This window comes from Patella vulgata, chromosome 7, assembly GCF_932274485.2.
Source record: "Patella vulgata chromosome 7, xgPatVulg1.2, whole genome shotgun sequence".
Lineage (NCBI taxonomy): Eukaryota > Metazoa > Mollusca > Gastropoda > Patellidae > Patella > Patella vulgata.
The window spans coordinates 7099637-7171725 of record NC_065885.2 but is presented as its reverse complement, the minus strand read 5'-3'; the positions used below and the strand labels follow the sequence as shown (position 1 = coordinate 7171725).

Below are 72089 nucleotides of genomic sequence, written 5' to 3'. Positions count from 1 at the left end.
ACGTATCGTATTCTAGTGTTAATACTTATAAAAAGGGATATTATGGAAGATTAGATAAAGAGATGTCATTTCTCCAATGGCAGACCTTATGATCCAATGCGTACGCGTTAACCATTCGCCCCCCCCCCTTCAACATCTTTTAGCACTGTGTCACCGTGGCTCCCGGGTTAATTAGTGCCGGACAAATGAATCCTCCAAGAAATCTGACATTAATAAAAAATACATGGTAGTTATGAACATCAAGTCTATGTTAACTTATTCAAGGTATATCTATGATGATCACGTCTTTGTTAATATGATACATGGATCACGTGGCTAAGTGGGTAAGACGCTGGCTCGCTGACCTGGAAGTCGCGTGTTCCATCCCTGCATTGGCCGAGAAAGTTCATCCAGATTTTCCGGCGTGGTTTCCCCTTGTCAGTGATGCAGGATGGAGGGCCTGACAAGGACAGCTGTCTAGTCGTTCGGATTGGACGAAAACCCGAGGTCCCGTGTACACATTGGCGTGCACGTAAAAGATCCCTTGGCAGATAGAATTCGATATAAGAGTAGGCCGTATCGCCGCTGCACGGGCAAAAAATTTCCCTCATAGCACACTGTATGGCGTATGCCCGTCTTCATTAGCCCAGGTTAGGAGCAGAAAAGTAGAACGTTTCATTTCATTTCATTTCATGACGACTAAGTCCATGTTAATATGATCCATGGTATAGCCGAGACGATGAAGTCTATGTTAATATACTGAGCGCCATGGAAAACGCATCACTTAGTTTTTCGTATAACAAAATGATCCTGTAAACATATCTTATTTATTTTGCTTCTTATTGTGAACAATATTCAAATGGGAACACATCAATAACAACACATTTGTACACTTATGGATGTTTAATTTGTAATCAACAGTACAAAGTTAGAGGGGTCAAAACCAAAAGTACGACACAGACGTCAGTAGCGCGTGTGTCCTCCACGGGCTCTTACGCACGCTGTGCAGCGACGTCGCATGGAATTTACCAATGTTTGAAAGAAGGCCTGGGGCAAATTGTTCCATTCTTGGACAAGAGCAGCTTCTAAAGCAGCAATGGTGTGCATCTGTGGTCTCCGATACAGACGGCGTCAAATCCCATCCCAGACATGTTCTATCGGTGCCATGTTCGGAGACATGGCTGGCCAGTCCAAGACATTACTGTTGTTAGCAGCCAGGTAGTCCATACTAAAACGGGCGGTATGCGGACGTGCATTATCCTGTTGGAAGTGCTGAAGTTGTGGGTGCGCTCGAAACATCGGAACAACAATTGGTTGCAAGACATCATCAGGGTAGGCTACAGCATTAACGCTACTCCTGCAAATGTGTAGGGCGGTCCGGTGATGAAATGTGAAGCCTCCCCACGCCATTACACTTCCCCCACCCCATCTATTCGTTTCGAAGACGCAGCAGTCTGCAAGACGTTCCCCAAGACGTCTCCACACACGTTGACGGCCATCAGCGTGATAAAGATGAAAGCGACTCTCATCACTCTCATCATTGAAGAGTACACTTTGCCAGTCTACTCTTCTCCATGTCTGGTGTCCTCGAGCCCATATCAAACGCCACTGACGGTGATGATCCCTGAGGATAGCTCCAACGTAAGGTCGTCGTGCACGGAGCCCTACTTCTCTTAGACGACGTCTTACAGTGTTGGCACATACTGGTCCTTGTCTTCCGACGACTGCTGCACCTGTTCGAGTCGCTGGGCAGAATCTGTCTCGCAGATGTGTGACCCGGATGTAGCGGTCTTGAGCCCGGGTTGTAACGCGTTGTGGACCAGGACGTTGACGGTCACGTGTTGATCCAGTAACTCGAACACGTTCCACCAACCTTACAATAGTGGACTGATGACAATTGAAGTGTCTGGCAATAGCACGTGTAGAAATGCCAGCCCTGGACATTCCCATGGCTTCATTCCGTTGATTTTCAGTAAGTCTCGGCATGTCTAGCTCGATTCCTTCACACGTCCAACAACAAATTACGACAGATTCACGTTTCACAGTTCATGTACTGCACATTAAGTTGAAAACATGCTTTTAAAGGGCTCACACACAATGCTGCACGTGAATATTGGGTTTTTCATGTGCATCTCGTGCAATTTTTTTTTTTTTGTGCACACGGCCCGATTTTTTTTTGCGTTTGGGAGCATTGTGTGAAACAATAGTTCATAGTATTGCATTATATTATACATACAAAACCACCTAGTAATAAAATATTTGGGAAAAAAAGTGATGCGTTTTCCATGGCGCTCAGTATATGATACATGGTATAATAGCTATGACGATCAAGTCTATGTTAATGATGCATGGTATACCTATGATGATCAAGTCTATGTTAATATGATACATGATCAAGACTATGTTAATATTATACACGCCCCCCCCCCCCCCCAACAAGGAACACATATCTACCTATTTTAAACTGTAAATAGTAAACTGTATGCATGAAGTAAATATTCACATTTGTGTAACCTGTAAAATATTATATTTAAAATAACAGAGCCTTTGATAAATTAATTTCCTATTGTATTATTCAGCTGAGAAGTGTTATCAGTTGATACAAGTTGATACAATGGTGGGCTGATATAACTGTACTGAACTAAAATAATTTGTCAGGTTAAAAAGAGATATCTCCCTCTCTACGGGACTTATATACAGGTAGGTTGATGTATAGTATGATCGACAGGTACTGTTATATACAGGTAGGTTGTTGTATATAGACGACAGGTACTGTTATATACAGGTAGGTAACATTAAGTTGTTGTATTAGGTACCACACAGCGGATCATTACAAACTGTATTTACACATATCATCCATGTTAAAGTCGCTCCACTGGTTGAATGTCGGGGATCACGTGGCTAAGTGGGTAAGACGCTAGCTCGCTAGCCTGGAGGTCGGATGTTCGATCCCTGCATTGGCCGAGAAAGTTCATCCAGATTGTCAGTGATGCAGGACGGAGGGGCTGGCAAGGAAAGCTGTCTAGTCGTTCGGATGCACGTAAAAGATCCCTTGGCAGTTGGAATTCGATATAAGAGTAGGCCGTAGTGCCGCTGTCCGGGCAAAATTGCCCTCATAGCACACTGTATGGCGTATGCCCGTCTTCATTAGCCCAGGTTAGGAGCAGAACAGTAGGACGTTAAACCCCATTTCATTTCATTTCATTTCATTTGGTTGAATGTCGAACCCTGGATTCCAGTATAAAGTTCTGTCATTAGTCTATCAATGTCGAAATCATTTCGTCCCCTTATATATCTGAACTTTTGACAAACTGTAATCCCTAAGATCGAATATCAAAAACATGCTTGCTATTTCTAACACTAAACTAAACTAAAACGTTTGGAATTTGTTGCCAGAGAGAGAGAGAGAGAGGTCCTCTCGACACAAACATTGTCATTTCGGGACTAACATGGTTCAGTTTTTTTTTTCAATAATTTGCTTGCGCGTAGGGGTCTTTTGAAGTGAGATGAAACCGGAGGACCCGGAGAAAACCAACGAGGTTGGACAGGCGACCCTACTCCTTATCGCGTACAACCTGGGAATCGAACCCACGCCAGTTGACTCAATATGACAAACATTATTGATACAACGCGCACGCACTAACCATTCGTCCATTCAACCCCTCCGCCATTAAAAATTAAAGGATCTTAAAGATTCACAATTTTCAAGTCACCACTAAAAAGGGACTTCCGGTTTGATTTCATGAGTGATAGACGTATTATCAGAATGCACATGTAAATCGACTATAATCGAAGTTATATAAAGCGAAATAGGTATATAAATTGAGCAAAAATGTGCCAGGGTTAAGGCGTTTGTCGAGCTGGACGGACGTGTTTATACGAGCTCTGCTTTGCTTGTAAACACCATGGGTATAATCCGTGTTGCGCTTTGTACTCGGACTTGGATTGAGAATAAATACTTACTTTATTAGCTGCTTGAAATCTAGTGATAAAATGAAGATGTATTTAAAAGATAGTTCCATATTCTGATGACAGATTGAATACGGGACATCTAATTGATGCTATAGAAGAAGTCACTGGTACGGATACTATTTGTGGATGTGTCCCAATGAAAGGATGTTATGAGGTAACGTTTGAAATTTCTGATTGCTTAAATAAACTTAAGGATGAAAACATCAGACTAAATGGGGTAGTATTAGAATATACTTTCGTGGCTTCAACTGTTAAAATAGTATCATTTATGCACATACCACACTATATTGAAGATGGTGAAATTTACGAAAAATTACATGCATGGAATGTCAAGCCCAAAAGCGAGATAAGACGTCGGTATTATAAACATGGTGATCGGAGTATATCTGATGGTACCAGATATCTTAAAGTTGAATTTCCCCCTCATGTCCAGAGTCTACCATATGCGACGAAGTTTGATGGTCGGTCCTTCCATGTAAAACATGATAACCAACTCCGTGTCTGTTATAATTGTATACAGACGGGACATGAAGTTAAAAATTGCCCAAATATAATATGTCATAGATGCAAAGAGACAGGCCACACAAAATTTGAATGTGAATTAACTGTATGTGAAGAATGTTATAAATCTAAAAATCTATGTATTTGTAATCAGACAGTCGACTGTGAAAACAATCCACTAAATAAACCCGAGTCAGGAAACAACAACACGACTACAGACAACAATGAACAAATAGAAGAGGGTGAGATAGAGAAACACACGGGTGAAGTAGACGAAGAAATAGAAAGAGAAAAGACGGAAGACATAGAAATAGAAAACATAGAAATAGAAAAGACGAAAGATATAGAAATAGAAAACACGGAAGAAATAGAAAAAGAACAGGTATGTGTTTCTGTTAGTAGTGATTCTGTTAGTAGTGATTCTGAGGAAAAAGAAGATGAAAACGCTTTCCAAACATATTCAACCAGGTATAGAAAAAGACGAATGAAACTAATTACAAAACAGAGAAAAGGAATCGAGATAGAAAGAAAAAGGTTAATGAACAGACACATAGATTTAAACGCTTGCCGTCGATTAGCGAAGATTCTGAATCTAAAAAATCGTGTGGAACAAATGTAAAATCCAGGATCCCAAACAAATAATAAGTTTGATATATAATCCTTTCCTTTTGTCCCCCAGCTTTGATCATGTGTATATGTGCAGATACGTTCAGAATATTCATGTACGAATTAAATCACTTTCGACGACCTCTCTGATGTACCAGGAATTATTTTCCAGAGATTTCTACAACAGAACTTTTCAAATGTTTTACACGTTTTCAACATTAACGTTTCAAGGGTTATTCCCCTTTAATAAAATTGATCTAACCGTAGCTGCTTGTGGGCATATACTTTTTTACATGCTACATGTATACATTTATGTGCTGGTGTTTCACTCTCTTGATTTTTATTTTAGATATTGTATCACTTTAGATGGATTGATCTATAGAGCCTTCATTGTATATCCGTGTCTGTTAACTAGATGCTGTAAATATAAGTATACATTTATTTATTTGTGATTATCTACAGGTTGAACTCGTAAGCATACATGTATTCGTCTACCTCTCTTTTAACAATAATTATAATGATTAAGATAGCCTCATGGAACGTAAACGGTCTGCGGGACCGTACTAAACTTAATAATGTATTTCATTTCATAAAAGACTTAAAACTTGATATTATATGTCTACAGGAAACCTTTTGGGACGATGTCTTTGTTAATAACATAAAACACCTATGGGAAGGCGAAATTTTATTTAATAACGCCCCGGACGTACACCAGTAGGGTGTGGCTATTCTATTTTCCGTAAAATTCAAATCATGTATTCAACATGTTCATAGTAATACTACTGGCAGAATAATTAAAGTTAATGTTTTAATTGAGGAAAAAACTATTTCAATTTTATCTATATATGCTCCAAATAAGGATAATGATCGTATAATCTTTTTTAATGAGTTAAGTAGCTACATAGATTCGGATAGTTATAGTATATTATGTGGTGATTTTAACGAGATATTAAAACCCTATTTAGATAGAGCGAAGAATATGTACACCAACAAAAGGTCATCCTTAGCTTTCAATTCTTTTTTAAATACCAATATTTTATGTGACATTTACAGACATAAACGCCCGGACCAGTCTCAATTCACTAGACATGCTACAATTGATGGTAACATACGTATGAGTAGGATAGACTATGTTTTAGTTACACGACTAGTCAAAGCGTGTGTTAACACTGTGTATATAACACACACCAGACTATCAGATCATAGTCTAGTCAATATAACTGTAGACTTTAGTGAATGTGAGAGAGGTACGGGCGTTTATTGTTTTAACAACCAACTTCTTAATGATAATGTTTTTTGTGAAAAAATCAATAAGATAATATTAGAAGAATATAAATCAGAAACTTATAAAAATGATATATTATTATGGTGGGATAATTTAAAATATAAATTCAAATCTACTGCAAGGTCATATTCAAAACATGTTAAAAAGAAAGAAAGAGAGATTTATTGGGATATACAAAGAAAATTAAGTAAGGAATACGCAAGAATTGAAAGAACAAATAGTAATGAGTTAGATAGAATTATAGAATTAGAAAATAAGCTAAAGGAAATAGAAGATCAAATTTGTAAAGAAGCAATATTAAGATCGAAATGTCAGTATGCTCTTGAAAGTGATAAGAATTCCTCTTTCTTTCTTCATCTAGAGAAATATAAACAAAATAATAAATGTATTAAAGAATTGTGTGACGATGATGGTAATATTATTAATGATGCTTGTTCTATTTTACACCACTGTTCTTCTTTTTATGGTAAACTGTATAGCAAAGATGTTGACAATATAGATGATATTAATAATTTATGCAATAATATAACAAATACTATTTCTATTAGTGATAAGAACTTATGTGATAAACCTATAACTCTTCAAGAATTAACTATGTCTAAAAATAAGAGCCCTGGTTTAGACTCACTCACACCTGAATTTTATCTGAAGTTTTGGAACATACTGGGATCCTTATTTTTAAATGTTGTGAATCATATATATACAAATAATATTATGTCTCGCTTTATGCGAAAGGTTATTTTATTACTTATTTATAAAGATAAAGGTAATAGGACAGATTTAAAGAATTATAGACCTATCAGTTTATTAAATTGTGATTTCAAATTATTATCTAGATGTTTATCCTTAAGATTAAGAAATGTTGTTTATAGTATTATCTCCCTTGAACAGACCTGTTCAGTCCCAGGAAGAAACATTTTAGACAATATAGCTTCAGTAAGAGATGTCATTAATTATACCGACGATGAAGATATAGAAGGATTCATTTTAAAATTAGATGCTGAAAAGGCCTTTGATAGAGTTTCTCATATGTATTTATTTAATGTTTTAAAGTATTTTGGTTTTGGAGAAAAGTTTATTAAATGGATTAAAATTTTATATACTGATATATCGAGCACCGTTAAATGTAATGGCCATCTATCGCCCTTTTTTAAGTTAACTAGATCTGTTAGACAAGGATGTCCATTATCTGCCCTATTATATGTTTTAACAGCTGAACCACTAAACCTTTTAATTAAACAGTCTACCTTAAAGAGTATACCTATTGTAAATTCTAATAATGTATCCTTGATTTATCAACATGCAGACGATACCACTTTAACCTTAAGTGATATAGACTCGGTAAACTCTGTTTTTAATGTTTTAGAATTATATTGCAAAGCATCAGGGGCGAAAATCAATAAATCAAAATCAGAACTCCTACCTATTGGCAAAAGTGAATATTTAGACTATGAATATAATGTTGATGCAAAATTGTAGCTAACTCCATTGAAATACTTGGTGTACATTTAGGATCTAATGCGAATCTATGTAATAATTTAAATTGGAATGTGAAATTATCGAAAATTAATCAACTTTTAAGATTATGGAGCAGACGAAAAATTACATTGTTGGGTAAAGTAACCGTTATACAGTCACTACTATTATCAAAACTATGGTACGCATCCAGCGTGGTCCCTTTACCTAAAGATGTTGAACAAGAGGTCACAAAGTCAGTTCTTGCATTCCTCTGGCGACGAAGACCACCCCGTATTAAACATACCACTCTTGTTAATATAAAGAATGAAGGGGGGCTAAATTTACCTAATGTCAAATTAAAATGTCAAGCTTTATGTTTAAAATGGTTAAAAAAATTCTGTGATTCCAACTACAAGTATATATGGAAAGATATATTGAATTATTACATATGTAAATATACCGGGTTAACCACTCCTACAGATATATTAAAACTAGATTTAGATAGTAAGCTTTTATCAACTTTACCTGTATTTTACCAATATTTGTTCACTGCCTGGGATGATTTAAATTGTAAAGTTAGACCTGATCCTCTAACTATTGAAGATATATCTATACAGCCAATTTTTAATAATAAATATATCAAGCATAATAATAAAACTTTAGATTTTAAACTGTTTAAAACAGTAGGAATTAAGTGTATTTATGATATTATATATTTTGTACAACCTGGGTTTCTACCCAATCATTCTATAATTGACTATATAGATAATATGGATGTAGATTATGACCGAGATAAGATTATTAATTTGTATGGTATTGTAAAATCATCAATTCCTGAAAGATGGAAATCTATTATTGAAACTCAGACTTCTGATCTGAAAAATAAAGATGTTATCACTTTAAATATTAATAATGTGAACATTAATTCAAGCGAACTTACATCCAAATTATGTTATAGTATTTTATTAAAGAATTATGTAAATGAACCTACTTCCTATGAATATTGGGTGAAAAACAATTTTACACTTAATACTAATGTAATATGGAAAAATGTATTTAAGAATTACAAGAATCCTAGAAGTATAGATCTAGACTATAAAATATTACACAACATTATCTGGACAATGGAAAAATTATGTAAAGTTAAGATAAGAAACTCAGATATATGCCCAGTTTGTAAATTAGACATAGAAAACATTATTCATATGTTTGTAGATTGTGATAAACTTGTTAACCTAAAATCACTACTAAGGGAGATAATTCATGATATTTTGAAATTTAGTATTGATGACTGTACTTTTAGATCCTTCTTATTGTTTGGTACTTATCATAACACAAAGAAACTCCCAACCGAATTATGCAGTATTGTTTTATCATCTGCTAGAGAATCTATATATAAGCGTAGAATGATTATGTTAGATAATGAACATGCAATTGTGAATGTTATAACCCTGTTCAAAAATATACTTAAGAGATAATTTATATTACATAAGTAATTATTTTGATAATAGTAAGTCTAGATTTGTACAAACATTTATTAAACCCTCACTTCTATTTATTTATGAAACAGATGGATCTATAACCTTGGATTTTTGATACCCCCCTCGCCCCCCGGTCTCGAAACACTTTATCGAGACAACCCCTCCAGGGTTATAGTTATTTTAGGGCATATTTATGTTGCCCGGATGGTCTCGAAAACTTTCACCCTTTTAAAACCTTACAACTGTTTGGTTTTAAATTTTCGCTAATCTCTTCGAGACTTTAGGGGTATAAGCTAACATGTATAAGTCTAGTTTTGTTTCTTTATTACAACACCATAATCCTTTAAAACATGTATATAACTAACATTTATGGAGATAAATAATATTTAATATCACAACAGAAACTAGTCAGTAAGCTAAGATTTGAAAATTTATTACATGACACTATGCAGTCAATGTCAATGAAAAAATTTAGGACAAACTTTAATTTAAACCGTAATCTTAAATATAGTTCGATATATGGGGATTTTAAACCTAAGTATAATTTTAAAAAAAAAAAAAACTGTATCAAAGTAATAATGTGAAGAGAAAATTTTATATAATGGATAGAGATAATTGATATTTTTGATGATAACATAAATTATTGACGGTTTCCCCTTGACAGTGGCGCGGGACATGCCTAGTCATTCGGATGGAAAGAGTGGCTGGGGTCCTGTGTGCACCTTGGCATACACGTTTAAAGATTCCTTTGCAGTTGAAACGCATTATAAGAGTAGGCCGACCAGTTCGGAACAGAACAATAGGACGTTAAAGCATATTTCATTTCATTTCCTTTTCCTGAGCTAGTGGGAACAGATCATTGAGAGGTTAAAACCCATTACACTTCTTCCAAATATTAATATAAGAACCTTACTGTTTTACATTTTAAAAAAAAAAATCCTAATCATACAAATTTGGTGACTTTAAACTTAAATTGCAAAAGTGTGAGAAAAATAATAATTTACACGAATGATCGTTAATAAGATTACGACAGAAGTGTAATTCTAGATTATTAATTGGGAAAGCAAAAAATCCTTTAAAACATATACAGAAATAGCAATGGTTGGAAATAATAAATATTTAATATCAAAACATAAATTATCCGGTAGGAAAAAAAAAATGAAATATATTATATTATGACAGTATGACCAGTCAGTGTCAACGAGAATATGTGCTTCAAACTTTAATAAAAATCTTAAACATATAAATATACTGCATTTTTTGATGACTTTAAGCTAAAATATAATAGTGCCAAAATAGAACTATATTAAGGTAATAATGTACAGAGAAAATGTTATATACATGTTAAGAATCAAACATTATCAATTCATAATCTCCTTGGAGTGACAATTGTTGAACATTGTTCACATGAAAATAGGCTTCAAACTTAAATGACAAACCTCTATGTCCCAAAATTTACTATATTTAGTGACTAACAAACAAAACAATAAAGATGTAGGTAATACAGTTGTGTTAAATTATTTATCTCCAGAGAATTCTGCCTTAACAGGTTTACAATAGCCCTTTTCAGTGTTAAATTGTAAGAGCACTGGAAGAACAAGACTTCTATGATGTATAGTGTTAAAATAGAACTGGAAGGTAAAGGCTTGCATACCTGGCACAGTCCACAGTTAAGGTCATTAACTGGGACACAGCGTCGCGCAGACGGCAGAAATCTAGTCTGCTACTTATTGTGTAAAATCTTATCAGCACGTAAATAAAAGCTAAGCTTTGTAATTGTTAAAACACCATGAATCCACTTTTAAATATAAATGATTAGAAAAACGATAAAGTAACTAATTTTTGATTTTAACTATGAATTGTAGTATTCGTATCGACTTAGATTACCCTTACTGAATATCAGATTAGCAACAATAGCTTTAACATCATATGTACATACTATGTAAATTTGTGTAATTATATCTTGATTGAATTTTCAAATTGAATAGCACAACCTTTTAATACATATTTTAATTAACCTAATATAAATATATTTATGAATTAATATATTGATCCATTGAATTATTGATTTATTATTTCATCAATGTGTTAATGTGTCAATGGTTCTGTATTTTGATTCAGAAATTTATTTCTTGTCTTTTCCTTTTTCTTGTTTTTAAAAATAAATAAATAAAATCAAATAAACAAAAATAATGCTTTTAATTAACTAAGAATGTTTTGTGCTGTTCCATGATTAAAATGTATGTACAGTGTATTATGATTATATATTTATTGAATAAACATATTTACAAGAAAAAAAAAGACGCTAGCTCGCTAGCCTGGTGGCCGAGAAAGTTCATCCAGATTGTCAGTGATGCAGGACGGAGGGGCTGGCAAGGAAAGCTGTCTAGTCGTTCGGATGGGACGAAAAACCGAGGCCCCGTGTACACATTGGCGTGCACGTAAAAGATCCCTTGGCAGTTGGAATTCGATATAAGAGTAGGCCGTAGTGCCGCTGTCGGGGCAAAATTTCCCTCATAGCACACTGTATGGCGTATGCCCGTCTTCATTAGCCCAGGTTAGGAGCAGAACAGTAGGACGTTAAAACCCATTTCATTTCATTTCATTTCATTTGGTTGAATGTCGAACCCTGGATTCCAGTATAAAGTTCTGTCATTAGTCTATCAATGTCGAAATCATTTCGTCCCCTTATATTTATCTGAACTTTTGACAAACTGTAATCCCTAAGATCGAATATCAAAAACATGCTTGCTATTTCTAACACTAAACTAAACTAAAACGTTTGGAATTTGTTGCCAGAGAGAGAGAGAGAGAAAGAGAGAGGTCCTCTCGACACAAACATTGTCATTTCGGGACTAACATGGTTCATTTTTTTTTCAATAATTTGCTTGCGCGTAGGGGTCTTTTGAAGTGAGATGAAACCGGAGGACCCGGAGAAAACCAACGAGGTTGGACAGGCGACCCTACTCCTTATCGCGTACAACCTGGGAATCGAACCCACGCCAGTTGACTCAATATGACAAACATTATTGATACAACTCGCACGCACTAACCATTCGTCCATTCAACCCCTCCGCCATTAAAAATTAAAGGATCTTAAAGATTCACAATTTTCAAGTCACCACTAAAAAGGGACTTCCGGTTTGATTTCATGAGTGATAGACGTATTATCAGAATGCACATGTAAATCGACTATAATCGAAGTTATATAAAGCGAAATAGGTATATAAATTGAGCAAAAATGTGTATATAAACTTTAACTTCTGATTTGAGGTAATAGTTTTCACTTTTGAACTTTTTGTGACTATTTTGTGGGCCTTTCGGCCCGGCTGAAGTCAGCTTCAGTCAAATTGTTTAATCAATATGGCGGATGTTCAGTTGTTGATAAAGGACAACACAGTGAAGGTCTTAGTGAAAGATGTTCAGAAATATCGTGCGCGTGACATTATTATTTTAGTTGAAAAAAATCTTGGCGTTGATTCAGTTCTCGCATGTGTTCCGTGCAGCGATTCATATGATTTACTATAGTTAATCGTAACAGTGCGAAACAGTTAGCTGATGATGGTTTGGTATGTGGTGATGAGGGTCTACCCTGTAAATTTGTTGATTCAAGAGTGAAGGTAGTATCTTTTATGCATTTGCCTGTTTATATCTCAGATGATGACATTTATAAAAAGTTAGAAAATTGGGGTGTTACACCCGTTGGACCTCTTCACAGGAAAACGATCGATATCGATGGGAAAAGGAAATATGATGGTACCCGTTTTATTAAGTTTGCCATATGCTACTAGTTTTGATAGTGTGTCGTACAGTATTCGCCATAATGATCAAGAAAGGGTTTGCTTCCTGTGTTTACAATCCGGCCACGTAGTTGCCCAGTGTCCAGAATTTAAGTGTTTAGATGTAAACAAGCCGGTCTTGGTAAAAAAAAGATGTGCGTCGGTGTTGTGTCCGAGGTGCGATGAATTTGATTGGAAATGCGAGTGTGTCGTGGATGCGAGTGATAATATATTTACAGCTGATGCACATGCGGAAATACCTAACGGTAATGATAACGGTATTGTGAATAGCACAGAAGCGTCTGATGGTAAAGCAATAAAAGCTACTGTCCACAATCCCAATGTTGCTGATGTCACTGAAGTAGTTACCCCTACTGATGCATGTGGATCTGTAGGTAATATTAATATATGCGATAAATTAAATTCAGATGTTGATCAAGTTGCTAATGGTTTTTGCCACTTAGATGATAGGCCAATAAGTGAAACTGAAGTTGATGTTGATAAAACGGTTGAAGATGATAATGAATTTGAGATAGAAGATTCTTATTATAGTCAGGTGTCTTTTGGGGATTCAACAGAACGCAAGTCACCATATCCTCGGCGCAATAGGAAATCTGCTGCTTATAATCCCTTAAAAAGTAAAATTGGTAAAATTAAGAAAGGGGTCATAAATCCTCTTGTGGGTGATCGTATGAAAGTTTCGATTGAAAGTGCCCTTAAGAATAAATCAAAATAAAATATTTAAGATAAAATCATGTTAACCTTTTTCTCACTTTATATTTTAATGGTTAAAGTAGCTACAATTAATGTCAATGGACTTACGAACGTGAATAAATTCAGTAATTTAATAGCTAATTTTCAGAGCAAAAGTTTAGATTTTGTGTGCGTTCAAGAAACTCATTGGGATGACAATTTTATTAATTCTTTTAAACATCTTTGGAGTGGTGATATTTATTTTTCAAATAGTCTGCATGGTTTTAAAGGCTGCGCTTTATTTGTGTCTAAAAAATACTCTGAAAACTGTAATTTTGTTTACTCTGACGATGATGGTCGATATCTTGAATGTGATGTTGAAATTAATGAGTGTACCTTCAAACTTATATGTATTTATGCCCCTAATATTCAAAAAGATAGGAGAGAGTTCTTTGATCAAATTGGTGGCAGAATATCTGAAAATTCTATTGTTTGTGGTGATTTCAATGACGTCATGAACGGGTTTGCTGATCGATCTAAAAATATGTCTGCTTATGGTGGATCAACCAAGGATCTCTTTGATTTTGCGTTTACTAATAATTTGTTTGACATTTGGCGAAGGAAAAACCCAGGCAAAGATACTTTTACGCGTCAACAATTCGTACAAGGTGTGTTGAAGCAGTCTCGATTGGACTATATATTTACCACGTCATCGATTCTGATGTTTATATCTTATTGTTTTATATCCCATACTACAACTAGTGATCATAGTTTCGTTACTGCAATTCTCAATTTTAACAACTATGATAAAGGGCCTGGATTGTGGATCTTTAACAACAAGTATCTTAAAGAACATGAATATTGTGAAGGTGTCAAATCATTAATTAGTAAATCCCTTTCCTGTCCTTTATATAAAACTGAACAATTAGTATGGTGGGACAATTTGAAATACCGTATAAAACAATTTAGTATTTTACATGCCCAGAAAAGGAGAAAACAAGAGCAGGACGATTTCTGGCAGATTCAGACTGCATTAAATTTCATTATACTAAAGCCAATACAGTTAAAAATTACGACTATACCCAAATTTATGAACTAAAGAATAAACTTGAACAATATGAAAAACAGATATGTGACGGGGCTATACTTAGATCAAAAACCCGTGATGCTCTCGATACAGACAAATGCTCACGTTATTTTCTTAATTTAGAAAAATTTAAACAGGAGAGTAATATTGTTAAGACTTTGAAAAGATCTGACGGTTCTTTTGTCAATTCAACTCCTGAAATTCTTGAAGAATGTGTTAAATTTTATACAAAACTATATACGAATGAACCAATTAATGAGGCCAATCAAAATAAGTTATTTGATTTAATTACTGATCAGTTAGATGAAGCTAAATCTAAATATTGTGACTCTGATATTTCCATTCATGAATTGTACAATTCTTTAAAGGGCATGAAGAAAGGGAAATCTCCCGGTCCGGACGGAATTACTGTCGAATTTTATTTGCATTTTTGGGACATTTTAGGAAAATATTATTTTCAAGTTATTTCTAATATACAGGAGATGGGAGAGCTCAGTAATTCCATGAAGAGAGGGACAATTTCGTTATTTTTCAAAAAGCGTGGTAATAAAGATGAATTACGTAATTGGCGACCCATAAGTCTCTTAAATGTTGATAACAAGATCTTCTTCAGGACACTAGCTCTTAGATTAAAAACAGTAGTAGCTGATCTTGTATCGACTGATCAGTCTTGTTGTGTTCCAGGCAGGGATATTGCTACCAATATTCTTAACATACGTGACCTTATTTCCTTTGCTGAACTTGAAGACCTTCCTCTGTATCTTTTGAAATTAGATGCCGAGAAAGCATTTGACAGGGTTTCTCATGATTATATGTTCAATTTATTACATAAATTTGGATTTGGTGAGAAATTTATCAATTCTATTAAAATCTTGTATAAAGACATTAGAAGTTCGGTAAAGGTAAACGGGCATGTCTCTTTATCATTCCCTATCCTTCGCTCTGTTCGCCAAGGATGTGGAATTTCGGCCTTGTTATATGTATTAACCTCAGTTCCATTAAATTTACTTATTAAGTCTAATGAGAATATCAAGGGTTTTGCTGTTCCAGGATGTGATTATAATTCAACCGTGTTTCAACACGCTGATGACACAACTTTGTCTTTATCTAATTTAGATTCTGTAAATGAAGCTCTATCCACAGTTGGAGTTTATTGTTCGGCTTCGGGAGCCAAAATTAACGCCGAGAAATCTGAGCTCTTATTAGCGGGCAGTGCCTCTGTTTCAAATCCTGACTCTTTACCTGTTAAAGTTTTACATGGAGCGGCAAAGTTTCTCGGTGTGTATTTGGGTCCGGATGAAGCAATGTGTGAACGATCAAATTGGGATTCCAAGGTTAATAAAATTGGCAGAATACTTAATCTCTGGAGGCAGAGAGGGCTTCAGTTACGTGGTAAAGTTTTAATTGTCAACATCATGTGTCTATCAACTTTATGGTATCTATTAAGAGTTGTAGAAATTCCACTATGGGCTCAGGATCGTATTGAAAAATCTATTAGATCCTTTATTTGGAATGGTAAACCACCCCTTATTAAGAGGACTTCTATTTTAGGTAGTACTGATGTTGGGGGTCTTAATCTGAATTCTGTTATTTTAAAACAGAAAGCATTTAGGTTATACTGGCTATCTAAATATTTATCCTGTCCAGATAATTTTATCTGGAAATATTTTATGACTTATTTTTTAAAACTTTATAAAAATTATTTGTGTTCATTTGAATTATTATTTATTAACTATTCTAAACCTGCTTTAAAGGTGTTGCCATCTTTTTATAGATCTATGCTGATTTCGTGGGATGACTTTCATAATGGTAAAAGGCCAGTTGCTGATAATTATAATGACATCCTCAATCAACCATTATTTGATAATCCACAGATTGTATATGATGATAAAACTTTATATTTCTGTGATTTTATAGAAGCCGGTTTAGTCAAAATTTCTGATCTATGTTATATTTTTATCCCAGGATTTTTATCAGTTGACGCTATATTTGAAATGGCTAGAGAATCGTTACCAGATTGTAAATATGAGAAAATTGAAAATCAGTATAATTTGTTTCTTAAATGTTTGCCAGTGTCCTGGACTAAAATAATTCGCTCTAAGAGTGATATTATACGCTATGAATTAGATTTTGAACTGATTATGAATGATAACATCTATGCTATCTATCAATTAAGTACGTCTTCGGTCTATAAGGGATAAGTATTTTGAACCCCCTGTCTGCGAATCTTATTGGCAGCACCGAGGGTACGACATCAACTGGCCAGTGGTATGGAAGTCTGTTTTTGCTATGAATAAAAGTTCAGAATCGTTAGATAATGATTATAGAATTGTTCATAACATCATTTGGACTAATGAGAAGCTTCATAATATTGGTAAAATAAATAATCCTTATTGTAAATTCTGTGATAAAGATTCTATTGAAAATTTAGAGCATATAATTCTAGATTGCAAATCTGTTAAGAATTTGCATGAATATATTTTAGATTTTATAGAGGTGTTTTTCCAATCCTCGGGTTTTGGACTAGATGATTTTCGTCAGTGGTTACTGTTTGGTTATCCTGTGCGAAATGAAGCCAATAATCTGTTTTTAATTTTTATTTTCTCGTTTGCTAGATTAGCTATTATCAAACGGAGAATTTTGTTTTTAAATGAAGCCACCAGGGTAGATTTGTGTAAATTATTTAAAACACTTCTAACTAAACACATGAATTACTTGTATCAGTATATGTCAAAGCACAGTAATCGACATAAATATTTATTACTATTTTCAATGAATTCCTATATAGAAATTAATGATAAAATCAATATCAAATTTAATTAGATGGTGACTTTAAACTGATGTAACTTTTATTGTTTTAATTTTGTATGTGTGCAATATTTTTGTGAATTAAATAAATAAAAAAAAACTAAAAAAAAAAACTAAAACGTTTGGAATTTGTTGCCAGAGAGAGAGAGAGAGGTCCTCTCGACACAAACATTGTCATTTCGGGACTAACATGGTTCAGTTTTTTTTCAATAATTTGCTTGCGCGTAGGGGTCTTTTGAAGTAAGATGAAACCGGAGGACCCGGAGAAAACCAACGAGGTTGGACAGGCGACCCTACTCCTTATCGCGTACAACCTGGGAATCGAACCCACGCCAGTTGACTCAATATGACAAACATTATTGATACAACGCGCACGCACTAACCATTCGTCCATTCAACCCCTCCGCCATTAAAAATTAAAGGATCTTAAAGATTCACAATTTTCAAGTCACCACTAAAAACTCATTTAATCTAGATTAGATACAGATTGTATTTGCGTATTTATTTTAATCAACGAGAAAGTCCTTTGGTCGTGCGTAAAGCATCTGTAATCTGTATTTGATTGGGGTTTTTTTTTTGCACGTCCCATTCGAATGACTAGAAACATATTGTGTACGTCACCCTGTATTAATTGCCCATTGCAGCCAACTGTTCCTAGAATTATTTCTTCAAGATAGATTTTCTTTTTTCGTCCCATTCGTATGACTAGACACATGTTGACAGCGTTATCCAGTATTTCATGATACCACAGACTGACCCCCTCTGTTAGTGGTAACTAACTCATTTCCTGACACCATAGAAATATTAGTAAAACGACATTAGTTTAGTTATAAAATATTTTATTGAAACAAAATTAGAATAAAAAGCATAAAACATTGTTTCACTAATATAATTATATATTATATATATGTCAGTTAGTTATCACATGATCACGACTACATATCACCTGATAATCGTGACTATTGAATTACAGCTTTATTTACAGTAGTAAGCGAGTTTTATATTAGGATGTTAGATATTACTTAGAGTAAGATTCAATATATCAATCAGGTGGGACAGGTAAGACAGGTGGGACAGGTAAGATATTACTTAGAGTAAGATTCAATATATCAATCAGGGTGGGGTGGGGTATAAGATACTTGGTAAATACTAGGGTGCTGGTTTGTTTGATAATACTCTTCACTAATATAGCACACACAACACCCACCACACACCTCGCACAACACCACACCACACTACACATCACACCACTAACACGTCACTAACACAACACGACACGACACACCACTAACATAGCACCCACCCACCACCACCACCAACCATATCACCACTCCAACATTTTACTTTATTCCACCCTCACAACCTAATCAAGAGACAATAATACCTAACCTCGTTCTGGTTCGACCATTATATTTTACTATAAGTAATATCTACCCCCCCCTCCCTCCCTCGACACCTCATTGTTTAATATAAAGGAGCCCATCAATACATCATATCAATATAATCACTGTATTTTACTGTAACCAGTACACAACCTCGTCCTGGTCTACAACACCAAGTTGTTCCAGGCTATAGTCGTTCTTGTTGTTATAACTGCCGTAGATCCACGTATCACTACCATCTCTATATCCCCCTATATCAATCACACTACTCTTCTCATTCTCCTTCTCTTCTATCAACTTCTTTAAATCATTAACACTGACTTTCTTACTCACAGTTATAGTACCCATATCTTTACATGACCAACTATAAATACAGGTTAATATATTATATCATTATCAACTGATATAAGTACAGGTTAATATATTATATCATTATCAACTGATATATATGGTGGCTGATTGGTATCATGTTGTGATGTTGGGTTATCGGCCATATTCCTCTCAATACTATGATTATATACACTGATCCTGGTGTTGGTCAAGAAAGTTCCCCGGGATTTTGCAGCGTGGTTCCTCCCTGTCGGTAGTGCAGGACGACGGGTCTGACAAAGTACAGTGTCTAGTTGTGTAGATGGGACAAAAAACAAGCTCCTGTGTACAAATTGGCGAGCACATAAAAGAATCCTTCACAGTTGAATTTCGAAAATTGAAAATTTCCGTCATAGTACTTTGCATTGCGCATGCCTCTCTTCAATAGCCCGATCGGTGCAGAAAAGTAGGAAAATTGAATGAAATGAAATTGTGTTTAACGTTCTACTGTTCTGCTTAATGAAGACGGGCATAGGCTATACAGTGCACTGTGAGGGAAACTTTGCCCGGATAGCAGCGCTAAGGCCTACTCTTATCTTGAATTCTATCTGTCAGGGGGGCCTTTTACGTGCTGGCTAATATGTACACGGAACTTCGATTTTTCGTCCCACCCAAAAGACTATACGTTATCCCCGATGAGCTTTCTCGACCAATGCAGTGATTGAACACAAGACCTCAACGTTAGCGAGCCATCGTCTTATTCTAAGAGTCACCGGGACTACCAGAAAAGTAGGACATTAAGCCACATTTCTGGAGAGATTCCTCTTTGACAGTGGTGCAGGACGGGGGGGGGGGGGGCTGGCAAGGGACAGTAGTATAGTAGTTCGGATGGGACGAAAAACCGAGGCCCCATTTACATACTGGCGTGCACGTATAAGACCCCCTGACAGTTTGAATTCAATATAAGAGTAGGTCGTAGCGCCGCTATCCGGGTAAAGTTTCCCTCACAGTACACTGTATAGGGCGTGTCCGTCTTCATTAGCCCAGTCGGAGCAGAATGAAACTAGTTGAAATGGAGTTTAACATCCTACTGTTCTGCTCCGACTGGGCTAATGAAGACGGGTTTATACCATTCAGTGTGTTATGAGGGATATTTTACCCGGACAGCCGCGCTACGGCCTACTCTTATACCGAATTCCAATTGCCAAGGGATCTTTTCCGTGCGCGCCAATATATACACAGGACCTCGGTTTTTTGTCCCATCCGAACGACTAGATAGCTGTCCTTGTCAGGCCCTCCTTCCTGCATCCCTGACAACGGGAAACCACGCCGGAAAATATTGATGAACTTTGTCGACCAACACCGGTGGCGAACCCGCGACGTCAAGGCCAGCGAGCCAGCGCCTTAATCACTTAGCCACTGTGACTCCCGGAGCAGAACAGCTGGACGTTAAACCCCATTTCATTTTATTTCATTTCCTTACCAATCAGCCACCATAGATATAAATACAGGTTAATATATCATTATCAATAATCATCTTTGTAAACCTTAGAAACACGAGTATTATAAATTATTTAAATGATAAATTATTGATAAAATCATTGTCTTGAGCCTTTATTATTAAATACACTATTAAATATATAATACTATTTTGACTATGGATATTGTAAAGTACATCCCACTGTTTCACTAGTCAGTATATTATTCAAGTCACCTCTAGTTGGTTATTATTCAAGTCACGTGATATAGAAACTTCATCATTCGATATAAGTTAAAACTCAAGACTCTTGTAACAGTATGTAAAATTTGACAGTTGTCAAAATATATATTATTATGAACACATTTACTTACCCTTTATGTAACTTTAGAGTAATATCATTACTCGTATCCCTGACATAACGTCTAGTATTAGTGTTGGCGTTTGTCTTGACTTCTGATTGTTCTACTTTCTTCTTAAATTCTTCCAGGTCAGCAACCCTATTTTTCAATTCAGCTATTTCTTCATCTTTTCGTTCAAATTGTTCCTTTATCCGATTCATCTGGAATTTCACATCTTCCATATCGGATGTGCAATCATCACTGTCGGTCTGGTTACTAGTTTCATTTATTGTGTTTGATGTTCCAATCTGTACAGCTTGACAATCACCATGTATATTATACATGTTGTAGGTATTGTTGGTAACGGTTGATAACTGGAATAGAAAATAAATAAACAACTAGTCTCTACTTGTAAATATTATTACAACAATATCTCTCTTCTTAGATATGATAATCATAGACGAATATAAATATCAGAAAGAGAGCTGTAAATTAAGCGCATGCGTTGAATCTCTAGTTTGAGATGCTCGCGGTTGACCAGTGGCGTACAGAAGTTTGTTGATGCCTGGGGACAACTCATTGATTTAAACACAGGGTCGAGTACTGAAAGATGGGTGACGAGAAGACATTTTAAATATTTAATATATACAAAAACAGATGAATTAATCTTTGTATTCAAATTAATGTAACATGTTCTCTACTCTTGTCTCGTTTATTCGCATTCACACCAGCATGTTAGACTGTAAGCCAAATTTATATTCTTTGATTGGATATTTGATCCCCCCCCCCCCACACACACACACATGCACACACACCTCTCTATCTTACCAGAATCTATGACCTGGTCCGTCTACGCATTCTTTGATTGGATATTTGATCCCCTCCCCCCCACCCCCAATTTCCATCTAACCAGATTTCATGACCTGGTCCGTCTACCTCCTTCCCCTTTCCTTGTACGCCACTGCTGATCGATGGAGGTGGGACAACAACAACACCATTCCGTTCAATGCTAAAACCCTACTTTCTGTTTCTATCGTGTTGAAGATGTTGTTAGGGCTTGTGGACACAGACAGAAAAAAGGTGATATGGGGAATGACAATAACACAGTTCCTCACTGGGAAAGAACTGGGGTTTAACGTCCATTTAACGGAGGACCTGGAGAAAATCCGCGAGATTGGACCGGTGACTCTACTCCTTGTCAGGTACATGCTCGGATCAGAACCACACCACGTGACTCTATGACAGCCCTTATGATCTAAACCAGTGAGCTTGTAAATTGTTACATCAACACGACTCTCATAGATGTAGAGACACTAGTTGTATCAAATATAGGAGTAAACATACACTGCTTCGTGTACTCACTCGTCAGTATTTGTATTCTACGAGAGATAAGACAGTCATTATCAAGATTACGATGGTTAGTTATTGACGTCATAAACTGACGTGTTATTTTATAAACGTGACGTAGTTGTACTTACTGGGGTGGCCATTCTTCTTGTTCTTATTATTCTATGACAACTTTCTTCTACTAGAGTTCCCTTAGAACCTTACTAAAGACAAACAGAACTGTATAACACTAGATCAAGGGGGTTCTATAAAAATTACCCATTGGAAAAACACAGTCTATGTATAGTGTATTAATGACGAGTTTTAGTCTTGTATAACCTGTCTCACTACTATTTACATTAAGCTAGATCAAGTACGATAAATAATTATAATATTTCTACACTCATGAATATCCATTCTCGATAAAGAATATAATCCCGACTTGTTAAAACGAATATAATAAATTCCTGGTGTTTAAGATAACCTAAATATATCAATATAATAAATAGTGTTGTAACTATCTGAATGAATCCTCCACAATTGTCTGTTCAGCAGGTGTTTATTTATGTCTGGATAACGTAGTCTATTCTATACTAAGTAACGGGAAAACCAGTCTATTTATACGTATTGCGTAAGCTTGTAATATGGGCGTCGCCTTTCAATAAATTAATTGAAATGAAAAGTGGTTTTATGGCACCTCAGCTCCAACCGGGCTATATTGCACCAAACATATGGTGAATATTACGAGATAGGCTAAATTATATCGCAGAAAAACATTATAATATGCATAAATACGTATATTGACTGGCATGTTCACGAGTAACTATGGAATACTTTAACGGTATATTACCGGGCAACGTTTCGACTAGAATTCTTTATCAATATATAGTGTGCTATGATGGAATTTTTGCCCAAACAGAGGCGCTTTGGCGTCCATTCTTATATCGAATTCCAACTGCCAATGTTTCTATAAAGTTCACGTCAATGCGTACACCGGGATTCTGATTTTCGTCCAATCCTAAAGACTAGACACTGTCCTTGCCATGGGGGATTACGCCGGAAAATCCAGAGGGCAACCTTCAAGGCCAGCATCGGGAGCGAATCCCAGAGCCCTGGTTAGCGAAATGATATGAAATGAAATGGGGTTTCACATCCTACTGTTCTGCTTCTAAATGGGCTGGGGGGTTGGATGGCCGAATGGTTAGCACGCGCGCGCTGTATCATACCGTCTGTCATTGAGTCAACTGGCGGGGTTTCGATTCCCCGGTTGAACGTGACAAGGAGTAGGGTCGCCTGTCCAATCTCGTGGGGTTTTTCCGGGTCCTCCGGTTTCCTCCCACTGCTAAAGACCCCTACGCGCAGAGCGAATTATTGAAATAAAAAGATTAAAACATATGTTAGTCCCGAAATGACCTAGTTTGTGTCGAGTGGACGTTAAACCCCATTTCTCTCTCTATCTCTCTAACTGGGCTAATAAAGACAGATATACGCCAGTGTGCTATGAGGGAAATTATGCCCGGACAGCGGCGCTACGGCCTACTCTTATATCGAATTCCAACTGCCAAGGGATCTTTTACGTGCAAGCATGTGTACACGGGACCGACCTCGGTATTTCGTTCTATCCGAATTATTATATACGTCGGTTGATAGTTATTAATGATAATTAGTCTTGATAATAAATATATGTTAATTGTAGTAATATTCTTTATTATATATACATCGGCACTAAAAAAATATCAATTTTAAAGTTTACAGTTTATAGCACCTAAATAGTGCTTTATATAATTTTTATTATATTTTCATATAATTTAGTACGTTTATAATTCAGTACGTTTGTCGTGTATTTATACGGTTGGTTAATCTGAAAATAGATAATGGGATCTTATTCAAATTACATTAATCTGAGCCATTCATCAAGTTTAGATTTAATTATTAAATGGCGATCGTGTTTCAAGCCATTCAATTCTCGACAACCCGATGGTCTATCTAGTTTATTATTAGCCTGGCATGTGAATAATTTATATAACATTTGAAGTCAAATAAAAACCTTGCTATAAACCGATTTAATTCTTACACAGTGTATCATAAATAACACATTTTATGCTTAATATCTATACCTTGTTCTTGATTTATGACAGATTGAACAAAAAGACATTATAGTTATCTATAAAGTTCTATAGAAGCTAGAGGTTTGGTGTACTAGGGGCCGGGTAATATGGATAATTTATAATCTCATTTATTTTATATGGTTTCATTTGATTTGAGTAAAGGAACAAAAACAAAAAGGTTTATAAAGTTTTATTTATAGATCCAAATTTAAAGTTTATGAAATCAAATGAAATGGGGTTTAACGTCCTACTGTTCTGCTCCTAAACTGGGCTAATGAAGACGGGCATACGCCATACAGTGTGCTATGAGGGAAATTTTGCCCGGGCGGCGGCGCTACGCCTACTCTTATACCGAATTCCAACTGTCAAGGGATCTTTTACGTGCACGCCAATGTGTACACGGGATCTCGGTTTTTCGTCCCATCCGAACGACTAGACAGCTGTCCTTGTCAGGCCCTAAATCCTGCATCACTAACAAGGGGAAACCACGCCGTAAAATCGGGATGAACTTTCTCGGCATATGCAGTGATCGAACACCCGACCTCCAGGTAAACGAGCCAGCGTCTTACCCACTTAGCCACGTGATCCCTTATGATTTGTATCTGTACTGAAATATCATTAGTTGATAATGAATGTTTTATAAACTTCATTCGATATTACTTGTTCTTAACTACAATATACAACAAACGGTTGCCATGCAAGATACGCCCACATTCCCTTTTACTTGTTCTTAGCTACAATATACAACAAACGGTTGCCACGCAACAAACACCCAAATTCCATATTACTTGTGTGTAAGAACAGAAACTGCACGCACGACGAAGATTCTTTTAATTTCATTTTGAATAAAAAAAATGATTTGTATATTAATTTTGTGTCAGTATTAAACTTTAAAGGAACTTTCCCAATTTGAACAGAGTCTCAAAAATAAAAGTCCAAGTACGTATGAAATTTAAGCGCCAAAATATAGAGGGATGGTGTATTTACCTTGTCTCAAAATTTCAGCTCAAAATATTGAGTCGTTTCGACGTGAACATCAAAAATGCTTAACCGGACACGTAACCCTTTCAAGATTTCGAGTCAATTTTTTCGTTGGGTGACCTGATAATCGATTTCCGTTCCTTGAGAGGTCTATACAGTGAACGACCCATGTGCTGTACTTGATAATGAATGGTAAATTTCACCTACAAATTATTTTTTATAAAATAAAAGTCTGGTTTTATCCAGACACTGCATAATACACCAGTTTCCATTTCCAGATGAAGACTGACAGGTTTAAGTTGTTTGAAAACATATCACAAATATTGAGTTAGTTGCTTGTCCCTTGGGTAGAGGATTTTAAGGGATTTTAACACAAATTCAAGCAGTTTTATTTTTCCAAAAATTATCGGGATTAGTTCTTTAACGTATCGTATTCTAGTGTTAATACTTATAAAAAGGGATATTATGGAAGATTAGATAAAGAGATGTCATTCCTCCAATGGCAGACCTTATGATCCAATGCGTACGCGTTAACCATTCGCCCCCCCCCCCCTCAACATCTTTTAGCACTGAGTCACCGTGGCTCCCGGGTTAATTAGTGCCGGACAAATGAATCCTCCAAGAAATCTGACATTAATAAAAAATACATGGTAGTTATGAACATCAAGTCTATGTTAACTTATTCAAGGTATATCTATGATGATCACGTCTATGTTAATATGATACATGGATCACGTGGCTAAGTGGGTAAGACGCTGGCTCGCTGACCTGGAAGTCGCGTGTTCCATCCCTGCATTGGCCGAGAAAGTTCATCCAGATTTTCCGGCGTGGTTTCCCCTTGTCAGTGATGCAGGATGGAGGGCCTGACAAGGACAGCTGTCTAGTCGTTCGGATTGGACGAAAACCCGAGGTCCCGTGTACACATTGGCGTGCACGTAAAAGATCCCTTGGCAGATAGAATTCGATATAAGAGTAGGCGGTATCGCCGCTGCCCGGGCAAAAAATTTCCCTCATAGCACACTGTATGGCGTATGCCCGTCTTCATTAGCCCAGGTTAGGAGCAGAAAAGTAGAACGTTTCATTTCATTTCATTTCATGACGACTAAGTCCATGTTAATATGATCCATGGTATAGCCGAGACGATGAAGTCTATGTTAATATACTGAGCGCCATGGAAAACGCATCACTTAGTTTTTCGTATAACAAAATGATCCTGTAAACATATCTTATTTATTTTGCTTCTTATTGTGAACAATATTCAAATGGGAACACATCAATAACAACACATTTGTACACTTATGGATGTTTAATTTGTAATCAACAGTACAAAGTTAGAGGGGTCAAAACCAAAAGTTCGACACAGACGTCAGTAGCGCGTGTGTCCTCCACGGGCTCTTACGCACGCTGTGCAGCGACGTCGCATGGAATTTACCAATGTTTGAAAGAAGGCCTGGGGCAAATTGTTCCAATCTTGGACAAGAGCAGCTTCTAAAGCAGCAATGGTGTGCATCTGTGGTCTCCGATACAGACGGCGTCAAATCCCATCCCAGACATGTTCTATCGGTGCCATGTTCGGAGACATGGCTGGCCAGTCCAAGACATTAATGTTGTTAGCAGCCAGGTAGTCCATACTAAAACGGGCGGTATGCGGACGTGCATTATCCTGTTGGAAGTGCTGAAGTTGTGGGTGCGCTCGAAACATCGGAACAACAATTGGTTGCAAGACATAATCACGGTAGGCTACAGCATTAACGCTACTCCTGCAAATGTGTAGGGCGGTCCGGTGATGAAATGTGAAGCCTCCCCACACCATTACACTTCCCCCACCCCATCTATTCGTTTCGAAGACGCAGCAGTCTGCAAGACGTTCCCCAAGACGTCTCCACACACGTTGACGGCCATCAGCGTGATAAAGATGAAAGCGACTCTCATCACTCTCATCATTGAAGAGTACACTTTGCCAGTCTACTCTTCTCCATGCCTGGAGATTCACGTTTCACAGTTCATGTACTGCACATTAAGTTGAAAACATGCTTTTAAAGGGCTCACACACAATGCTGCACGTGAATATTGGGTTTTCATGTGCATCTCGTGCAATTTTTTTTTTTTGTGCACACGGCCCGATTTTTTTTTGCGTTTGGGAGCATTGTGTGAAACAATAGTTCATAGTATTGCATTATATTATACATACAAAACCACCTAGTAATAAAATATTTGGGAAAAAAAGTGATGCGTTTTCCATGGCGCTCAGTATATGATACATGGTATAATAGCTATGACGATCAAGTCTATGTTAATAATGATGCATGGTATACCTATGATGATCAAGTCTATGTTAATATGATACATGGTCAAGACTATGTTAATATTATACACGCCCCCCCCCCCCACAAGGAACACATATCTACCTATTTTAAACTGTAAATAGTAAACTGTATGCATGAAGTAAATATTCACATTTGTGTAACCTGTAAAATATTATATTTAAAATAACAGAGCCTTTGATAAATTAATTTCCTATTGTATTATTCAGCTGAGAAGTGTTATCAGTTGATACAAGTTGATACAATGGTGGGCTGATATAACTGTACTGAACTAAAATAATTTGTCAGGTTAAAAAGAGTTATCTCCCTCTCTACGGGACTTATATACAGGTAGGTTGATGTATAGTATGATCGACAGGTACTGTTATATACAGGTAGGTTGTTGTATATAGACGACAGGTACTGGTATATACAGGTAGGTAACTTTAAGTTGTTGTATTAGGTACCACACAGCGGATCATTACAAACTGTATTTACACATATCATCCATGTTAAAGTCGCTCCACTGGTTGAATGTCGGGGATCACGTGGCTAAGTGGGTAAGACGCTAGCTCGCTAGCCTGGAGGTCGGATGTTCGATCCCTGCATTGGCCGAGAAAGTTCATCCAGATTGTCAGTGATGCAGGACGGAGGGGCTGACAAGGAAAGCTGTCTAGTCGTTCGGATGGGACGATCGAAAAACCGAGGCCCCGTGTACACATTGGCGTGCACGTAAAAGATCCCTTGACAGTTGGAATTCGATATAAGAGTAGGCCGTAGTGCCGCTGTCCGGGCAAAATTGCCCTCATAGCACACTGTATGGCGTATGCCCGTCTTCATTAGCCCAGGTTAGGAGCAGAACAGTAGGACGTTAAACCCCATTTCATTTCATTTGGTTGAATGTCGAACCCTGGATTCCAGTATAAAGTTCTGTCATTAGTCTATCAATGTCGAAATCATTTCGTCCCCTTATATTTATCTGAACTTTTGACAAACTGTAATCCCTAAGATCGAATATCAAAAACATGCTTGCTATTTCTAACACTAAACTAAACTAAAACGTTTGGAATTTGTTGCCAGAGAGAGAGAGAGAGAGAGGTCCTCTCGACACAAACATTGTCATTTCGGGACTAACATGGTTCAGTTTTTTTTTCAATAATTTGCTTGCACGTAGCTAGGGGTCTTTTGAAGTGAGATGAAACCGGAGGACCCGGAGAAAACCAACGAGGTTGGACAGGCGACCCTACTCCTTATCGCGTACAACCTGGGAATCGAACCCACGCCAGTTGACTCAATATGACAAACATTATTGATACAACGCGCACGCACTAACCATTCGTCCATTCAACCCCTCCGCCATTAAAAATTAAAGGATCTTAAAGATTCACAATTTTCAAGTCACCACTAAAAAGGGACTTCCGGTTTGATTTCATGAGTGATAGACGTATTATCAGAATGCACATGTAAATCGACTATAATCGAAGTTATATAAAGCGAAATAGGTATATAAATTGAGCAAAAATGTGCCAGGGTTAAGGCGTTTGTCGAGCTGGACGGACGTGTTTATACGAGCTCTGCTTTGCTTGTAAACACTATGGGTATAATCCGTGTTGCGCTTTGTACTCGGACTTGGATTGAGAAATACTTACTTTATTAGCTGCTTGAAATCTAGTGATAAAATGAAGATGTATTTAAAAGATAGTTCCATATTCTGATGACAGATTGAATACGGGACATCTAATTGATGCTATAGAAGAAGTCACTGGTACGGATACTATTTGTGCATGTGTCCCAATGAAAGGATGTTATGAGGTAACGTTTGAAATTTCTGATTGCTTAAATAAACTTAAGGATGAAAACATCAGACTAAATGGGGTAGTATTAGAATATACTTTCGTGGCTTCAACTGTTAAAATAGTATCATTCATGCACATACCACACTATATTGAAGATGGTGAAATTTACGAAAAATTACATGCATGGAATGTCAAGCCCAAAAGCGAGAAAAGACGTCGGTATTATAAACATGGTGATCGGAGTATATCTGATGGTACCAGATATCTTAAAGTTGAATTTCCCCCTCATGTCCAGAGTCTACCATATGCGACGAAGTTTGATGGTCGGTCCTTCCATGTAAAACATGATAACCAACTCCGTGTCTGTTATAATTGTATACAGACGGGACATGAAGTTAAAAATTGCCCAAATATAATATGTCATAGATGCAAAGAGACAGGCCACACAAAATTTGAATGTGAATTAACTGTATGTGAAGAATGTTATAAATCTAAAAATCTATGTATTTGTAATCAGACAGTCGACTGTAAAAACAATCCACTAAATAAACCCGAGTCAGGAAACAACAACACGACTACAGACAACAATGAACAAATAGAAGAGGGTGAGATAGAGAAACACACGGGTGAAGTAGACGAAGAAATAGAAAGAGAAAAGACGGAAGACATAGAAATAGAAAACATAGAAATAGAAAAGACGAAAGATATAGAAATAGAAAACACGGAAGAAATAGAAAAAGAACAGGTATGTGTTTCTGTTAGTAGTGATTCTATTAGTAGTGATTCTGAGGAAAAAGAAGATGAAAACGCTTTCCAAACATATTCAACCAGGTATAGAAAAAGACGAATGAAACTAATTACAAAACAGAGAAAAGGAATCGAGATAGAAAGAAAAAGGTTAATGAACAGACACATAGATTTAAACGCTTGCCGTCAATTAGCGAAGATTCTGAATCTAAAAAATCGTGTGGAACAAATGTAAAATCCAGGATCCCAACCAAATCGCCAAAAAAATAATAAGTTTGATATATAATCCTTTCCTTTTGTCCCCCAGCTTTGATCATGTGTATATGTGCAGATACGTTCAGAATATTCATGTACGAATTAAATCGCTTTCGACGACCTCTCTGATGTACCAGGAATTATTTTCCAGAGATTTCTACAACAGAACTTTTCAAATGTTTTACACGTTTTCAACATTAACGTTTCAAGGGTTATTCCCCTTTAATAAAATTGATCTAACCGTAGCTGCTTGTGGGCATATACTTTTTTACATGCTACATGTATACATTTATGTGCTGGTGTTTCACTCTCTTGATTTTTATTTTAGATATTGTATCACTTTAGATGGATTGATCTATAGAGCCTTCATTGTATATCCGTGTCTGTTAACTAGATGCTGTAAATATAAGTATACATTTATTTATTTGTGATTATCTACAGGTTGAACTCGTAAGCATACATGTATTCGTCTACCTTTCTTTTAACAATAATTATAATGATTAAGATAGCCTCATGGAACGTAAACGGTCTGCGGGACCGTACTAAACTTAATAATGTATTTCATTTCATAAAAGACTTAAAACTTGATATTATATGTCTACAGGAAACCTTTTGGGACGATGTCTTTGTTAATAACATAAAACACCTATGGGAAGGCGAAATTTTATTTAATAACGCCCCGGACGTACACCGTAAGGGTGTGGCTATTCTATTTTCCATAAAATTCAAATCATGTATTCAACATGTTCATAGTAATACTACTGGCAGAATAATTAAAGTTAATGTTTTAATTGAGGAAAAAACTATTTCAATTTTATCTATATATGCTCCAAATAAGGATAATGATCGTATAATCTTTTTTAATGAGTTAAGTAGCTACATAGATTCGGATAGTTATAGTATATTATGTGGTGATTTTAACGAGATATTAAACCCCTATTTAGATAGAACGAAGAATATGTACACCAACAAAAGGTCATCCTTAGCTTTCAATTCTTTTTTAAATACCAATATTTTATGTGACATTTACAGACATAAACGCCCAGACCAGTCTCAATTCACTAGACATGCTACAATTGATGGTAACATACGTATGAGTAGGATAGAACGAAGAATATGTACACCAACAAAAGGTCATCCTTAGCTTTCAATTCTTTTTTAAATACCAATATTTTATGTGACATTTACAGACATAAACGCCCGGACCAGTCTCAATTCACTAGACATGCTACAATTGATGGTAACATACGTATGAGTAGGATAGACTATGTTTTAGTTACACGACTAGTCAAAGCGTGTGTTAACACTGTGTATATAACACACACCAGGCTATCAGATCATAGTCTAGTCAATATAACTGTAGACTTTAGTGAATGTGGGAGAGGTACGGGCGTTTATTGTTTTAACAACCAACTTCTTAATGATAATGTTTTTTGTGAAAAAATCAATAAGATAATATTAGAAGAATGTAAATCAGAATCTTATAAAAATGATATATTATTATGGTGGGATAATTTAAAATATAAATTCAAATCTACTGCAAGGTCATATTCAAAACATGTTAAAAAGAAAGAAAGAGAGATTTATTGGGATATACAAAGAAAATTAAGTAAGGAATACGCAAGAATTGAAAGAACAAATAGTAATGAGTTAGATAGAATTATAGAATTAGAAAATAAGCTAAAGGAAATAGAAGATCTAATTTGTAAAGAAGCAATATTAAGATCGAAATGTCAGTATGCTCTTGAAAGTGATAAGAATTCCTCTTTCTTTCTTCATCTAGAGAAATATAAACAAAATAATAAATGTATTAAAGAATTGTGTGACGATGATGGTAATATTATTAATGATGCTTGTTCTATTTTACACCACTGTTCTTCTTTTTATGGTAAACTGTATAGCAAAGATGTTGACAATATAGATGATATTAATAATTTATGCAATAATATAACAAATACTATTTCTATTAGTGATAAGAACTTATGTGATAAACCTATAACTCTTCAAGAATTAACTATGTCTAAAAATAAGAGCCCTGGTTTAGACTCACTCACACCTGAATTTTATCTGAAGTTTTGGAACATACTGGGATCCTTATTTTTAAATGTTGTGAATCATATATATACAAATAATATTATGTCTCGCTTTATGCGAAAGGTTATTTTATCACTTATTTATAAAGATAAAGGTAATAGGACAGATTTAAAGAATTATAGACCTATCAGTTTATTAAATTGTGATTTCAAATTATTATCTAGATGTTTATCCTTAAGATTAAGAAATGTTGTTTATAGTATTATCTCCCTTGAACAGACCTGTTCAGTCCCAGGAAGAAACATTTTAGACAATATAGCTTCAGTAAGAGATGTCATTAATTATACCCACGATGAAGATATAGAAGGATTCATTTTAAAATTAGATGCTGAAAAGGCCTTTGATAGAGTTTCTCATATACCACTTTAACCTTAAGTGATATAGACTCGGTAAACTCTGTTTTTAATGTTTTAGAATTATATTGCAAAGCATCAGGGGCGAAAATCAATAAATCAAAATCAGAACTCCTACCTATTGGCAAAAGTGAATATTTAGACTATGAATATAATGTTGATGCAAAAATTGTAGCTAACTCCATTGAAATACTTGGTGTACATTTAGGATCTAATGCGAATCTATGTAATAATTTAAATTGGAATGTAAAATTATCGAAAATTAATCAAGTTTTAAGATTATGGAGCAGACGAAAAATTACATTGTTGGGTAAAGTAACCGTTATACAGTCACTACTATTATCAAAACTATGGTACGCATCCAGCGTGGTCCCTTTACCTAAAGATGTTGAACAAGAGGTCACAAAGTCCGTTCTTGCATTCCTCTGGCGACGAAGACCACCCCGTATTAAACATACCACTCTTGTTAATATAAAGAATGAAGGGGGGCTAAATTTACCTAATGTCAAATTAAAATGTCAAGCTTTATGTTTAAAATGGTTAAAAAAATTCTGTGATTCCAACTACAAGTATATATGGAAAGATATATTGAATTATTACATATGTAAATATACCGGGTTAACCACTCCTACAGATATATTAAAACTAGATTTAGATAGTAAGCTTTTATCAACTTTACCTGTATTTTACCAATATTTGTTCACTGCCTGGGATGATTTAAATTGTAAAGTTAGACCTGATCCTCTAACTATTGAAGATATATCTATACAGCCAATTTTTAATAATAAATATATCAAGCATAATAATAAAACTTTAGATTTTAAACTGTTTAAAACAGTAGGAATTAAGTGTATTTATGATATTATATATTTTGTACAACCTGGGTTTCTACCCAATCATTCTATAATTGACTATATGGATAATATGGATGTAGATTATGACCGAGATAAGATTATTAATTTGTATGATATTGTAAAATCATCAATTCCTGAAAGATGGAAATCTATTATTGAAACTCAGACTTCTGATCTGAAAAATAAAGATGTTATCACTTTAAATATTAATAATGTGAACATTAATTCAAGTGAACTTACATCCAAATTATGTTATAGTATTTTATTAAAGAATTATGTAAATGAACCTACTTCCTATGAATATTGGGTGAAAAACAATTTTACACTTAATACTAATGTAATATGGAAAAATGTATTTAAGAATTACAAGAATCCTAGAAGTATAGATCTAGACTATAAAATATTACACAACATTATCTGGACAATGGAAAAATTATGTAAAGTTAAGATAAGAGACTCAGATATATGCCCAGTTTGTAAATTAGACATAGAAAACATTATTCATATGTTTGTAGATTGTGATAAACTTGTTAACCTAAAATCACTACTAAGGGAGATAATTCATGATATTTTGAAATTTAGTATTGATGACTGTACTTTTAGATCCTTCTTATTGTTTGGTACTTATCATAACACAAAGAAACTCCCAACCGAATTATGCAGTATTGTTTTATCATCTGCTAGAGAATCTATATATAAGCGTAGAATGATTATGTTAGATAATGAACATGCAATTGTGAATGTTATAACCCTGTTCAAAAATATACTTAGAGATAATTTATATTACATAAGTAATTATTTTGATAATAGTAAGTCTAGATTTGTACAAACATTTATTAAACCCTCACTTCTATTTATTTATGAAACAGATGGATCTATAACCTTGGATTTTTGATACCCCCCTCGCCCCCCGGTCTCGAAACACTTTATCGAGACAACCCCTCCAGGGTTATAGTTATTTTAGGGCATATTTATGTTGCCCGGATGGTCTCGAAAACTTTCACCCTTTTAAAACCTTACAACTGTTTGGTTTTAAATTTTCGCTTATCTCTTCGAGACTTTAGGGGTATAAGCTAACATGTATAAGTCTAGTTTTGTTTCTTTGTTACAACACCATAATCCTTTAAAACATGTATATAACTAACATTTATGGAGATAAATAATATTTAATATCACAACAGAAACTAGTCAGTAAGCTAAGATTTGAAAATTTATTACATGACACTATGCAGTCAATGTCAATGAAAAAATTTAGGACAAACTTTAATTTAAACCGTAATCTTAAATATAGTTCGATATATGGGGATTTTAAACCTAAGTATAATTTAAAAAAAAAAAAAAACTGTATCAAAGTAATAATGTGAAGAGAAAATTTTATATAATGGATAGAGATAATTAATATTTTTGATGATAACATAAATTATTGACGGTTTCCCCTTGACAGTGGCGCGGGGACATGCCTAGTCATTCGGATGGAAAGAGTGGCTGGGGTCCTGTGTGCACCTTGGCATACACGTTTAAAGATTCCTTTGCAGTTGAAACGCATTATAAGAGTAGGCCGACCAGTTCGGAACAGAACAATAGGACGTTAAAGCATATTTCATTTCATTTCCTTTTCCTGAGCTAGTGGGAACAGATCATTGAGAGGTTAAAACCCATTACACTTCTTCCAAATATTAATATAAGAACCTTACTGTTTTACATTTTAAAAAAAAAAAATCCTAATCATACAAATTTGGTGACTTTAAACTTAAATTGCAAAAGTGTGAGAAAAATAATAATTTACACGAATGATCGTTAATGATCGTTAATAAGATTACGACAGAAGTGTAATTCTAGATTATTAATTGGGAAAGCAAAAAATCCTTTAAAACATATACAGAAATAGCAATGGTTGGAAATAATTAATATTTAATATCAAAACATAAATTATCCGGTAGGAAAAAAAAAATGAAATATATTATATTATGACAGTATGACCAGTCAGTGTCAACGAGAATATGTGCTTCAAACTTTAATAAAAATCTTAAACATATAAATATACTGCATTTTTTGATGACTTTAAGCTAAAATATAATAGTGCCAAAATAGAACTATATTAAGGTAATAATGTGCAGAGAAAATGTTATATACATGTTAAGAATCAAACATTATCAATTCATAATCTCCTTGGAGTGACAATTGTTGAACATTGTTCACATGAAAATAGGCTTCAAACTTAAATGACAAACCTCTATGTCCCAAAATTTACTATATTTAGTGACTAACAAACAAAACAATAAAGATGTAGGTAATACAGTTGTGTTAAATTATTTATCTCCAGAGAATTCTGCCTTAACAGGTTTACAATAGCCCTTTTCAGTGTTAAATTGTAAGAGCACTGGAAGAACAAGACTTCTATGATGTATAGTGTTAAAATAGAACTGGAAGGTAAAGGCTTGCATACCTGGCACAGTCCACAGTTAAGGTCATTAACTGGGACACAGCGTCGCGCAGACGGCAGAAATCTAGTCTGCTACTTATTGTGTAAAATCTTATCAGCACGTAAATAAAAGCTAAGCTTTGTAATTGTTAAAACACCATGAATCCACTTTTAAATATAAATGATTAGAAAAACGATAAAGTAACTAATTTTTGATTTTTAACTATGAATTGTAGTATTCGTATCGACTTAGATTACCCTTACTGAATATCAGATTAGCAACAATAGCTTTAACATCATATGTACATACTATGTAAATTTGTGTAATTATATCTTGATTGAATTTTCAAATTGAATAGCACAACCTTTTAATACATATTTTAATTAACCTAATATAAATATATTTATGAATTAATATATTGATCCATTGAATTATTGATTTATTATTTCATCAATGTGTTAATGTGTCAATGGTTCTGTATTTTGATTCAGAAATTTATTTCTTGTCTTTTCCTTTTTCTTGTTTTTAAAAATAAATAAATAAAATCAAATAAACAAAAATAATGCTTTTAATTAACTAAGAATGTTTTGTGCTGTTCCATGATTAAAATGTATGTACAGTGTATTATGATTATATATTTATTGAATAAACATATTTACAAGAAAAAAAAAAAAAAAGACGCTAGCTCGCTAGCCTGGAGGTCGGGTGTTCGATCCCTGCATTGGCCGAGAAAGTTCATCCAGATTGTCAGTGATGCAGGACGGAGGGGCTGGCAAGGAAAGCTGTCTAGTCGTTCGGATGGGACGAAAAACCGAGGCCCCGTGTACACATTGGCGTGCACGTAAAAGATCCCTTGGCAGTTGGAATTCGATATAAGAGTAGGCCGTAGTGCCGCTGTCCAGGCAAAATTTCCCTCATAGCACACTGTATGGCGTATGCCCGTCTTCATTAGCCCAGGTTAGGAGCAGAACAGTAGGACGTTAAACCCCATTTCATTTCATTTCATTTCATTTGGTTGAATGTCGAACCCTGGATTCCAGTATAAAGTTCTGTCATCAGTCTATCAATGTCGAAATCATTTCGTCCCCTTATATTTATCTGAACTTTTGACAAACTGTAATCCCTAAGATCGAATATCAAAAACATGCTTGCTATTTCTAACACTAAACTAAACTAAAACGTTTGGAATTTGTTGCCAGAGAGAGAGAGAGAGAGAGAGAGGTCCTCTCGACATAAACATTGTCATTTCGGGACTAACATGGTTCAGTTTTTTTTTCAATAATTTGCTTGCGCGTAGGGGTCTTTTGAAGTGAGATGAAACCGGAGGACCCGGAGAAAACCAACGAGGTTGGACAGGCGACCCTACTCCTTATCGCGTACAACCTGGGAATCGAACCCATGCCAGTTGACTCAATATGACAAACATTATTGATACAACGCGCACGCACTAACCATTCGTCCATTCAACCCCTCCGCCATTAAAAATTAAAGGATCTTAAAGATTCACAATTTTTAAGTCACCACTAAAAAGGGACTTCCGGTTTGATTTCATGAGTGATAGACGTATTATCAGAATGCACATGTAAATAGACTATAATCGAAGTTATATAAAGCGAAATAGGTATATAAATTGAGCAAAAATGTGTATATAAACTTTAACTTCTGATTTGAGGTAATAGTTTTCACTTTTGAACTTTTTGTGACTATTTTGTGGGCCTTTCGGCCCGGCTGAAGTCAGCTTCAGTCAAATTGTTTAATCAATATGGCGGATGTTCAGTTGTTGATAAAGGACAACACAGTGAAGGTCTTAGTGAAAGATGTTCAGAAATATCGTTCGCGTGACATTATTATTTTAGTTGAAAAAAAACTTGGCGTTGATTCAGTTCTCGCATGTGTTCCGTGCAGCGATTCATATGATGTTACTATAGTTAATCGTAACAGTGCGAAACAGTTAGCTGATGATGGTTTGGTATGTGGTGATGAGGGTCTACCCTGTAAATTTGTTGATTCAAGAGTGAAGGTAGTATCTTTTATGCATTTGCCTGTTTATATCTCAGATGATGACATTTATAAAAAGTTAGAAAATTGGGGTGTTACACCCGTTGGACCTCTTCACAGGAAAACGATCGATATCGATGGGAAAAGGAAATATGATGGTACCCGTTTTATTAAAGTTGATTTCCCCCCAAGTATTTCAAGTTTGCCATATGCTACTAGTTTTGATAGTGTGTCGTACAGTATTCGCCATAATGATCAAGAAAGGGTTTGCTTCCTGTGTTTACAATCCGGCCACGTAGTTGCCCAGTGTCCAGAATTTAAGTGTTTTAGATGTAAACAAGCCGGTCTTGGTAAAAAAAAGATGTGCGTCGGTGTTGTGTCCGAGGTGCGATGAATTTGATTGGAAATGCGAGTGTGTCGTGGATGCGAGTGATAATATATTTACAGCTGATGCACATGCGGAAATACCTAACGGTAATGATAACGGTATTGTGAATAGCACAGAAGCGTCTGATGGTAAAGCAATAAAAACTGCTGTCCACAATCCCAATGTTGCTGATGTCACTGAAGTAGTTACCCCTACTGATGCATGTGGATCTGTAGGTAATATTAATATATGGGATAAATTAAATTCAGATGTTGATCAAGTTGCTAATGGTTTTTGCCACTTAGATGATAGGCCAATAAGTGAAACTGAAGTTGATGTTGATAAAACGGTTGAAGATGATAATGAATTTGAGATAGAAGATTCTTATTATAGTCAGGTGTCTATTGGGGATTCAACAGAACGCAAGTCACCATATCCTCGGCGCAATAGGCAATCTGTTGCTTATAATCCCTTAAAAAGTAAAATTGGTAAAATTAAGAAAGGGGTCATAAATCCTCTTGTGGGTGATCGTATGAAAGTTTCGATTGAAAGTGCCCTTAAGAATAAATCAAAATAAAATATTTAAGATAAAATCATGTTAACCTTTTTCTCACTTTATATTTTAATGGTTAAAGTAGCTACAATTAATGTCAATGGACTTACGAACGTGAATAAATTCAGTAATTTAATAGCTAATTTTCAGAGCAAAAGTTTAGATTTTGTGTGCGTTCAAGAAACTCATTGGGATGACAATTTTATTAATTCTTATAAACATCTTTGGAGTGGTGATATTTATTTTTCAAATAGTCTGCATGGTTTTAAAGGCTGCGCTTTATTTGTGTCTAAAAAATACTCTGAAAACTGTAATTTTGTGATGTTGAAATTAATGAGTGTACCTTCAAACTTATATGTATTTATGCCCCTAATATTCAAAAAGATAGGAGAGAGTTCTTTGATCAAATTGGTGGCAGAATATCTGAAAATTCTATTGTTTGTGGTGATTTTAATGACGTCATGAACGGGTTTGCTGATCGATCTAAAAATATGTCTGCTTATGGTGGATCAACCAAGGATCTCTTTGATTTTGCGTTTACTAATAATTTGTTTGACATTTGGCGAAGGAAAAACCCAGGCAAAGATACTTTTACGCGTCAACAATTCGTACAAGGTGTGTTGAAGCAGTCTCGATTGGACTATATATTTACCACGTCATCGATTCTGATGTTTATATCTTATTGTTTTATATCCCATACTACAACTAGTGATCATAGTTTCGTTACTGCAATTCTCAATTTTAACAACTATGATAAAGGGCCTGGATTGTGGATCTTTAACAATAAGTATCTTAAAGAACATGAATATTGTGAAGGTGTCAAATCATTAATTAGTAAATCCCTTTCCTGTCCTTTATATAAAACTGAACAATTAGTATGGTGGGACAATTTGAAATACCGTATAAAACAATTTAGTATTTTACATGCCCAGAAAAGGAGAAAACAAGAGCAGGACGATTTCTGGCAGATTCAGACTGCATTAAATTTCATTATACTAAAGCCAATACAGTTAAAAATTACCCAAATTTATGAACTAAAGAATAAACTTGAACAATATGAAAAACAGATATGTGACGGGGCTATACTTAGATCAAAAACCCGTCATCCTCGATACAGACAAATGCTCACGTTATTTTCTTAATTTAGAAAAATTTAAACAGGAGAGTAATATTGTTAAGACTTTGAAAAGATCTGACGGTTCTTTTGTCAATTCAACTCCTGAAATTCTTGAAGAATGTGTTAAATTTTATACAAAACTATATACGAATGAACCAATTAATGAGGCCAATCAAAATAAGTTATTTGATTTAATTACTGATCAGTTAGATGAAGCTAAATCTAAATATTGTGACTGATATTTCCATTCATGAATTGTACAATTCTTTAAAGGGCATGAAGAAAGGGAAATCTCCCGGTCCGGACGGAATTACTGTCGAATTTTATTTGCATTTTTGGGACATTATAGGAAAATATTATTTTCAAGTTATTTCTAATATACAGGAGATGGGAGAGCTCAGTAATTCCATGAAGAGAGGGACAATTTCGTTATTTTTCAAAAAGCGTGGTAATAAAGATGAATTACGTAATTGGCGACCCATAAGTCTCTTAAATGTTGATAACAAGATCTTCTTCAGGACACTAGCTCTTAGATTAAAAACAGTATTAGCTGATCTTGTATCGACTGATCAGTCTTGTTGTGTTCCAGGCAGGGATATTGCTACCAATATTCTTAACATACGTGACCTTATTTCCTTTGCTGAACTTGAAGACCTTCCTCTGTATCTTTTGAAATTAGATGCCGAGAAAGCATTTGACAGGGTTTCTCATGATTATATGTTCAATTTATTACATAAATTTGGATTTGGTGAGAAATTTATCAATTCTATTAAAATCTTGTATAAAGACATTAGAAGTTCGGTAAAGGTAAACGGGCATGTCTCTTTATCATTCCCTATCCTTCGCTCTGTTCGCCAAGGATGTGGAATTTCGGCCTTGTTATATGTATTAACCTCAGTTCCATTAAATTTACTTATTAAGTCTAATGAGAATATCAAGGGTTTTGCTGTTCCAGGATGTGATTATAATTCAACCGTGTTTCAACACGCTGATGACACAACTTTGTCTTTATCTAATTTAGATTCTGTAAATGAAGCTCTATCCACAGTTGGAGTTTATTGTTCGGCTTCGGGAGCCAAAATTAACGCCGAGAAATCTGAGCTCTTATTAGCGGGCAGTGCCTCTGTTTCAAATCCTGACTCTTTACCTGTTAAAGTTTTACATGGAGCGGCAAAGTTTCTCGGTGTGTATTTGGGTCCGGATGAAGCAATGTGTGAACGATCAAATTGGGATTCCAAGGTTAATAAAATTGGCAGAATACTTAATCTCTGGAGGCAGAGAGGGCTTCAGTTACGTGGTAAAGTTTTAATTGTCAACATCATGTGTCTATCAACTTTATGGTATCTATTAAGAGTTGTAGAAATTCCACTATGGGCTCAGGATCGTATTGAAAAATCTATTAGATCCTATATTTGGAATGGTAAACCACCCCTTATTAAGAGGACTTCTATTTTAGGTAGTACTGATGTTGGGGGTCTTAATCTGAATTCTGTTATTTTAAAACAGAAAGCATTTAGGTTATACTGGCTATCTAAATATTTATCCTGTCCAGATAATTTTATCTGGAAATATTTTATGACTTATTTTTTAAAACTTTATAAAAATTATTTGTGTTCATTTGAATTATTATTTATTAACTATTCTAAACCTGCTTTAAAGGTGTTGCCATCTTTTTATAGATCTATGCTGATTTCGTGGGATGACTTTCATAATGGTAAAAGGCCAGTTGCTGATAATTATAATGACATCCTCAATCAACCATTATTTGATAATCCACAGATTGTATATGATGATAAAACTTTATATTTCTGTGATTTTATAGAAGCCGGTTTAGTCAAAATTTCTGATCTATGTTATATTTTTATCCCAGGATTTTTATCAGTTGACGCTATATTTGAAATGGCTAGAGAATCGTTACCAGATTGTAAATATGAGAAAATTGAAAATCAGTATAATTTGATTCTTAAATGTTTGCCAGTGTCCTGGACTAAAATAATTCGCTCTAAGAGTGATATTATACGCTATGAATTAGATTTTGAACTGATTATGAATGATAACATCTATGCTATCTATCAATTAAGTACGTCTTCGGTCTATAAGGGATAAGTATTTTGAACCCCCTGTCTGCGAATCTTATTGGCAGCACCGAGGGTACGACATCAACTGGCCAGTGGTATGGAAGTCTGTTTTTGCTATGAATAAAAGTTCAGAATCGTTAGATAATGATTATAGAATTGTTCATAACATCATTTGGACTAATGAGAAGCTTCATAATATTGGTAAAATAAATAATCCTTATTGTAAATTCTGTGATAAAGATTCTATTGAAAATTTAGAGCATATAATTCTAGATTGCAAATCTGTTAAGAATTTGCATGAATATATTTTAGATTTTATAGAGGTGTTTTTCCAATCCTCGGGTTTTGGACTAGATGATTTTCGTCAGTGGTTACTGTTTGGTTTCCTGTGCGAAATGAAGCCAATAATCTGTTTTTAATTTTTATTTTCTCGTTTGCTAGATTAGCTATTATCAAACGGAGAATTTTGTTTTTAAATGAAGCCACCAGGGTAGATTTGTGTAAATTATTTAAAACACTTCTAACTAAACACATGAATTACTTGTATCAGTATATGTCAAAGCACAGTAATCGACATAAATATTTATTACTATTTTCAATGAATTCCTATATAGAAATTAATGATAAAATCAATATCAAATTTAATTAGATGGTGACTTTAAACTGATGTAACTTTTATTGTTTTAATTTTGTATGTGTGCAATATTTTTGTGAATTAAATAAATAAAAAAAAACTAAAAAAAAAAACTAAAACGTTTGGAATTTGTTGCCAGAGAGAGAGAGAGAGGTCCTCTCGACACAAACATTGTCATTTCGGGACTAACATGGTTCAGTTTTTTTTCAATAATTTGCTTGCGCGTAGGGGTCTTTTGAAGTAAGATGAAACCGGAGGACCCGGAGAAAACCAACGAGGTTGGACAGGCGACCCTACTCCTTATCGCGTACAACCTGGGAATCGAACCCACGCCAGTTGACTCAATATGACAAACATTATTGATACAACGCGCACGCACTAACCATTCGTCCATTCAACCCCTCCGCCATTAAAAATTAAAGGATCTTAAAGATTCACAATTTTCAAGTCACCACTAAAAACTCATTTAATCTAGATTAGATACAGATTGTATTTGCGTATTTATTTTAATCAACGAGAAAGTCCTTTGGTCGTGCGTAAAGCATCTGTAATCTGTATTTGATTGGGGTTTTTTTTTTGCACGTCCCATTGGAATGACTAGAAACATATTGTGTACGTCACCCTGTATTAATTGCCCATTGCAGCCAACTGTTCCTAGAATTATTTCTTCAAGATAGATTCTCTTTTTTTGTTCCATTCGTATGACTAGACACATGTTGACAGCGTTATCCAGTATTTCATGATACCACAGACTGACCTCCTCTGTTAGTGGTAACTAACTCATTTCCTGACACCATAGAAATATTAGTAGAACGACATTAGTTTAGTTATAAAATATTTTATTGAAACAAAATTAGAATACAAAATATAAAACATTGTTTCACTAATATAATTATATATTATATACATGTCAGTTAGTTATCACATGATCACGAATACATATCACCTGATAATCGTGACTATTGAATTACAGCTTTATTTACAGTAGTAAGCGAGTTTTATATTAGGATGTTAGATATTACTTAGAGTAAGATTCAATATATCAATCAGGTGGAACAGGTGAGACAGGTGGGACAGGTAAGATATTACTTAGAGTAAGATTCAATATATCAATCAGGTGGAACAGGTGGGACAGGTAAGATATTACTTAGAGTAAGATTCAATATATCAATCATGGGGGTTGGGGGGGGGGGGGGGGCGAAGGGGGTATAAGATACTTGGTTAGGGTGCTGGTGTGGTTGATAAATCTCTTCACTAACTTAGCACCCACACCACCACACCACATCACCCACAACACCACTCAAACATTTTACTTTATTCCACCCTCACAACCTAATCAAGAGACAATAAGATAATAATACCTAACCTCGTTCTGGTTCGTCCATTATATTTTACTATAAGTAATATCTACCCCCCCCCCCCCTCATTGTTCAATATAAAGGAGACCATAAATACATCATATCAATATAATCTCTATATTTTAGTATCAACGGTACCAAACCTCGTCCTGGTCTACAACACCAAGTTGTTCCAGGCTATAGTCGTTCTTGTTGTTATAACTGCCGTAGATCCACTTAACACTACCATCTCTATATCCCCCTATATCAATCACACTTCTCTTCTCATTCTCCTTCTCTTCTATCAACTTCTTTAAATCATTAACACTGACTTTCTTACTGACAGTTATAGTACCCATATCTTTAAATATATATCTATAAATACAGGTTAATATATTATATCATTATCAACTGATATAAGTACAGGTTAATATATTATATCATTATCAACTGATATAAGTACAGGTTAATATATTATATCATTATCAACTGATATATATGGTGGCTGATTGGTATCATGTTGTGATGTTTGGTTATCGGCCATATTCCTCTCAATACTATGATTATATACACTGATCCTGGTGTTGGTCAAGAAAGTTCCCCGGGATTTTGCAGCGTGGATCCTCCCTGTCGGTAGTGCAGGACGACGGGTCTGACAAAGTACAGTGTCTAGTTGTGTAGATGGGACAAAAAACAAGCTCCTGTGTACAAATTGGCGAGCACATAAAAGAATCCTTCACACTTGAATTTCGAAAATTGAAAATTTCCGTCATAGTACTTTGCATTGTGCATGCCTCTCTTCAATAGCCCGATCGGTGCAGAAAAGTAGGAAAATTGAATGAAATGAAATTGTGTTTAACGTTCTACTGTTCTGCTTAATGAAGACGGGCATAGGCTATACAGTGCACTGTGAGGGAAACTTTGCCCGGATAGCAGCGCTAAGGCCTACTCTTATCTTGAATTCTATCTGTCAGGGGGGCCTTTTACGTGCTGGCTAATATGTACACGGAACTTCGATTTTTCGTCCCACCCAAAAGACTATACGTTATCCCCGATGAGCTTTCTCGACCAATGCAGTGATTGAACACAAGACCTCAACGTTAGCGAGCCATCGTCTTATTCACTGAGTCACCGTGACTACCAGAAAAGTAGGACATTAAGCCACATTTCTGGAGAGATTCCTCTTTGACAGTGGTGCAGTAGTAGTTCGGATGGGACGAAAAACCGAGGCCCCATTTACATACTGGCGTGCACGTATAAGACCCCCTGACAGTTTGAATTCAATATAAGAGTAGGTCGTAGCGCCGCTATCCGGGTAAAGTTTCCCTCACAGTACACTGTATAGGGCGTGTCCGTTTTCATTAGCCCAGTCGGAGCAGAATGAAACTAGTTGAAATAGAGTTTAACATCCTACTGTTCTGCTCCGACTGGGCTAATGAAGACGGGTTTATACCATTCAGTGTGTTATGAGGGATATTTTACCCGGACAGCCGCGCTACGGCCTACTCTTATACCGAATTCCAATTGCCAAGGGATCTTTTCCGTGCGCGCCAATATATACACAGGACCTCGGTTTTTTGTCCCATCCGAACGACTAGATAGCTGTCCTTGTCAGGCCCTCCTTCCTGCATCTCTGACAACGGGAAACCACGCCGGAAAATATTGATGAACTTTGTCGACCAACACCGGTGGCGAACCCACGACGTCAAGGCCAGCGAGCCAGCGCCTTAATCACTTAGCCACTGTGACTCCCGGAGCAGAACAGCTGGACGTTAAACCCCATTTCATTTTATTTCATTTCCTTACCAATCAGCCACCATAGATATAAATACAGGTTAATATATCATTATCAATAATCATCTTTGTAAACCTTAGAAACACGAGTATTATAAATTATTTAAATGATAAATTATTGATAAAATCATTGTCTTGAGCCCTTATTATTAAATACACTAATAAATATATAATACTATTTAGACTATGGATATTGTAAAGTACATCCCACTGTTTCACTAGTCAGTATATTATTCAAGTCACCTCTAGTTGGTTATTATTCAAGTCACGTGATATAGAAACTTCATCATTCGATATTAGTTAAAACTCAAGACTCTTGTAACAGTATGTAAAATTTGACAGTTGTCAAAATATATATTATTATGAACACATTTACTTACCCGTCATATAACTTTAGAGTAATGTCATTACTCGTATCCCTGATATAACGTCTAGTATTAGTGTTGGTGTTTGTCTTGACTTCTGATTGTTCTACTTTCTTCTTAAATTCTTCCAGGTCAGCAACCCTATTTTTCAATTCAGCTATTTCCTCATCTTTTCGTTCAAATTGTTCCTTTATCCGATTGATCTGGAATTTCACATCTTCCATATCGGAAGTGAGATCCTCATTGTCGGTCTGGAAATCTTCCATATCGGAAGTGCGATCATCCGGGTCGCTCTGGTTACTAGTTTCAGTGAATGTGTTTGATGTTCCAATCTGTACAGCTTGACAATCACCATGCATATTATAGATGTAGGTATTGTTGGTAACGGTTGATAACTGGAATAGAAAATAAATAAACAACTAGTCTCTACTTGTAAATATTATTACAACAATATCTCTCTTCTTAGATATGATAATCATCGACGAGTATAAATATCAGAAAGAGAGCTGTAAATTAAGCGCATGCGTTGAATCTCTAGTTTGAGATGCTCGGTTGACCAGTGGCGTACAGAAGTTTGTTGATGCTTGGGGAAAATTCCTTGACTTAAACACAGGGTCGAGTACTGAAACATGTGAGAAGACAAGACATTTTGAATATATACAAAAACAGATGGATTCGTTTATTGATAACACCGATCCACATTCACACCAGCATGTTGGACTGTAGGCCAAATTTAAATTCTTTGATTGGATATTTGATCCCCCCCCCTCCACCTCTCCATCTTACCAGATTCCATGACCTAGTCCGTCTACCTCCTTCCCCTTTCCTTGTACGCGGCTGCTGATCGGTGGACATGGGACAACAAAACCACCATTCCGTTCAATGCTAAAACCCTACTTTCTGTTTCTATCGTGTTGAAGACGTTGTTAGGGCTGGTGGACACAGACAGAAAGAGGGTGCTATGGGGAATGACAATAACACAGTTCCTCACTGAGAAAGAACTAGGGTTTAACGTCCATTAAACGGAAGACCAGGAGAAAAACGCGAGGTTGGACAGGTGACCCTACTCCTTGTCGGTACATGCTCGGATCAAAACCACTCCACTTGAATCTATGACAGCCCTTATGATCTAAAGCGCACCCTACACAGTGCTTTAACAATAATAGGCAAGTATAACCAGTGAACTTGTAAATTATTACATCAACACGACTCTCATAGATGTAGAGATACTAGTTGTATCAAGTATAGAAGTAAACATACACTGCTTCGTGTACTCACTCGTCAGTATTTGTATTCTACGAGAGGTAAGACAGTCATTATCAAGATTACGATGGTTAGTTATTGACGCCATAAACTGACGTGTTATTTTATAAACATGACGTAGTTGTACTTACTGGGGTGGCCATTCTTCTTATCCTTATTATTCTATGACAACTTTCTTCTACTAGAGTTCCCTTAGAACCTTACTTATAAAGACAAACAGAACTGTATAACACTAGATCAAGGGGGTTCTATAAAAATTACCCATTGGAAAAACACAGTCTATGTATAGTGTATTAATGACGTGTTATAGTCTTGTATAACTTGTCTCACTACTATTTACGTTAAGCGAGATCAAGTCCGATATTAATTATAATATTTTCCTACCCATGAATATCTATTCTCGATAAAGAATATAGTCCCGACTTGTTAAAACGAATATAATAAATTCCCGGTGTTTAAGATAACCTAAATATATCAATATAATAAATAGTGTTGTAACTATCTGAATGAATCCTCCACAATTGTCTGTTCAGTAGGTGTTTATTTATGTCTGGATAACGTAGTCTATTCTATACTAAGTAACGGGAAAACCAGTCTATTTATACGTATTGCGTAAGCTTGTAATATGGGCGTCGCCTTTCAATAAATTAATTGAAATGAAAAGTGGTTTTATGGCACCTCAGCTCCAACCGGGCTATATTGCACCAAACATATGGTGAATATTACGAGATAGGCTAAATTATATCGCAGAAAAACATTATAATATGCATAAATACGTATATTGACTTGCATGTTCACGAGTAACTATGGAATACTTTAACGGTTTATTACCGGGCAACGTTTCGACTAGAATTCTTTATCAATATATAGTGTGCTATGATGGAATTTTTGCCCAAACAGAGGCGCTTTGGCGTCCATTCTTATATCGAATTCCAACTGCCAAGGTTTCTATAAAGTTCACGTCAATGCGTACACCGGGATTCTGATTTTCGTCCAATCCTAAAGACTAGACACTGTCCTTGCCATGGGGGATTACGCCGGAAAATCCAGAGGGCAACCTTCAAGGCCAGCATCGGGAGCGAATCCCAGAGCCCTGGTTAGCGAAATGATATGAAATGAAATGGGGTTTCACATCCTACTGTTCTGCTTCTAAATGGGCTGGGGGGTTGGATGGCCGAATGGTTAGGACGCGCGCGCTGTATCATACCGTCTGTCATTGAGTCAACTGGCGGGGTTTCGATTCCCCGGTTGAACGTGACAAGGAGTAGGGTCGCCTGTCCAATCTCGTGGGGTTTTTCCGGGTCCTCCGGTTTCCTCCCACTGCTAAAGACCCCTACGCGCAGAGCGAATTATTGAAATAAAAAGATTAAAACATATGTTAGTCCCGAAATGACCTAGTTTGTGTCGAGTGGACGTTAAACCCCATTTCTCTCTCTATCTCTCTAACTGGGCTAATAAAGACAGATATACGCCATACAGTGTGCTATGAGGGAAATTATGCCCGGACAGCGGCGCTACGGCCTACTCTTATATCGAATTCCAACTGCCAAGGGATCTTTTACGTGCAAGCATGTGTACACGGGACCGACCTCGGTATTTCGTTCTATCCGAATGACTATACATCGGTTGATAGTTATTAATGATAATTAGTCTTGATAATAAATATATGTTAATTGTAGTAATATTCTTTATTATATATACATCGGCACTAAAAAAATATCAATTTTAAAGTTTACAGTTTATAGCACCTAAATAGTGCTTTATATATTTTTTATTATATTTTCATATAATTTAGTACGTTTATAATTCAGTACGTTTGTCGTGTATTTATACGGTTGGTTAATCTGAAAATAGATAATGGGATCTTATTCAAATTACATTAATCTTAGCCATTCATCAAGTTTAGATTTAATTATTAAATGGCGATCGTGTTTCAAGCCATTCAATTCTCGACAACCCGATGGTCTATCTAGTTTATTATTGGCCTGGCATGTGAATAATTTATATAACATTTGAAGTCAAATAAAAACCTTGCTATAAACCGATTTAGTTCTTACACAGTGTATCTTAAATAACACATTTTATGCTTAATATCTATACCTTGTTCTTGATGTATGACAGATTGAACAAAAAGACATTATAGTTATCTATAAAGTTCTATAGAAGCTAGAGGTTTGGTGTACTAGGGGCCGGGTAATATGCATAATTTATAATCTCATTTATTTTATATGGTTTCATTTGATTTGAGTAAAGGAACAAAAACAAAAAGGTTTATAAAGTTTTATTTATAGATCCAAATTTAAAGTTTATGAAATCAAATGAAATGGGGTTTAACGTCCTACTGTTCTGCTCCTAAACTGGGCTAATGAAGACGGGCATACGCCATACAGTGTGCTATGAGGGAAATTTTGCCCGGGCGGCGGCGCTACGGCCTACTCTTATACCGAATTCCAACTGTCAAGGGATCTTTTACGTGCACGCCAATGTGTACACGGGATCTCGGTTTTTTGTCCCATCCAAACGACTAGACAGCTGTCCTTGTCAGGCCCTAAATCCTGCATCACTGACAAGGGGAAACCACGCCGTAAAATCGGGATGAACTTTCTCGGCATATGCAGGGATCGAACACCCGACCTCCAGGTAAACGAGCCAGCGTCTTACCCACTTAGCCAGGTGATCCCTTATGATTTGTATCTGTACTGAAATATCATTAGTTGATAATGAATGTTTTATAAACTTCATTCGATATTACTTGTTCTTAACTACAATATACAACAAACGGTTGCCATGCAAGATACGCCCACATTCCCTTTTACTTGTTCTTAGCTACAATATACAACAAACGGTTGCCATGCAACAAACACCCAAATTCCATATTACTTGTGTGTAAGAACAGAAACTGCACGCACGACGAAGATTCTTTTAATTTCATTTTGAATAAAAAAAATGGTTTGTATATGAATTTTGTGTCAGTATTAAACTTTAAAGGAACTTTCCCAATTTGAACAGAGTCTCAAAAATAAAAGTCCAAGTACGTATGAAATTTAAGCGCCAAAATATAGAGGGATGGTGTATTTACCTTGTCTCAAAATTTCAGCTCAAAATATTGAGTCGTTTCGACGTGAACATCAAAAATGCTTATCCGGACACGTAACCCTTTCAAGATTTCGAGTCAATTTTTTCGTTGGGTGACCTGATAATCGATTTCCGTTTCTTGAGAGGTCTATACAGTGAACGACCCATGTGCTGTACTTGATAATGAATGGTAAATTTCACCTACACATTATTTTTTATAAAATAAAAGTCTGGTTTTATCCAGACACTGCATAATACACCAGTTTCCATTTCCAGATGAAGACTGACAGGTTTAAGTTGTTTGAAAACATATCACAAATATTGAGTTAGTTGCTTGTCCCTTGGGTAGAGGATTTTAAGGGATTTTAACACAAAATCAAGCAGTTTTATTTTTCCAAAAATTATCGGGATTAGTCCTTTAACGTATCGTATTCTAGTGTTAATACTTATAAAAAGGGATATTATGGAAGATTAGATAAAGAGATGTCATTTCTCCAATGGCAGACCTTATGATCCAATGCGTACGCGTTAACCATTCGCCCCCCCCCCTCAACATCTTTTAGCACTGTGTCACCGTGGCTCCCGGGTTAATTAGTGCCGGACAAATGAATCCTCCAAGAAATCTGACATTAATAAAAAATACATGGTAGTTATGAACATCAAGTCTATGTTAACTTATTCAAGGTATATCTATGATGATCACGTCTATGTTAATATGATACATGGAAAACGTGGCTAAGTGGGTAAGACGCTGGCTCGCACACCTGGAAGTCGCGTGTTCCATCCCTGCATTGGCCGAGAAAGTTCATCCAGATTTTCCGGCGTGGTTTCCCCTTGTCAGTGATGCAGGATGGAGGGCCTGACAAGGACAGCTGTCTAGTCGTTCGGATTGGACGAAAACCCGAGGTCCCGTGTACACATTGGCGTGCACGTAAAAGATCCCTTGGCAGATAGAATTCGATATAAGAGCAGGCGGTATCGCCGCTGCCCGGGCAAAAAATTTCCCTCATAGCACACTGTATGGCGTATGCCCGTCTTCATTAGCCCAGGTTAGGAGCAGAAAAAAAGAACGTTTCATTTCATTTCATTTCATGACGACTGAGTCCATGTTAATATGATCCATGGTATAGCCGAGACGATGAAGTCTATGTTAATATACTGAGCGCCATGGAAAACGCATCACTTAGGTTTTCGTATAACAAAATGATCCTGTAAACATATCTTATTTATTTTGCTTCTTATTGTGAACAATATTCAAATGGGAACACATCAATAACAACACATTTGTACACTTATGGATGTTTAATTTGTAATCAACAGTACAAAGTTAGAGGGGTCAAAACCAAAAGTACGACACAGACGTCAGTAGCGCGTGTGTCCTCCACGGGCTCTTACGCACGCTGTGCAGCGACGTCGCATGGAATTTACCAATGTTTGAAAGAAGGCCTGGGGCAAATTGTTCCATTCTTGGACAAGAGCAGCTTCTAAAGCAGCAATGGTGTGCATCTGTGGTCTCCGATACAGACAGCGTCAAATCCCATCCCAGACATGTTCTATCGGTGCCATGTTCGGAGACATGGCTGGCCAGTCCAAGACATTACTGTTGTTAGCAGCCAGGTAGTCCATACTAAAACGGGCGGTATGCGGACGTGCATTATCCTGTTGGAAGTGCTGAAGTTGTGGGTGCGCTCGAAACATCGGAACAACAATTGGTTGCAAGACATCATCAGGGTAGGCTACAGCATTAACGCTACTCCTGCAAATGTGTAGGGCGGTCCGGTGATGAAATGTGAAGCCTCCCCACGCCATTACACTTCCCCCACCCCATCTATTCGTTTCGAAGACGCAGCAGTCTGCAAGACGTTCCCCAAGACGTCTCCACACACGTTGACGGCCATCAGCGTGATAAAGATGAAAGCGACTCTCATCATTCTCATCAAACGCCACTGACGGTGATGATCCCTGAGGATAGCTCCAACGTAAGGTCGTCGTGCACGGAGCCCTACTTCTCTTAGACGACGTCTTACAGTGTTGGCACATACTGGTCCTTGTCTTCCGACGACTGCTGCACCTGTTCGAGTCGCTGGGCAGAATCTGTCTCGCAGATGTGTGACCCGGATGTAGCGGTCTTGAGCCCGGGTTGTAACGCGTTGTGGACCAGGACGTTGACGGTCACGTGTTGATCCAGTAACTCGAACACGTTCCACCAACCTTACAATAGTGGACTGATGACAATTGAAGTGTCTGGCAATAGCACGTGTAGAAATGCCAGCCCTGGACATTCCCATGGCTTCATTCCGTTGATTTTCAGTAAGTCTCGGCATGTCTAGCTCGATTCCTTCACACGTCCAACAACAAATTACGACAGATTCACGTTTCACAGTTCATGTACTGCACATTAAGTTGAAAACATGCTTTTAAAGGGCTCACACACAATGCTGCACGTGAATATTGGGTTTTTCATGTGCATCTCGTGCAATTTTTTTTTTTTGTGCACACGGCCCGATTTTTTTTTTGCGTTTGGGAGCATTGTGTGAAACAATAGTTCAAAGTATTGCATTATATTATACATACAAAACCACCTAGTAATAAAATATTTGGGAAAAAAAGTGATGCGTTTTCCATGGCGCTCAGTATATGATACATGGTATAATAGCTATGACGATCAAGTCTATGTTAATAATGATGCATGGTATACCTATGATGATCAAGTCTATGTTAATATGATACATGGTCAAGACTATGTTAATATTATACACGCCCCCCCCCCCCAACAAGGAACACATATCTACCTATTTTAAACTGTAAATAGTAAACTGTATGCATGAAGTAAATATTCACATAATAAAATATTTGGGAAAAAAAGTGATGCGTTTTCCATGGCGCTCAGTATATGATACATGGTATAATAGCTATGACGATCAAGTCTATGTTAATAATGATGCATGGTATACCTATGATGATCAAGTCTATGTTAATATGATACATGGTCAAGACTATGTTAATATTATACACGCCCCCCCCCCCCCAACAAGGAACACATATCTACCTATTTTAAACTGTAAATAGTAAACTGTATGCATGAAGTAAATATTCACATTTGTGTAACCTGTAAAATATTATATTTAAAATAACAGAGCCTTTGATAAATTAATTTCCTATTGTATTATTCAGCTGAGAAGTGTTATCAGTTGATACAAGTTGATACAATGGTGGGCTGATATAACTGTACTGAACTAAAATAATTTGTCAGGTTAAAAAGAGTTATCTCCCTCTCTACGGGACTTATATACAGGTAGGTTGATGTATAGTATGATCGACAGGTACTGTTATATACAGGTAGGTTGTTGTATATAGACGACAGGTACTGTTATATACAGGTAGGTAACATTAAGTTGTTGTATTAGGTACCACACAGCGGATCATTACAAACTGTATTTACACATATCATCCATGTTAAAGTCGCTCCACTGGTTGAATGTCGGGGATCACGTGGCTAAGTGGGTAAGACGCTAGCTCGCTAGCCTGGAGGTCGGATGTTCGATCCCTGCATTGGCCGAGAAAGTTCATCCAGATTGTCAGTGATGCAGGACGGAGGGGCTGACAAGGAAAGCTGTCTAGTCGTTCGGATGGGACGAAAAACCGAGGCCCCGTGTACACATTGGCGTGCACGTAAAAGATCCCTTGGCAGTTGGAATTCGATATAAGAGTAGGCCGTAGTGCCGCTGTCCGGGCAAAATTGCCCTCATAGCACACTGTATGGCGTATGCCCGTCTTCATTAGCCCAGGTTAGGAGCAGAACAGTAGGACGTTAAACCCCATTTCATTTCATTTCATTTCATTTGGTTGAATGTCGAATCCTGGATTCCAGTATAAAGTTCTGTCATCAGTCTATCAATGTCGAAATCATTTCGTCCCCTTATATATCTGAACTTTTGACAAACTGTAATCCCTAAGATCGAATATCAAAAACATGCTTGCTATTTCTAACACTAAACTAAACTAAAACGTTTGGAATTTGTTGCCAGAGAGAGAGAGAGAGAGAGAGAGATCCTCTCGACACAAACATTGTCATTTCGGGACTAACATGGTTCAGTTTATTTTTCAATAATTTGCTTGCGCGTACGTAGGGGTCTTTTGAAGTGAGATGAAACCGGAGGACCCGGAGAAAACCAACGAGGTTGGACAGGCGACCCTACTCCTTATCGCGTACAACCTGGGAATCGAACCCACGCCAGTTGACTCAATATGACAAACATTATTGATACAACGCGCACGCACTAACCATTCGTCCATTCAACCCCTCTGCCATTAAAAATTAAAGGATCTTAAAGATTCACAATTTTCAAGTCACCACTAAAAAGGGACTTCCGGTTTGATTTCATGAGTGATAGACGTATTATCAGAATGCACATGTAAATCGACTATAATCGAAGTTATATAAAGCGAAATAGGTATATAAATTGAGCAAAAATGTGCCAGGGTTAAGGCGTTTGTCGAGCTGGACGGACGTGTTTATACAAGCTCTGCTTTGCTTGTAAACACTATGGGTATAATCCGTGTTGCGCTTTGTACTCGGACTTGGATTGAGAAATACTTACTTTATTAGCTGCTTGAAATCTAGTGATAAAATGAAGATGTATTTAAAAGATAGTTCCATATTCTGATGACAGATTGAATACGGGACATCTAATTGATGCTATAGAAGAAGTCACTGGTACGGATACTATTTGTGCATGTGTCCCAATGAAAGGATGTTATGAGGTAACGTTTGAAATTTCTGATTGCTTAAATAAACTTAAGGATGAAAACATCAGACTAAATGGGGTAGTATTAGAATATACTTTCGTGGCTTCAACTGTTAAAATAGTATCATTCATGCACATACCACACTATATTGAAGATGGTGAAATTTACGAAAAATTACATGCATGGAATGTCAAGCCCAAAAGCGAGATAAGACGTCCGTATTCGTCGGTATTATAAACATGGTGATCGGAGTATATCTGATGGTACCAGATATCTTAAAGTTGAATTTCCCCCTCATGTCCAGAGTCTACCATATGCGACGAAGTTTGATGGTCGGTCCTTCCATGTAAAACATGATAACCAACTCCGTGTGTGTTATAATTGTATACAGACGGGACATGAAGTTAAAAATTGCCCAAATATAATATGTCATAGATGCAAAGAGACAGGCCACACAAAATTTGAATGTGAATTAACTGTATGTGAAGAATGTTATAAATCTAAAAATCTATGTATTTGTAATCAGACAGTCGACTGTGAAAACAATCCACTAAATAAACCCGAGTCAGGAAACAACAACACGACTACAGACAACAATGAACAAATAGAAGAGGGTGAGATAGAGAAACACACGGGTGAAGTAGACGAAGAAATAGAAAGAGAAAAGACGGAAGACATAGAAATAGAAAACATAGAAATAGAAAAGACGAAAGATATAGAAATAGGAAACACGGAAGAAATAGAAAAAGAACAGGTATGTGTTTCTGTTAGTAGTGATTCTGTTAGTAGTGATTCTGAGGAAAAAGAAGATGAAAACGCTTTCCAAACATATTCAACCAGGTATAGAAAAAGACGAATGAAACTAATTACAAAACACAATTTAGAGAATGAAGAGCAATTATCAGAGAAAAGGAATCGAGATAGAAAGAAAAAGGTTAATGAACAGACACATAGATTTAAACGCTTGCCGTCGATTAGCAAAGATTCTGAATCTAAAAAATCGTGTGGAACAAATGTAAAATCCAGGATCCCAACCAAATCGCCAAACAAATAATAAGTTTGATATATAATCCTTTCCTTTTGTCCCCCAGCTTTGATCATGTGTATATGTGCAGATACGTTCAGAATATTCATGTACGAATTAAATCGCTTTCGACGACCTCTCTGATGTACCAGGAATTATTTTCCAGTGATTTCTACAACAGAACTTTTCAAATGTTTTACACGTTTTCAACATTAACGTTTCAAGGGTTATTCCCCTTTAATAAAATTGATCTAACAGTAGCTGCTTGTGGGCATATACTTTTTTACATGCTACATGTATACATTTATGTGCTGGTGTTTCACTCTCTTGATTTTTATTTTAGATATTGTATCACTTTAGATGGATTGATCTATAGAGCCTTCATTGTATATCCGTGTCTGTTAACTAGATGCTGTAAATATAAGTATACATTTATTTATTTGTGATTATCTACAGGTTGAACTCGTAAGCATACATATGTATTCGTCTACCTCTCTTTTAACAATAATTATAATGATTAAGATAGCTTCATGGAACGTAAACGGTCGGCGGGACCGTACTAAACTTAATAATGTATTTCATTTCATAAAAGACTTAAAACTTGATATTATATGTCTACAGGAAACCTTTTGGGACGATGTCTTTGTTAATAACATAAAACACCTATGGGAAGGCGAAATTTTATTTAATAACGCCCCGGACGTACACCGTAAGGGTGTGGCTATTCTATTTTCCGTAAAATTCAAATCATGTATTCAACATGTTCATAGTAATACTACTGGCAGAATAATTAAAGTTAATGTTTTAATTGAGGAAAAAACTATTTCAATTTTATCTATATATGCTCCAAATAAGGATAATGATCGTATAATCTTTTTTAATGAGTTAAGTAGCTACATAGATTCGGATAGTTATAGTATATTATGTGGTGATTTTAACGAGATATTAAACCCCTATTTAGATAGAACGAAGAATATGTACACCAACAAAAGGTCATCCTTAGCTTTCAATTCTTTTTTAAATACCAATATTTTATGTGACATTTACAGACATAAACGCCCGGACCAGTCTCAATTCACTAGACATGCTACAATTGATGGTAACATACGTATGAGTAGGATATAATTCTAGATTGCAAATCTGTTAAGAATTTGCATGAATATATTTTAGATTTTATAGAGGTGTTTTTCCAATCCTCGGGTTTTGGACTAGATGATTTTCGTCAGTGATTACTGTTTGGTTATCCTGTGCGAAATGAAGCCAATAATCTGTTTTTAATTTTTATTTTCTCGTTTGCTAGATTAGCTATTATCAAACGGAGAATTTTGTTTTTAAATGAAGCCACCAGGGTAGATTTGTGTAAATTATTTAAAACACTTCTAACCAAACACATGAATTACTTGTATCAGTATATGTCAAAGCACAGTAATCGACATAAATATTTATTACTATTTTCAATGAATTCCTATATAGAAATTAATGATAAAATCAATATCAAATTTAATTAGATGGTGACTTTAAAGTGATGTAACTTTTATTGTTTTAATTTTGTATGTGTGCAATATTTTTGTGAATTAAATAAATAAAAAAAAAACAAAAAAAAAACTAAAACGTTTGGAATTTGTTGCCAGAGAGAGAGAGAGAGAGGTCCTCTCGACACAAACATTGTCATTTCGGGACTAACATGGTTCAGTTTTTTTTCAATAATTTGCTTGCGCGTAGGGGTCTTTTGAAGTGAGATGAAACCGGAGGACCCGGAGAAAACCAACGAGGTTGGACAGGCGACCCTACTCCTTATCGCGTACAACCTGGGAATCGAACCCACGCCAGTTGACTCAATATGACAAACATTATTGATACAACGCGCACGCACTAACCATTCGTCCATTCAACCCCTCCGCCATTAAAAATTAAAGGATCTTAAAGATTCACAATTTTCAAGTCACCACTAAAAACTCATTTAATCTAGATTAGAAACAGATTGTATTTGCGTATTTATTTTAATCAACGAGAAAGTCCTTTTTTCGTGCGTAAAGCATCTGTAATCTGTATTTGATTGGGTTTTTTTTTTTTTTGCACGTCCCATTCGAATGACTAGAAACATATTGTGTACGTCACCCTGTATTAATTGCCCATTGCAGCCAACTGTTCCTAGAATTATTTCTTCAAGATAGATTCTCTTTTTTTGTTCCATTCGTATGACTAGACACATGTTGACAGCGTTATCCAGTATTTCATGATACCACAGACTGACCCCCTCTGTTAGTGGTAACTATCTCATTTCCTGACACCATAGAAATATTAGTAGAAGGACATTAGTTTAGTTATAAAATATTTTATTGAAACAAAATTAGAATAAAAAGCATAAAACATTGTTTCACTAATATAATTATATATTATATATATGTCAGTTAGTTATCACATGATCACGACTACATATCACCTGATAATCGTGACTATTGAATTACAGCTTTATTTACAGTAGTAAGCTAGTTTTATATTAGGATGTTAGATATTACTTAGAGTAAGATTCAATATATCAATCAGGTGGGACAGGTGAGACAGGTAAGATATTACTTAGAGTAAGATTCAATATATCAATCAGGTGGGACAGGTAAGATATTACTTAGAGTAAGATTCAATATATCAATCAGGTGGAACAGGTGGGACAGGTAAGATATTACTTAGAGTAAGATTCAATATATCAATCATGGGGGTGGTGGGGGGGGGGTATAAGATACTTGGTTAAATACTAGGGTGCTGATGTGGTTGGTAATACTCATCACTAACATAGCACCCACCCAACCACGTATACCACCCATCACATCACACACAACACCAACACCTACGGCACTAACCACACCCTACACACACCACCCAACACACACCACTCCCACCCACCACATTACACCACTCTAACATTTTAACATTTTACTTTATTCCACCCTCACAACCTAATCAAGAGACAATAAGATAATAATACCTAACCTCGTTCTGGTTCGACCATTATATTTTACTATAAGTAATATCTACCCCCCCCCCCCCCCAAACACCTCATTGTTCAATATAAAGGAGCCCATCAATACATCATATCAATATAATCTCAATATTTTACTATCACCAGTACCAAACCTCGTCCTGGTCTACAACACCAAGTTGTTCCAGGCTATAGTCGTTCTTGTTGCTATCACTGTCGTAGATATCTCTCGAACTACCATCTCTATATCCTATTATAACAATCACACTAATCTTCTTATTCTCCTTCTCTTCTATCAACTTCATTAAATCATTAAAACTGACTTTCTTACTGACAGTTATAGTACCCATATCTTTATATCTATAAATACAGGTTAATATATTATATCATTATCAACTGATATAAATACAGGTTAATATATTATATCATTATCAACTGATATATATGGTGGCTGATTGGTATCATGTTGTGATGTTGGGTTATCGGCCATATTCCTCTCAATACTATGATTATATACATTGATCCTGGTGTTGGTCAAGAAAGTTCCCCGGGATTTTGCAGCGTGGTTCCTCTCTGTCGGTAGTGCAGGACGACAGGTCTGACAAAGTACAGTGTCTAGTTGTGTAGATGGGACAAAAAACAAGCTCCTGTGTACAAATTGGCGAGCACATAAAAGAATCCTTCACAGTTGAATTTCGAAAATTGAAAATTTCCGTCATAGTACTTTGCATTGCGCATGCCTCTCTTCAATAGCCCGATCGGTGCAGAAAAGTAGGAAAATTGAATGAAATGAAATTGTGTTTAACGTTCTACTGTTCTGCTTAATGAAGACGGGCATAGGCTATACAGTGCACTGTGAGGGAAACTTTGCCCGGATAGCAGCGCTAAGGCCTACTCTTATCTTGAATTCTATCTGTCAGAGGGGCCTTTTACGTGCTGGCTAATATGTACACGGAACTTCGATTTTTCGTCCCACCCAAAAGACTATACGTTATCCCCGATGAGCTTTCTCGACCAATGCAGTGATTGAACACAAGACCTCAACGTTAGCGAGCCATCGTCTTATTCTAAGAGTCACCGGGACTACCAGAAAAGTAGGACATTAAGCCACATTTCTGGAGAGATTCCTCTTTGACAGTGGTGCAGGACGGGGGGGGGGGGGGGGGGGGGGGGGCTGGCAAGGGACAGTAGTATAGTAGTTCGGATGGGACGAAAAACCGAGGCCCCATTTACATACTGGCGTGAACGTATAAGACCCCCTGACAGTTTGAATTCAATATAAGAGTAGGTCGTAGCGCTGCTATCCGGGTAAAGTTTCCCTCACAGTACACTGTATAGGGCGTGTCCGTCTTCATTAGCCCAGTCGGAGCAGAATAAAACTAGTTGAAATAGAGTTTATCATCCTACTGTTCTGCTCCGACTGGGCTAATGAAGACGGGTTTATACCATTCAGTGTGTTATGAGGGATATTTTACCCGGACAGCCGCGCTACGGCCTACTCTTATACCGAATTCCAATTGCCAAGGGATCTTTTCCGTGCGCGCCAATATATACACAGGACCTCGGTTTTTTGTCCCATCCGAACGACTAGATAGCTGTCCTTGTCAGGCCCTCCTTCCTGCATCCCTGACAACGGGAAACCACGCCGGAAAATATTGATGAACTTTGTCGACCAACACCGGTGGCGAACCCGCGACGTCAAGGCCAGCGAGCCAGCGCCTTAATCACTTAGCCACTGTGACTCCCGGAGCAGAACAGCTGGACGTTAAACCCCATTTCATTTTATTTCATTTCCTTACCAATCAGCCACCATAGATATAAATACAGGTTAATATATCATTATCAATAATCATCTTTGTAAACCTTAGAAACACGAGTATTATAAATTATTTAAATGATAAATTATTGATAAAATCATTGTCTTGAGCCCTTATTATTAAATACACTATTAAATATATAATACTATTTTGACTATGGATATTGTAAAATACATCCCATTATTTCACTAGTCAGTATATTATTCAAGTCACCTCTAGTTGGTTATTATTCAAGTCACGTGATATAGAAACTTCATCATTCGATATAAGTTAAAACTCAAGACTCTTGTAACAGTATGTAAAATTTGACAGTTGTCAAAATATATATTATTATGAACACATTTACTTACCCTTTATATAACTTTAGAGTAATATCATTACTCGTATCCCTGACATAACGTCTAGTATTAGTGTTGGTGTTTGTCTTGACTTCCGATTGTTCTACTTTCTTCTTAAATGCTTCCAGGTCAGCCACCCTGTCTTTTAATTCAGCTATTTCTTCATCTTTTCTTTCAAATTTTTCAGCCATCTCTTCAGTTATCCGATTGATCTGGAATCTCACATCTTCCATATCGGATGTGCAATCATCACTGTCGGTCTGGTTACCAGTTTCATTTATTGTGTTTGATGTTCCAATCTGTACAGCTTGACAATCACCATGTATATTATACATGTAGGTATTGTTGGTAACGGTTGATAACTGGAATAGAAAATAAATAAACAACTAGTCTCTACTTGTAAATATTATTACAACAATATCTCTCTTCTTAGATATGATAATCATAGACGAATATAAATATCAGAAAGAGAGCTGTAAATTAAGCGCATGCGTTGAATCTCTAGTTTGAGATGCTCGCGGTTGACCAGTGGCGTACAGAAGTTTGTTGATGCCTGGGGACAACTCATTGATTTAAACACAGGGTCGAGTACTGAAAGATGGGTGACGAGAAGACATTTTAAATATTTAATATATACAAAAACAGATGAATTAATCTTTGTATTCAAATTAATGTAACATGTTCTCTACTCTTGTCTCGTTTATTCGCATTCACACCAGCATGTTAGACTGTAAGCCAAATTTATATTCTTTGATTGGATATTTGATCCCCCCCCCCCACACACACACATGCACACACACCTCTCTATCTTACCAGAATCTATGACCTGGTCCGTCTACGCATTCTTTGATTGGATATTTGATCCCCTCCCCCCCACCCCCAATTTCCATCTAACCAGATTTCATGACCTGGTCCGTCTACCTCCTTCCCCTTTCCTTGTACGCCACTGCTGATCGATGGAGGTGGGACAACAACAACACCATTCCGTTCAATGCTAAAACCCTACTTTCTGTTTCTATCGTGTTGAAGATGTTGTTAGGGCTTGTGGACACAGACAGAAAAAAGGTGATATGGGGAATGACAATAACACAGTTCCTCACTGGGAAAGAACTGGGGTTTAACGTCCATTTAACGGAGGACCTGGAGAAAATCCGCGAGATTGGACCGGTGACTCTACTCCTTGTCAGGTACATGCTCGGATCAGAACCACACCACGTGACTCTATGACAGCCCTTATGATCTAAACCAGTGAGCTTGTAAATTGTTACATCAACACGACTCTCATAGATGTAGAGACACTAGTTGTATCAAATATAGGAGTAAACATACACTGCTTCGTGTACTCACTCGTCAGTATTTGTATTCTACGAGAGATAAGACAGTCATTATCAAGATTATGATGGTTAGTTATTGACGTCATAAACTGACGTGTTATTTTATAAACGTGACGTAGTTGTACTTACTGGGGTGGCCATTCTTCTTGTTCTTATTATTCTATGACAACTTTCTTCTACTAGAGTTCCCTTAGAACCTTACTAAAGACAAACAGAACTGTATAACACTAGATCAAGGGGGTTCTATAAAAATTACCCATTGGAAAAACACAGTCTATGTATAGTGTATTAATGACGAGTTTTAGTCTTGTATAACCTGTCTCACTACTATTTACATTAAGCTAGATCAAGTACGATAAATAATTATAATATTTCTACACTCATGAATATCCATTCTCGATAAAGAATATAATCCCGACTTGTTAAAACGAATATAATAAATTCCTGGTGTTTAAGATAACCTAAATATATCAATATAATAAATAGTGTTGTAACTATCTGAATGAATCCTCCACAATTGTCTGTTCAGTAGGTGTTTATTTATGTCTGGATAACGTAGTCTATTCTATACTAAGTAACGGGAAAACCAGTCTATTTATACGTATTGCGTAAGCTTGTAATATGGGCGTCGCCTTTCAATAAATTAATTGAAATGAAAAGTGGTTTTATGGCACCTCAGCTCCAACCGGGCTATATTGCACCAAACATATGGTGAATATTACGAGATAGGCTAAATTATATCGCAGAAAAACATTATAATATGCATAAATACGTATATTGACTGGCATGTTCACGAGTAACTATGGAATACTTTAACGGTATATTACCGGGCAACGTTTCGACTAGAATTCTTTATCAATATATAGTGTGCTATGATGGAATTTTTGCCCAAACAGAGGCGCTTTGGCGTCCATTCTTATATCGAATTCCAACTGCCAATGTTTCTATAAAGTTCACGTCAATGCGTACACCGGGATTCTGATTTTCGTCCAATCCTAAAGACTAGACACTGTCCTTGCCATGGGGGATTACGCCGGAAAATCCAGAGGGCAACCTTCAAGGCCAGCATCGGGAGCGAATCCCAGAGCCCTGGTTAGCGAAATGATATGAAATGAAATGGGGTTTCACATCCTACTGTTCTGCTTCTAAATGGGCTGGGGGGTTGGATGGCCGAATGGTTAGCACGCGCGCGCTGTATCATACCGTCTGTCATGTAGTCAACTTGCGGGGTTTCGATTCCCCGGTTGAACGTGACAAGGAGTAGGGTCGCCTGTCCAATCTCGTGGGTTTTTTCCGGGTCCTCCGGTTTCCTCCCACTGCTAAAGACCCCTACGCGCAGAGCGAATTATTGAAATAAAAAGATTAAAACATATGTTAGTCCCGAAATGACCTAGTTTGTGTCGAGTGGACGTTAAACCCCATTTCTCTCTCTATCTCTCTAACTGGGCTAATAAAGACAGATATACGCCAGTGTGCTATGAGGGAAATTATGCCCGGACAGCGGCGCTACGGCCTACTCTTATATCGAATTCCAACTGCCAAGGGATCTTTTACGTGCAAGCATGTGTACACGGGACCGACCTCGGTATTTCGTTCTATCCGAATTATTATATACGTCGGTTGATAGTTATTAATGATAATTAGTCTTGATAATAAATATATGTTAATTGTAGTAATATTCTTTATTATATATACATCGGCACTAAAAAAATATCAGTTTTAAAGTTTACAGTTTATAGCACCTAAATAGTGCTTTATATAATTTTTATTATATTTTCATATAATTTAGTACGTTTATAATTCAGTACGTTTGTCGTGTATTTATACGGTTGGTTAATCTGAAAATAGATAATGGGATCTTATTCAAATTACATTAATCTGAGCCATTCATCAAGTTTAGATTTAATTATTAAATGGCGATCGTGTTTCAAGCCATTCAATTCTCGACAACCCGATGGTCTATCTAGTTTATTATTGGCCTGGCATGTGAATAATTTATATAACATTTGAAGTCAAATAAAAACCTTGCTATAAACCGATTTAGTTCTTACACAGTGTATCTTAAATAACACATTTTATGCTTAATATCTGTACCTTGTTCTTGATTTATGACAGATTTAACAAAAAGACATTAAAGTTATCTATAAAGTTCTATAAAAGCTAGAGGTTTGGTGTACTAGGGGCCGGGTAATATGCATAATTTATAATCTCATTTATTTTATATGGTTTCATTTGATTTGAATAAAGGAACAAAAACAAAAAGGTTTATAAAGTTTTATTTATAGATCCAAATTTAAAGTTTATGAAATCAAATGAAATGGGGTTTAACGTCCTACTGTTCTGCTCCTAAACTGGGCTAATGAAGACGGGCATACGCCATACAGTGTGCTATGAGGGAAATTTTGCCCGGGCGGCGGTGCTACGGCCTACTCTTATACCGAATTCCAACTGTCAAGGGATCTTTTACGTGCACGCCAATGTGTACACGGGATCTCGGTTTTTCGTCCCATCCGAACGACTAGACAGCTGTCCTTGTCAGGCCCTAAATCCTGCATCACTGACAAGGGGAAACCACGCCGGAAAATCGGGATGAACTTTCTCGGCATATGCAGGGATCGAACACCCGACCTCCAGGTAAACGAGCCAGCGTCTTACCCACTTAGCCACGTGATCCCTTATGATTTGTATCTGTACTGAAATATCATTAGTTGATAATGAATGTTTTATAAACTTCATTCGATATTACTTGTTCTTAACTACAATATACAACAAACGGTTGCCATGCAAGATACGCCCACATTCCCTTTTACTTGTTCTTAGCTACAATATACAACAAACGGTTGCCATGCAACAAACACCCAAATTCCATATTACTTGTGTGTAAGAACAGAAACTGCACGCACGACGAAGATTCTTTTAATTTCATTTTGAATAAAAAAAATGGTTTGTATATTAATTTTGTGTCAGTATTAAACTTTAAAGGAACTTTCCCAATTTGAACAGAGTCTCAAAAATAAAAGTCCAAGTACGTATGAAATTTAAGCGCCAAAATATAGAGGGATGGTGTATTTACCTTGTCTCAAAATTTCAGCTCAAAATATTGAGTCGTTTCGACGTGAACATCAAAAATGCTTATCCGGACACGTAACCCTTTCAAGATTTCGAGTCAATTTTTTCGTTGGGTGACCTGATAATCGATTTCCGTTCCTTGAGAGGTCTATACAGTGAACGACCCATGTGCTGTACTTGATAATGAATGGTAAATTTCACCTACACATTATTTTTTATAAAAAAAAAGTCTGGTTTTACCCAGACACTGCATAATACACCAGTTTCCATTTCCAGATGAAGACTGACAGGTTTAAGTTGTTTGAAAACATATCACAAATATTGAGTTAGTTGCTTGTCCCTTGGGTAGAGGATTTTAAGGGATTTTAACACAGAATCAAGCAGTTTTATTTTTTCAAAAATTATCGGGATTAGTCCTTTAACGTATCGTATTCTAGTGTTAATACTTATAAAAAGGGATATTATGGAAGATTAGATAAAGAGATGTCATTTCTCCAATGGCAGACCTTATGATCCAATGCGTACGCGTTAACCATTCGCCCCCCCCCCCCCCTTCAACATCTTTTAGCACTGTGTCACCGTGGCTCCCGGGTTAATTAGTGCCGGACAAATGAATCCTCCAAGAAATCTGACATTAATAAAAAATACATGGTAGTTATGAACATCAAGTCTATGTTAACTTATTCAAGGTATATCTATGATGATCACGTCTATGTTAATATGATACATGGATCACGTGGCTAAGTGGGTAAGACGCTGGCTCGCTGACCTGGAAGTCGCGTGTTCCATCCCTGCATTGGCCGAGAAAGTTCATCCAGATTTTCCGGCGTGGTTTCCCCTTGTCAGTGATGCAGGATGGAGGGTCTGACCAGGACAGCTGTCTAGTCGTTCGGATTGGACGAAAACCCGAGGTCCCGTGTACACATTGGGGTGCACATAAAAGATCCCTTGGCAGATAGAATTCGATATAAGAGTAGGCGGTATCGCCGCTGCCCGGGCAAAAAATTTCCCTCATAGCACACTGTATGGCGTATGCCCGTCTTCATTAGCCCAGGTTAGGAGCAGAAAAGTAGAACGTTTCATTTCATTTCATTTCATGACGACTAAGTCCATGTTAATATGATCCATGGTATAGCCGAGACGATGAAGTCTATGTTAATATACTGAGCGCCATGGAAAACGCATCACTTAGTTTTTCGTATAACAAAATGATCCTGTAAACATATCTTATTTATTTTGCTTCTTATTGTGAACAATATTCAAATGGGAACACATCAATAACAACACATTTGTACACTTATGGATGTTTAATTTGTAATCAACAGTACAAAGTTAGAGGGGTCAAAACCAAAAGTATGACACAGACGTCAGTAGCGCGTGTGTCCTCCACGGGCTCTTACGCACGCTGTGCAGCGACGTCGCATGGAATTTACCAATGTTTGAAAGAAGGCCTGGGGCAAATTGTTCCATTCTTGGACAAGAGCAGCTTCTAAAGCAGCAATGGTGTGCATCTGTGGTCTCCGATACAGACGGCGTCAAATCCCATCCCAGACATGTTCTATCGGTGCCATGTTCGGAGACATGGCTGGCCAGTCCAAGACATTAATGTTGTTAGCAGCCAGGTAGTCCATACTAAAACGGGCGGTATGCGGACGTGCATTATCCTGTTGGAAGTGCTGAAGTTGTGGGTGCGCTCACGGTAGGCTACAGCATTAACGCTACTCCTGCAAATGTGTAGGGGGGTCCGGTGATGAAATGTGAAGCCTCCCCACACCATTACACTTCCCCCACCCCATCTATTCGTTTCGAAGACGCAGCAGTCTGCAAGACGTTCCCCAAGACGTCTCCACACACGTTGACGGCCATCAGCGTGATAAAGATGAAAGCGACTCTCATCACTCTCATCATTGAAGAGTACACTTTGCCAGTCTACTCTTCTCCATGTCTGGTGTCCTCGAGCCCATATCAAACGCCACTGACGGTGATGATCCCTGAGGATAGCTCCAACGTAAGGTCGTCGTGCACGGAGCCCTACTTCTCTTAGACGACGTCTTACAGTGTTGGCACATACTGGTCCTTGTCTTCCGACGACTGCTGCACCTGTTCGAGTCGCTGGGCGGAATCTGTCACGCAGATGTGTGACCCGGATGTAGCGGTCTTGAGCCCGGGTTGTAACGCGTTGTGGACCAGGACGTTGACGGTCACGTGTTGATCCAGTAACTCGAACACGTTCCACCAACCTTACAATAGTGGACTGATGACAATTGAAGTGTCTGGCAATAGCACGTGTAGAAATGCCAGCCCTGGACATTCCCATGGCTTCATTCCGTTGATTTTCAGTAAGTCTCGGTATGTCTAGCTCGATTCCTTCACACGTCCAACAACAAATTACGACAGATTCACGTTTCACAGTTCATGTACTGCACATTAAGTTGAAAACATGCTTTTAAAGGGCTCACACACAATGCTGCACGTGAATATTGGGTTTTTCATGTGCATCTCGTGCAATTTTTTTTTTTTGTGCACACGGCCCGATTTTTTTTTGCGTTTGGGAGCATTGTGTGAAACAATAGTTCATAGTATTGCATTATATTATACATACAAAACCACCTAGTAATAAAATATTTGGGAAAAAAAGTGATGCGTTTTCCATGGCGCTCAGTATATGATACATGGTATAATAGCTATGACGATCAAGTCTATGTTAATAATGATGCATGGTATACCTATGATGATCAAGTCTATGTTAATATGATACATGGTCAAGACTATGTTAATATTATACACGCCCCCCCCCCCCAACAAGGAACACATATCTACCTATTTTAAACTGTAAATAGTAAACTGTATGCATGAAGTAAATATTCACATTTGTGTAACCTGTAAAATATTATATTTAAAATAACAGAGCCTTTGATAAATTAATTTCCTATTGTATTATTCAGCTGAGAAGTGTTATCACTTGATACAAGTTGATACAATGGTGGGCTGATATAACTGTACTGAACTAAAATAATTTGTCAGGTTAAAAAGAGTTATCTCCCTCTCTACGGGACTTATATACAGGTAGGTTGATGTATAGTATGATCGACAGGTACTGTTATATACAGGTAGGTTGTTGTATATAGACGACAGGTACTGTTATATACAGGTAGGTAACATTAAGTTGTTGTATTAGGTACCACACAGCGGATCATTACAAACTGTATTTACACATATCATCCATGTTAAAGTCGCTCCACTGGTTGAATGTCGGGGATCACGTGGCTAAGTGGGTAAGACGCTAGCTCGCTAGCCTGGAGGTCGGATGTTCGATCCCTGCATTGGCCGAGAAAGTTCATCCAGATTGTCAGTGATGCAGGACGGAGGGGCTGACAAGGAAAGCTGTCTAGTCGTTCGGATGGGACGATCGAAAAACCGAGGCCCCGTGTACACATTGGCGTGCACGTAAAAGATCCCTTGGCAGTTGGAATTCGATATAAGAGTAGGCCGTAGTGCCGCTGTCCGGGCAAAATTGCCCTCATAGCACACTGTATGGCGTATGCCCGTCTTCATTAGCCCAGGTTAGGAGCAGAACAGTAGGACGTTAAACCCCATTTCATTTCATTTGGTTGAATGTCGAACCCTGGATTCCAGTATAAAGTTCTGTCATTAGTCTATCAATGTCGAAATCATTTCGTCCCCTTATTTATCTGAACTTTTGACAAACTGTAATCCCTAAGATCGAATATCAAAAACATGCTTGCTATTTCTAACACTAAACTAAACTAAAACGTTTGGAATTTGTTGCCAGAGAGAGAGAGAGAGAGAGAGAGAGGTCCTCTCGACACAAACATTGTCATTTCGGGACTAACATGGTTCAGTTTTTTTTTCAATAATTTGCTTGCGCGTACATGTAGCTAGGGGTCTTTTGAAGTGAGATGAAACCGGAGGACAGGCGACCCTACTCCTTATCGCGTACAACCTGGGAATCGAACCCACGCCAGTTGACTCAATATGACAAACATTATTGATACAACGCGCACGCACTAACCATTCGTCCATTCAACCCCTCCGCCATTAAAAATTAAAGGATCTTAAAGATTCACAATTTTCAAGTCACCACTAAAAAGGGACTTCCGGTTTGATTTCATGAGTGATAGACGTATTATCAGAATGCACATGTAAATCGACTATAATCGAAGTTATATATAAAGCGAAATAGGTATATAAATTGAGCAAAAATGTGCCAGGGTTAAGGCGTTTGTCGAGCTGGACGGACGTGTTTATACGAGCTCTGCTTTGCTTGTAAACACTATGGGTATAATCCGTGTTGCGCTTTGTACTCGGACTTGGATTGAGAAATACTTACTTTATTAGCTGCTTGAAATCTAGTGATAAAATGAAGATGTATTTAAAAGATAGTTCCATATTCTGATGACAGATTGAATACGGGACATCTAATTGATGCTATAGAAGAAGTCACTGGTACGGATACTATTTGTGCATGTGTCCCAATGAAAGGATGTTATGAGGTAACGTTTGAAATTTCTGATTGCTTAAATAAACTTAAGGATGAAAACATCAGACTAAATGGGGTAGTATTAGAATATACTTTCGTGGCTTCAACTGTTAAAATAGTATCATTCATGCACATACCACACTATATTGAAGATGGTGAAATTTACGAAAAATTACATGCATGGAATGTCAAGCCCAAAAATGAGAAAAGACGTCGGTATTATAAACATGGTGATCGGAGTATATCTGATGGTACCAGATATCTTAAAGTTGAATTTCCCCCTCATGTCCAGAGTCTACCATATGCGACGAAGTTTGATGGTCGGTCCTTCCATGTAAAACATGATAACCAACTCCGTGTCTGTTATAATTGTATACAGTCAGGACATGAAGTTAAAAATTGCCCAAATATAATATGTCATAGATGCAAAGAGACAGGCCACACAAAATTTGAATGTGAATTAACTGTATGTGAAGAATGTTATAAATCTAAAAATCTATGTATTTGTAATCAGACAGTCGACTGTGAAAACAATCCACTAAATAAACCCGAGTCAGGAAACAACAACACGACTACAGACAACAATGAACAAATAGAAGAGGGTGAGATAGAGAAACACACGGGTGAAGTAGACGAAGAAATAGAAAGAGAAAAGACGGAAGACATAGAAATAGAAAACATAGAAATAGAAAAGACGAAAGATATAGAAATAGAAAACACGGAAGAAATAGAAAAAGAACAGGTATGTGTTTCTGTTAGTAGTGATTCTGTTAGTAGTGATTCTGAGGAAAAAGAAGATGAAAACGCTTTCCAAACATATTCAACCAGGTATAGAAAAAGACGAATGAAACTAATTACAAAACAGAGAAAAGGAATCGAGATAGAAAGAAAAAGGTTAATGAACAGACACATAGATTTAAACGCTTGCCGTCGATTAGCGAAGATTCTGAATCTAAAAAATCGTGTGGAACAAATGTAAAATCCAGGATCCCAACCAAATCGCCAAACAAATAATAAGTTTGATATATAATCCTTTCCTTTTGTCCCCCAGCTTTGATCATGTGTATATGTGCAGATACGTTCAGAATATTCATGTACGAATTAAATCGCTTTCGACGACCTCTCTGATGTACCAGGAATTATTTTCCAGAAATTTCTACAACAGAACTTTTCAAATGTTTTACACGTTTTCAACATTAACGTTTCAAGGGTTATTCCCCTTTAATAAAATTGATCTAACCGTAGCTGCTTGTGGGCATATACTTTTTTACATGCTACATGTATACATTTATGTGCTGGTG

The 72089-nt window shown here is 36.5% G+C and overlaps 2 long non-coding RNA genes across 4 annotated transcripts; both read right to left on the bottom strand.

The window, feature by feature from the left end:
• Positions 1-18471: 18471 nt before the first annotated feature.
• On the bottom strand, positions 18472-22809 carry LOC130013524 (uncharacterized). Its single transcript, XR_008788694.1, has 3 exons — positions 22637-22809; positions 21192-21532; positions 18472-19395 (listed from the first exon to the last, which is right to left on the bottom strand). It is a non-coding gene; the product is annotated as an uncharacterized LOC130013524 (long non-coding RNA).
• A 21158-nt stretch (positions 22810-43967) lies between these two features.
• On the bottom strand, positions 43968-63517 carry LOC130013523 (uncharacterized). 3 transcript variants are annotated; one of them, XR_008788691.1, is made up of 3 exons: positions 63348-63516; positions 61897-62246; positions 43968-44857 (listed from the first exon to the last, which is right to left on the bottom strand). It is a non-coding gene; the product is annotated as an uncharacterized LOC130013523 (long non-coding RNA). The 3 variants fall into 3 exon arrangements; XR_008788692.1 differs by lacking the exons at positions 61897-62246; positions 63348-63516 and adding exons at positions 46657-47036; positions 48036-48193; XR_008788693.1 differs by lacking the exon at positions 43968-44857 and adding an exon at positions 59072-60089 and having other exon boundaries at positions 63348-63517.
• Between the last annotated feature and the right edge of the window lie 8572 nt (positions 63518-72089).